This window comes from Lepisosteus platostomus, chromosome 7 (assembly GCF_059453375.1).
Source record: "Lepisosteus platostomus isolate fLepPlt1 chromosome 7, fLepPlt1.hap1, whole genome shotgun sequence".
In the NCBI taxonomy this organism is placed as follows: domain Eukaryota; kingdom Metazoa; phylum Chordata; class Actinopteri; order Semionotiformes; family Lepisosteidae; genus Lepisosteus; species Lepisosteus platostomus.
Window position 1 is genome coordinate 2,064,977 of NC_142617.1, and position 70,065 is coordinate 2,135,041.

The 70,065-nt window shown below is 36.7% G+C and overlaps 19 protein-coding genes and 1 pseudogene across 19 annotated transcripts in view; all 20 read right to left on the bottom strand.

The window, feature by feature from the left end:
* Positions 1-999: 999 nt before the first annotated feature.
* Positions 1,000-1,927, bottom strand: LOC148657792 (olfactory receptor 4C12-like). The gene has a single exon (XM_088641866.1). The coding sequence runs from the start codon at positions 1,925-1,927 to the stop codon at positions 1,004-1,006; it is 924 nt and encodes a 307-aa protein (XP_088497992.1). The 3' UTR covers positions 1,000-1,003.
* Positions 1,928-4,903: 2,976 nt separating this feature from the next.
* LOC148657793 (olfactory receptor 8A1-like) lies at positions 4,904-5,884 on the bottom strand. Its single transcript, XM_088641867.1, has one exon. It carries the CDS (start codon positions 5,882-5,884, stop codon positions 4,961-4,963), a length of 924 nt encoding a protein of 307 aa, XP_088497993.1. The 3' UTR covers positions 4,904-4,960.
* A 2,691-nt stretch (positions 5,885-8,575) lies between these two features.
* On the bottom strand, positions 8,576-9,508 carry LOC148657794 (olfactory receptor 6N1-like). The gene has a single exon (XM_088638256.1). The coding sequence runs from the start codon at positions 9,506-9,508 to the stop codon at positions 8,576-8,578; it is 933 nt and encodes a 310-aa protein (XP_088494382.1).
* A 1,498-nt stretch (positions 9,509-11,006) lies between these two features.
* LOC148657795 (olfactory receptor 8A1-like) lies at positions 11,007-11,930 on the bottom strand (annotated as a pseudogene).
* A 2,361-nt stretch (positions 11,931-14,291) lies between these two features.
* LOC148657796 (olfactory receptor 4C12-like) lies at positions 14,292-15,215 on the bottom strand. The gene has a single exon (XM_088641868.1). The coding sequence runs from the start codon at positions 15,213-15,215 to the stop codon at positions 14,292-14,294; it is 924 nt and encodes a 307-aa protein (XP_088497994.1).
* A 3,845-nt stretch (positions 15,216-19,060) lies between these two features.
* On the bottom strand, positions 19,061-20,031 carry LOC148657797 (olfactory receptor 4C12-like). Its single transcript, XM_088638257.1, has one exon. It carries the CDS (start codon positions 19,991-19,993, stop codon positions 19,061-19,063), a length of 933 nt encoding a protein of 310 aa, XP_088494383.1. The 5' UTR covers positions 19,994-20,031.
* Positions 20,032-22,694: 2,663 nt separating this feature from the next.
* LOC148657798 (olfactory receptor 6N1-like) lies at positions 22,695-23,627 on the bottom strand. The gene has a single exon (XM_088638258.1). The coding sequence runs from the start codon at positions 23,625-23,627 to the stop codon at positions 22,695-22,697; it is 933 nt and encodes a 310-aa protein (XP_088494384.1).
* A 1,501-nt stretch (positions 23,628-25,128) lies between these two features.
* On the bottom strand, positions 25,129-26,057 carry LOC148657799 (olfactory receptor 8A1-like). Its single transcript, XM_088641869.1, is given in 2 exon segments — positions 25,129-25,149; positions 25,152-26,057. Coding segments are annotated over 2 exon segments (927 nt in total).
* Positions 26,058-28,699: 2,642 nt separating this feature from the next.
* LOC148657800 (olfactory receptor 6N1-like) lies at positions 28,700-29,632 on the bottom strand. Its single transcript, XM_088638259.1, has one exon. It carries the CDS (start codon positions 29,630-29,632, stop codon positions 28,700-28,702), a length of 933 nt encoding a protein of 310 aa, XP_088494385.1.
* A 1,485-nt stretch (positions 29,633-31,117) lies between these two features.
* On the bottom strand, positions 31,118-32,071 carry LOC148657801 (olfactory receptor 4C12-like). Its single transcript, XM_088641870.1, has one exon. The coding sequence runs from the start codon at positions 32,063-32,065 to the stop codon at positions 31,142-31,144; it is 924 nt and encodes a 307-aa protein (XP_088497996.1). The 5' UTR covers positions 32,066-32,071; the 3' UTR covers positions 31,118-31,141.
* A 3,570-nt stretch (positions 32,072-35,641) lies between these two features.
* On the bottom strand, positions 35,642-36,556 carry LOC148657802 (olfactory receptor 4C12-like). The gene has a single exon (XM_088638260.1). It carries the CDS (start codon positions 36,554-36,556, stop codon positions 35,642-35,644), a length of 915 nt encoding a protein of 304 aa, XP_088494386.1.
* Positions 36,557-39,766: 3,210 nt separating this feature from the next.
* LOC148657803 (olfactory receptor 4C12-like) lies at positions 39,767-40,699 on the bottom strand. Its single transcript, XM_088638262.1, has one exon. The coding sequence runs from the start codon at positions 40,697-40,699 to the stop codon at positions 39,767-39,769; it is 933 nt and encodes a 310-aa protein (XP_088494388.1).
* A 2,590-nt stretch (positions 40,700-43,289) lies between these two features.
* Positions 43,290-44,231, bottom strand: LOC148657804 (olfactory receptor 4C12-like). Its single transcript, XM_088638263.1, has one exon. It carries the CDS (start codon positions 44,229-44,231, stop codon positions 43,290-43,292), a length of 942 nt encoding a protein of 313 aa, XP_088494389.1.
* Positions 44,232-47,628: 3,397 nt separating this feature from the next.
* Positions 47,629-48,651, bottom strand: LOC148657805 (olfactory receptor 6N1-like). Its single transcript, XM_088641871.1, has one exon. It carries the CDS (start codon positions 48,649-48,651, stop codon positions 47,725-47,727), a length of 927 nt encoding a protein of 308 aa, XP_088497997.1. The 3' UTR covers positions 47,629-47,724.
* A 3,054-nt stretch (positions 48,652-51,705) lies between these two features.
* Positions 51,706-53,942, bottom strand: LOC148657806 (olfactory receptor 4C12-like). The gene is made up of 2 exons (XM_088638264.1): positions 53,007-53,942; positions 51,706-51,963 (listed from the first exon to the last, which is right to left on the bottom strand). Exons 1-2 carry the CDS (start codon positions 53,928-53,930, stop codon positions 51,706-51,708), a joined length of 1,182 nt encoding a protein of 393 aa, XP_088494390.1. The 5' UTR covers positions 53,931-53,942.
* Positions 53,943-55,843: 1,901 nt separating this feature from the next.
* On the bottom strand, positions 55,844-56,782 carry LOC148657807 (olfactory receptor 4K14-like). The gene has a single exon (XM_088638265.1). It carries the CDS (start codon positions 56,774-56,776, stop codon positions 55,844-55,846), a length of 933 nt encoding a protein of 310 aa, XP_088494391.1. The 5' UTR covers positions 56,777-56,782.
* A 4,131-nt stretch (positions 56,783-60,913) lies between these two features.
* On the bottom strand, positions 60,914-61,947 carry LOC148657808 (olfactory receptor 2G3-like). The gene has a single exon (XM_088641872.1). The coding sequence runs from the start codon at positions 61,841-61,843 to the stop codon at positions 60,914-60,916; it is 930 nt and encodes a 309-aa protein (XP_088497998.1). The 5' UTR covers positions 61,844-61,947.
* Positions 61,948-64,505: 2,558 nt separating this feature from the next.
* On the bottom strand, positions 64,506-65,450 carry LOC148657809 (olfactory receptor 2G3-like). Its single transcript, XM_088638266.1, has one exon. It carries the CDS (start codon positions 65,448-65,450, stop codon positions 64,506-64,508), a length of 945 nt encoding a protein of 314 aa, XP_088494392.1.
* A 953-nt stretch (positions 65,451-66,403) lies between these two features.
* On the bottom strand, positions 66,404-67,339 carry LOC148657810 (olfactory receptor 4C12-like). The gene has a single exon (XM_088641873.1). The coding sequence runs from the start codon at positions 67,331-67,333 to the stop codon at positions 66,404-66,406; it is 930 nt and encodes a 309-aa protein (XP_088497999.1). The 5' UTR covers positions 67,334-67,339.
* A 2,573-nt stretch (positions 67,340-69,912) lies between these two features.
* Positions 69,913-70,065, bottom strand: part of LOC148657811 (olfactory receptor 13C7-like) — a 936-nt gene continuing 783 nt past the window's right edge. The window contains exon 1 of the mRNA XM_088638267.1: positions 69,913-70,065. This exon is cut by the window's right edge and continues 783 nt beyond it. Coding sequence (XP_088494393.1) covers positions 69,913-70,065 — 153 coding nt within the window.

Sequence of the window (70,065 nt, forward strand, 5' to 3'; positions counted from 1 at the left end):
CCGCTCCCTGAGGGCATACGTTTCTATACGGCATTCCTGAACTCTTTGCACTATGAGCCCGGGCCTTTTTCCCCGTCTCGCCGCTACGCATATGGGTCTTTTTCCGCTCTCCTGCTCCCCACGGTTTGTCCCTTTGGACATCCGTGACACAAATGTTTCGGCTGTAGGTGAGAGAGAGGGTTTCACACCTGAAGAAGGCTCCACAGCCAAGCATCTCTGCTCTTTTCCTTTCAGCCTGAATAAACCTTTACCTGCTCCTTTGCAGCCTGCGCATGCTGACGCAATCACCTACTTGAACTACTTCAAACTGCTGTCACTGTACCTCTGAGTTCAATAACCAGCAGTGTCAAAGGATATCAGTCAATTACCTGTGTTATTTCCCTTTCTTTTCATTCATTTAAAACAATCCATGTGCCTTAAGGAAGGGAAAAGATTTTTTCTGCCTGATGAGTGACTTTTATTTTCATTTCCTATGTAATAAAGCAACATTCTGTTCTGATGAACACTGAAATGGAGTAAAGCTCAGGGAAATATTTCCATCTGCTGCCCAGTAATATTTCACAATGGAGCTGTTACTCTGACTTTACAGAAGGATTTCTCAATGTTTGAAAGGGAAACATAAGGGATAAAGGAAACAGTCTAGGTATCTATCAGGCAAGAGGGCATATGGACTTAATCCATAACCATAAGTACACTTTATGGGATTGTTACAAAACTGGAATTCATGCATCAATTATATTACTATTTTCACATCTTGTGTTTGAATGCTGATCTAAGTCATTGTAGAGTAGAGAGCAGAGTTGACTGTCATGTGCACAAGTGCAATGAAATGCTTATTTGCATGTATGCTCTTCTACAAGGACATCAAGGAAACACCAAAAACATAAACATAGAACAGCGGCAGCAACAATAATTTAAATAGCATACATCTTTGAGAAAAAGAAACATCAGTGTGAGCCAGTGGTTCTCGAACCAGTGTTTACATTTTGATACCGTCCATATTCTAGTGTCTGTTATTGCTACACCATCTCTTCACCCTTATGCGAATCTGAGTGAGATTTAAGCCATATATGAGGGGATTTAGAAGAGGAGGGATGACTAGAAACTCCACTGCCATGATATTGCGAATAGTCTGTGGTGTGTTTCTAGAGCCATATCTAGAAAACATCACATCAAAGACTGTAGTGATACTGAAAGTGATTAGTGAAATGAAATGAGGCAAACAGGTCTGCACAAATTTACTCCTTCCTTCACTGGATATTACACACACTCTGATAATCTGGATGTAAGAATACACAATAAAAAAGGCTTGTGAAACACAAGCAATTACTAAAATGTATCCACAGATATTGTTTAGAGTTGTGTCCACACAGGACAGCTTTACCATTGACCAGTTATCACAGTAGAGCTTTTCAATCTGAGACCCACAAAAAGGTAGTCGGATATTTAACAAAATGGGAATCAGTGTTTCACAGAACGTAACAGTCCACAGAATCAAAATGATTTTTTTAGCAGTCACAGTATTCATTATAGAATGGTACTCTAAGGGTTTGCAAATCGCCACATACCTGTCATAGGCCATCACTGTTAAATTGCTGTATTCACACATAACAGAAGAGTAGATCACAAAAGCTTGAATCAAACATCCAGTGTATGAGATGACATGGGTGTCAGAGAGAAAGTCAGCCAGGAGTTTAGGATAGAAACCAGCAGTTCCATACAGTGTGTTGACATTCAAGTTACAGATGAAGATGTACATGGGCTCATGAAGGGATTTCTCTAGGAGGACTGTAGTAATCAGAGTTAGATTCAGAAATATGATCAACAGGTAAAAGAGAAAAGTCAAAAGAAAAAAGATATGTTTCTGTGATCTTGTCTCATTTAATCCATTCAGATTAAATACTGCAATGTTAGATGAGTTTTCCATCAATTAGAGATGTTTTAAAGCTGGGTCTGACCTATTTTTGGGGTTTTAACGTGAGATCGTCTGTGAGTTTACCAGAACACACGACCATATTCCCAGCACTCCATCCAAGCAAATTATCTAAACATCATAACCAGTTGTGAAGAGATAACTGAGTGTTTTTCTCCTGCTGAGCTTCCCAAAGTCACTTCTATTTCATCTCTACAATCACACAACCTTTTTTGAATCCTCAAACGCATTGATATTAAATAAAGCAGCATTAGACAAGTCCTCCATCTGTCATAGACATTATAGTCATATATTGTACAGTATAATGTAAAAGTCAATTACAAAATGTAACAGATGCAGAATTCAAGACATTAAGGTTAGTCTTTAGCACACTTACAATCATGTACAAAATAAAAGTTAATTGGAACACAAATTAATTTATAACTAATTTACAACAGAATATTTAGTTATAAGTAAATAGTTATAGATATAGATAGCACTTTAGTTAAAGCAAATTTACAGATGACGATATCTAGAAACATTACTACCTCTCAGAGAGTGCAGTGCTGCTACAGGAAGAGCATGAAGCTTTGTTACTTTGAGCTGCTTTTCTCTGCTTTATAGTGTAAGGTTCCTGCAGGAGGAAGAATTGATGACTGTAAACAGTCCTGGGAGACTCATGACACAGCAGTGCTTGTGAAGAAAATAGTGCTGTTTTTTTTTGTTTAATCACCTGGAGCTGGAATATATAATGGAAAGAAAACTACCCCTTTCCCTCGGGGACATTGTAAGTGTTGTAAGTGACTCAGGTAGGAAAGTGCACAAGAACGAGAACACCAATGTACAGTAGCTGGCAATGTACCTACAGAAGGCCTGAAAATTGTCCATGCCTATACTGTACATGCCTTTTCCTCTGAGACTTAAATGCACTTAAAGAACAAGGAAAGTGAAACACTTTTCCTTCTCAGTAATGCAGGTTTTCTCATTTGTAAATGGGAGTTTAGCTTTGTGCAGTGAAATGTAGCCAAATGTGCCTTCAGAGTCTGTGATGCTCTCAGATCACATGTGGTTGGAGTCGTTCACAGAAACTGTTCTTGTGGAAAGAAGCACAGTCAGATTACTGTTTGCTAGCGCAAACCTCTGACTGTTTATTTGTGAGCTTTCTCTATCTGAAAAACTTGTTACATCCTTGCTTACTCCTTACTCAGAGAAAGGATACTGAAGTGTATTTTCCAGTGGTTACAGTTACCACTTAGAGTGTCTTTTTGTTTAATGCACAATGTCTGTTCTGCAGATCTGGGGAAGATTAAAGTTGTCTGTGAAAACCCACTGCCGTGATATTGCAAACATAAGAAAGATTAAAATTTAGAGAATGACTTCGGCCACAACCCTTTGCATCAAGAGAAGCCTCCTAGTCCCGATTTTAAGTGCACATCCAGTTATTTCCACTGATATGCTCTAATTTGTGTTCTGCAGTTCATTCTGAATAAACCCTCTGGGTTGACTTTGTCTGTACCTTTGAGGATCAGAAATACTTGTATCAGGTTCTCTCATAGTCTTCTCTATTCAAGACTAAATGAGTTCTGTTCCTTAAGCCTGTGAGTGTAGGACATTTTGTAAAGGACAAACATGTCTGATTGCTCTTCTTGTGTCATCTGATTCATGGGCAGCAATATCTTTCTATAATGTGGTGACTAAAACTTCACACACTATTTTAAATGAAGCCTTACTAATGTGAGACACAATTTTCTAACATAACAGACCTTGATTTAATGTAATGCTTTTAACTGGATATCTTAAGGTTTTGACTGTCTTTTTAATTGCTTGCTCACATTGTCTAGAAGAGGTAACTTATCAGTCAACATAAACAGCTACAAGTCTTTATCATCATTAATCTCATATCTCAGTGTTTCCAATTTTGTATTTATTCTTTATATTTTTGCTATTTGCACATAAAACAATGTAGATACAGCATCTATGTTAAATGTGATCTGCCAGTTTTGATAAAACATTTGTTAATATAATATCCACATCCACAATGAATTTCATGAATGTATTCAGATGTAAGAGGAGTTGTCTATCCCAGGAGTTTGGGGTAGAAAGCAGCAGTTCCATACAGTACATTAACACACCAGTTACAGATGAAGATGTACATGTGCTCATGGAGGGATTTCTCCAGAAGGACTGCAGCCATCAGAGTCTGATTCAAGAACATGATCAATAAGTAAAAGTGAAGAGTAAAGGTGAAAAAGACATATTTATGTGATCTTGTGGCATTTAATCCATGGAGTGTAAATACTGTTACATTGGGCAAGTTCTCCATTTCTAGTTAGATACTATATGTGTTAAAAAGATGTGATTATGACTAACTAAGATTAAGCTTTAAAAGTTCCGTCAGTTGAAAATGTTACCACGAAAAGGTCTGAGGTCAGCAGTCCACCTGTGAAGAGAGCATTACATTACTGTGAGACCACACTCACTTCTTCCCAGCAGAGGGCACTCAAACCCCCCATTCTCCCCACCCTGTGTGTGTCCATGTGTGTACACAGACTGTACAGTATATCTAAAACAATAGGAAAAAGAAAATGTTTTCAATCTTTTTTAAGGAATTATATTTTGTTTCTGAATTTAGCCTATAGTGAATGGGATGGTTACTAATGACTTGCAAAACAGAAACTGGGAATCAAACTAGAAAAAGAGAAAAGTAACCAGGACATTTTGAAAATATATTTTTACATGCCTGCTTAATTCTGCAATTTGAAGTATAACATATAGTACCACCCTTCAGATACTTTGTTTTTATTTTTTTAGAGAATAAGGTATACAGATACAATATACTGTACATCTTCAGATAACTGTCTAATGCAGAGTTTTATAGTTCTTTATATCACAATTGCATTCATAATTTGGTGCTTGAAACATATGCTCAGCATTACACACGAACAAAATGAAATTTCGGTTCACATTTAAGTAATTGTAGTTTGTCGTTATTTTTAAGGTTCACAAGCTTCAAAAGTCGAACGTTTACATTTTGATACCATGTATATTCTAGTTTCTGTTATTGCTAAACCATCTCTTCACCCTTATGCGAATCTGAGTGAGATTTAAGCCGTATATGAGGGGATTTAGAAGAGGAGGGATGACTAGAAACTCCACTGCCATGATATTGCGAAGAGCCTGTGGTGTGTTTCTTGAGCCATATCTAGAAAACATCACATCAAAGACTGTAGTGATACTGAAGCTGATTAATGAGACAAGATGAGGAAAGCAGGTCTGCATAAACTTACTCCTGCCTTCACTGGACATTACACACACTATGATGATCTGGATGTAAGAATATACGATAAAAACAGCTTGTGAAACATGAACAATAACAACAATATAACTATAGATACTGTTTAGAGTTATGTCCACACAGGACAGTTTTACCATTGACCAGTTGTCACAGTACAGTTTGTCAATCTGAGACCCACATAATGGCAGTCTGATATTTAAGAAAAGGGCAATCATTAACTCGCAAAATAGAACAATCCACAATATCAGAATAATTTTTCCAGCAGTTACAGCATTCATGATAGAATGGTACTGTAAGGGTTTGCATATCGCCACATACCTGTCATAGGCCATTACTGCTAAAGTAGTGCATTCACACAAAACAGAAGAGTAGATGACAAAAGCTTGAATCAAACATCCAGTGTATGAGATGACATGAGTGTCAGAGAGAAAGTCAGCCAGGAGTTTAGGATAGAAACCAGCAGTTCCATACAGTGTGTTGACATTCAAGTTACAGATGAAGATGTACATGGGCTCATGGAGGGATTTCTCCAGGAGGATTGTAGCAGTTAGTGTCAGATTCAGAAATATGATCAATAGGTAAAACAGAAAAGTAAAGGCAAAGAAGACATATTTATGTGATCTTGTTTCGTTTAATCCATTGAGTTGAAACATTGCAACATTTGATGAATTCCCCATCGGTTAGAGATGCTTTAAAGCGGATTAGAATTATAGTTTGGGTGTCAATATGGGATTGTTGATGACTTTATCAGAACACAAAATGCCAGACTCTCTAGGACACAGGCTATGTCTCCAGCACTCCATGCAAGCAAATTACCACAAGGTGAAACAGTAATGTAAGTCATTACCTTACTGACAAGAATGTGTGAAACAAAAAATACATTTAAGACATATTAATAAATATATAATTCTAATTCCATAGATTAAGATTAAACAAGTGCTCCTGTTAAAATTAGCAACAGCTTTCTGCTGTTATCATTACTTTAGTTTTTTTTAGGTATATCTACAGATGATAATACCAACAGTATAGACATTACCTCTCATGGAGAATGTGCTGAGAGCATGAAGGTTTGTTTCCCAAACTGAGATGATGGACAACTCATCTACAAACATTACCCCCTCTCTGAGAGAGCAGCGTGTTGGTGCAGGAAGAACATGAAGATTTGTTTCTCCATCTGAGCTACTTTACTGCTTTATTTAACTCCTGCTGGAGGGAGACTTTAGAGAGTTGCTGTCTGAAAACAGTCCTGGGAGACTCTTGACACTGTACTACTTGTTAAATGATCCCACGACTCTCTGGTTTTTGTGTAATCATCTTAAGGTGGAACTCATTAAGGTGAAAATAAAACTGCTTTTAAATGGGCATCTCATGCTCTCTAGGAAATTGTGTGCAATTCATATAGAAAACTGCACATGTGCCAGAGAACCAAATCTATTTGAACAGTGAAATCAGGAGTCCATGCCAATATATGCCCTTTCCTCTGAGCTTAAAATGCACAGTATAAGTGTGAAAATAGATAAAAGAACAATATAAATGAAACAGTTTTCTTTTTCATTAACACAGGCAATAACACTTCTGGTACAGTACATTTCTGATGAGCCATACATGTCAACTAAATGCATATGGGGCATATATTTAGTCAAATTTTGTCCCAGAGAGATAGAGACATATTTTGAATTTAAATTGGTAGGTTTTTGTTAATTTTAAGGAAGCACATATCGCGTAATCACCTAAAGAAGATATTCAAATACAGTTACATTCAGTTTATAATTAATTTAATATGAATGCTAAGACAAACCCATCCAATATTCCTATACTATACATTTCAAACTGATAAAGGTTAAATTTCATACTGAAAGGAATAGAGCAAATGTTTCGGCTGTAGGTGAGAGAGAGGGTTTCACACCTGAAGAAGGCTCCACAGCCAAGCATCTCTGCTCTTTTCCTTTCAGCCTGAATAAACCTTTACCTGCTCCTTTGCAGCCTGCGCATGCTGACGCAATTACCTACTTGAACTACTTCAAACTGATGTCACTGTACCTCTGAGTTCAATAACCAGCAGTGTCAAAGGATATCAGTCAATTACCTGTGCTATTTCCCTTTCTTTTCTTTCATTAAAACAATCCATGTGCCTTAAGGAAGGGAAAAGATCTCTGCCTTTTTAAAAGAGGCAGCACGTGATCTTGATTTTGTACAGTAACACACACTGTGATTCTGAAGTGATTTTTATTTTCATTTCCTATGTAATAAAGCAACATTCTGTTCTGATGAACACTGAAATGGTGTAAAGGTCAGGGAAATATTTCCATCTGCTGCCCAGTAATATTTCACAATGGAGCAGTTACTCTGACTTTACAGAAAGATTTCTCAATGTTTGAAAGGGAAACAGTCTGGGTACAGTATCTATCAGGCCGGCGGGCATATGGACTTAATCCATAACCATAAGTACACTTTATGGGATTATTACAAAACTGGAATTCATACATCAATTATAATACTATTTTCACATCTTGTGTTTACATGCTGATCTAAGTCATTGTAGAGTAGAGAGTAGAGTTGACTGTCGTGTGCACAAGTGCAATAAAATGCTTATTTGCATGTATGCTCTTCTACAAGGACATCAAGGAAACACCAAAAACATAAACACAGAGCAGCTACAACAACAAGTTAAATAACATACATCTTAGAGAAAAAGATAACATCAGTGCGAGCCAGTGGTTCTCGACCCAGTGTCCATAAGCACCTGTCGGTCATAAATAATTGTTGAAAAGACAGACTGGACGCAGAAAGCCCTCAATACAAAACAGACAAAAATGAACAAGCAAGGAGCCACACGCAACACGCCGCCACTCTCCTGCGCCATGTTGTTAAAAGAGTATATCATGTAAGAAACAGAAGAACCAAACACAGACTAATATACACTCAGGAGTAACGCGTTGTTTATTTATTGAGGTGTCAAGTTTGTTATATATTCTTCACACTGATTTATTGCATTACATAGCTGAGCACGATGGATTTAGTTGAAATGCAGTGATCAATCATGATGTTTGGATTTTTTAAGCGCTTTGAGAGCAGAGAGTCTCTGAGCAATTTTGATAAGTAATGAAGCTTTCATCATGGACAGTTAAGGAGTCAAGGTTTTGTTTTTAAATTTCCAGTTTACTGTCTAGATTTTCTCATTTAAAACTACGGAAGAGTACAAATCATATCTTCATTTCAAGCATTACTTCTTTTATGCTGCCTAAAACATAATCAAAGGATTACATAATAAACATATTTTCTGAATACATACATAGATGTATAAAGAATTTCTCATTGGAACATACAGAAGCATAATACATTTCAGTATTCATGCCCATGGAGGCAAACTATGTTCTAGAGTTTACTTTTCTCTTTCTCAATCTCCTGACTTTCATGCGAATCTGAGTGAGACTCAATCCATATACGAGGGGATTTAAAAGGGGAGGAATGACTAGAAACTCCACTGCCATGATATTGCGAAGAATCTGTGGTGTGTTTCTAGAGCCATATCTAGAAAACATGATATCAAAGAGTGTGGTGATAGTGAAGTTGAATAATGTGATTAAATGAGGCAAGCAGGTCAGTACAAATTTACTCCTTCCTTCACTGGACTTTAAACACTCTCTGATAATCTTAGTGTAAGAATATACAATAAAAAAGGCCTGTGATACTTGAAGAATTACTACAATATAATTATAGATATTGTTTAGAGTCGTGTCCACACAGGACAGCTTTATAACTGACCAGTTCTCACAGTAGAGTTTGTCAATCTGAGACCCACATAAAGGCAGTCTCATAACCAAGACAATTGGAATTATAGATTCACAGAAAAGAAGAACCCACAGAATTAAAATAATTTTTCCAGGGGTCACAGTATTCATGATAGCATGGTACTCTAAGGGTTTGCAAATTGCCACATACCTGTCGTAGGCCATCACAGTTAAACTGCTGTATTCACACAAAACAGAAGAGTAGATCACAAAGACTTGAGTGAAACATCCAGTGTATGAGATGACATGAGTGTCAGAGAGAAAGTCAGCCAGCAGTTTAGGATAGAAACCAGCAGTTCCATACAGGGTGTTGACACTCAAGTTACAGATAAAGATGTACATGGGCTCATGGAGGGATTTCTCCAGAAGGACTGCCGCAATCAGAGTCAGATTCAAAATTATGATCAACAGGTAAAAAAGAAGAGTAAAAAGAAAAAATATGTATTTCTGTGATCTTGTCTCATTTAATCCATTGAGATAAAATACCGCAATGCTAGATATGTTTTCCATACAGTAAGTGGGGAATGTTGTCAGCTTTTGATTTAATTGTTTAAACTCAGTTTTTAAAATATGCATTAACCAGATCATAAGAAGACAGCAGTTCAAGCTATGGACTACGTAACCCAGCAAGCACGTCACAAAAGGTTCAGATCCAGTCGTGTAGAGAGAAGTTCTTTTCACTGACTGTCACTTACAGGAACTTTTACTTCTACCCAGCAGAAAGCCAAGTAAACACTTATCTTCTTTGTTTAACTAATTACCAAATAAGATTTACACATTTCGCTAATATATAAAAACATATAAGTACATATGAGAAGATAGGCTAGCATTAGTAACAATCATATAGGAAGGGAAAAATAAATCAAATAATTAACAGATAGTTACAGTCTTAGAACTAATATCAGCTTTCTGCTGTTCTCTGTATAAAACAATGAATGACAATATCTACAAACATTACCTCAGAGAGAACGGGTTGTTGCTGCAGGAAGAGCATGAAGCTTTTTTTATTCCAATCTGTGCTACTTAGTTTTATACATTTCCTTCCGGAGGGAGGCTTTAGAGAATAGCTGTCTGGAAACAGTCCTGGGAGACCACTGGTTCTGTGGATCTTGATTAATGAGGCGGAGTTGTATTCCACAGGGGTAATTATTGTAAAATAGGAACATTGGTGCACAGGTGGAGTAACATAGTAAACTGCACACATGCCGAGTGCCAGATTAATCTGGACACTTAAATCCAGTCTACAAATATTTACTTCCGATACGTCATACTGTATGTGGCATCTCTAAGTGACATTTCAGTCTAAAATCATGAGACAGAGACCTACAGTACAAAGGCTGGTAGTGTTGATCGGCGTACATTCTGGGACAAGACCTTCTGTTCCTTGAAAAAATGTTATCCACTCGGCAGTTCCTTTGAAACACACACACAACACCCTCTGTTCCAGGTGCACTCAGGCGTGTCCAGTTTAAGGCACTATCCTGGCCGTCAGTAATTTAAAACAAGCAAGATGATAATATCAAATGCCCATCTACTCATAGATTTCGAATAGCAGATGGGTGTCTTTAAAAACCAGTACTGACAACGTATTTTTGTAATCATTGTTTTTTGTCTCTGTCTCAAAGACAGTTTACAGTAGTTAGACTTTTGTGCAGGTGGAGATATTGACTCAAGCCTGTCAGAGCTCATATTACAAGATCAGAGTAAATCTGGAACTCTGAAAATATACAGTATGCACCTGTGAAAGACATTTTATTGGAATTTTATTTATTACCATGATTAAAAAATGCATTTTTAAAAACGGTATCTAATTTCACCATCTATAAATAAAACAAATTGTATGATATTTCACTAAAGATTTTTGCTGTTTCCAGGAATAAGAGTACATATCTTCAAAGGATATAAAACTACAGAATAATTTATATATACAGTCCCAATAAAGTATATCTACAGTACCTGTACAGCCAGATTATATTGCCTCAAATGTTCTCTTAGCATAAACATCATGTTAAAGTGTCTGTTTAATATATAATTTCTGGACTGATCTGCGAATCTGAGTGAGATTTAAGCCATATATGAGGGGATTTAGAAGAGGAGGGATGACTAGAAACTCCACTGCCATGATATTGCGAAGAGTCTGTGGTGTGTTTCTAGAGCCATATCTAGAAAACATCACATCAAAGACTGTAGTGATACTGAAGCTGATTAATGAGACAAGATGAGGAAAGCAGGTCTGCATAAACTTACTTCTGCCTTCACTGGACATTACACACACAATGATGATCTGGATGTAAGAATATACGATAAAAACAGCTTGTGAAACATGAACAATAACAACAATATAACTATAGATACTGTTTAGAGTTATGTCCACACAGGACAGTTTTACCATTGACCAGTTGTCACAGTAGAGCTTGTCAATCTGAGACCCACATAATGGCAGTCTGATATTTAAGAAAAGTGCAATCATTAACTCGCAAAATAGAACAATCCACAAAATCAGAATAATTTGTCCAGCAGTTACAGCATTCATTATAGAATGATACTCTAAGGGTTTGCATATCGCCACATACCTGTCATAGACCATTACTGCTAAAGTAGTGCATTCACACAAAACAGAAGAGTAGATGACAAAAGCTTGAATCAAACATCCAGTGTATGAGATGACATGAGTGTCAGAGAGAAAGTCAGCCAGGAGTTTAGGATAGAAACCAGCAGTTCCATACAGTGTGTTGACATTCAAGTTACAGATGAAGATGAACATGGGCTCATGGAGGGATTTCTCCAGGAGGATTGTAGCAGTTAGTGTCAGATTCAGAAATATGATCAATAGGTAAAACAGAAAAGTAAAGGCAAAGAAGACATATTTATGTGATCTTGTTTTGTTTAATCAATTGAGTTGAAACATTGCAACATTTGATGAATTCCCCATCGGTTAGAGATGCTTTAAAGCTGATTCAGAATTACAGTTTGGGTGTCAATATGGGATTGTTGATGACTTTATCAGAACACAAAATGCCAGACTCTCTAGGACACAGGCTATGTCTCCAGCACTCCATGCAAGCAAATTACCACAAGGTGAAACAGTAATGTAAGTCATTACCTTACTGACAAGAATGTGTGAAATAAAAAATACATTTAAGACATATTAATAAATATATAATTCTAATTCCATAGATTAAGGTTAAACAAGTGCTCCTGTTAAAATTAGCAACAGCTTTCTGCTGTTATCATTACTTTAGTTTTTTTAGGTATATCTACAGATGATAATACCTACAGTATAGACATTACCTCTCATGGAGAATGTGCTGAGAGCATGAAGGTTTGTTTCCCAAACTGAGATGATGGACAACTCATCTACAAACATTACTCCCTCTCTGAGAGAGCAGCGTGTTGGTGCAGGAAGAACACGAAGATTTGTTTCTCCATCTGAGCTACTTTACTGCTTTATTTAACTCCTGCTGGAGGGAGACTTTAGAGAGTTGCTGTCTGAAAACAGTCCTGGGAGACTCTTGACACTGTACTACTTGTTAAATGATCCCGCGGCTCTCTGGTTTTTGTGTAATCATCTTAAGGTGGAACTCATTAAGGTGAAAATAAAACTACTTTTAAATGGGCATCTCATGCTCTCTAGGAAATTGTGTGTAATTCATATAGAAAACTGCACATGTGCCAGAGAACCAAATCTATTTGAACAGTGAAATCAGGAGTCCATGCCAATATATACCCATTCCTCTGAGCTTAAAATGCACAATATAAGTGTGAAAATAGATAAGAGAACAATATAAATGAAACAGTTTTCTCTCATTAAGACAGGCAATAACACTTCTGATACAGTACATTTCTGATGAGCCATACATGTCAACTAAATGCATATGGGGCATATATTTAGTCAAATTTTGTCCCAGAGAGACAGAGACATATTTTGAATTTAAATTGGTAGGTTTTTGTTAATTTCAAGGAAGCACATATCGCGTAATCACCTAAAGAAGATATTCAAATACAGTTACATTCAGTTTATAATTAATTTAATATGAATGCTAAGACAAACCCATCCAATATTCTTATACTATACGTTTCAAACTGATAAAGGTTAAATTCCATACTGAAAGGAATAGAGAAGAGCAAATGTTTCGGCTGTGGGTGAACGAGAGGGTTTCACTCCTGAAGAAAGCTCCACAGCCAAGCATCTCTGCTCTTTTCCTTTCAGCCTGAATAAACCTTTACCTGCTCCTTTGCAGCCTGCGCATGCTGACGCAATTACCTACTTGAACTACTTCAAACTGATGTCACTGTACCTCTGAGTTCAATAACCAGCAGTGTCAAAGGATATCAGTCAATTACCTGTGCTATTTCCCTTTCTTTTCATTCATTTAAAACAATCCATGTGCCTTAAGGAAGGGAAAAGATCTCTGCCTTGTGAAAAGAGGCAGCACGTGATCTTGATTTTGTACAGTAACACACACTGTGATTCTGAAGTGATTTTTATTTTCATTTCCTATTTAATAAAGCAACATTCTGTTCTGATGAACACTGAAATGTTGTAAAGTTCAGGGAAATATTACCATCTGCTGCCCAGTAATATTTCACAATGGAGCAGTTACTCTGACTTTACAGAAGGATTTCTCAATGTTTGAAAGGGAAACAGTCTGGGTACAGTATCTATCAGGCCGGCGGGCATATGGTCTTAATCCATATCCATAAGTACACTTTATGGGATTGTTACAAAACTGGAATTCATACATCAATTATAATACTATTTTCATATCTTGTGTTTAAGTGCTGATCTAAGTCATTGTAGAGTAGAGAGTAGAGTTGACTGTCGTGTGCACAAGTGCAATAAAATGCTTATTTGCATGTATGCTCTTCTACAAGGACATCAAGGAAACACCAAAAACATAAACACAGAGCAGCAACAACAACAACAACAAGTTAAATAACATACATCTTAGAGAAAAAGAAAACATCAGTGTGAGCCAGTGGTTCTCGACCCAGTGTCCATAAACACTTGTCAGTTATAAAGAATTGTTGAAAAGACAGACTGGACGCAGAAAGCCCTCAATAAAAAACAGACAAAAATGAACAAGCAAGGAGCCACACGCAACACGCCGCCACTCTCCTGCGCCATGTAGTTAAAAGAGTATATCAGGTAAGAAACAGAAGAACCAAACACAGACTAATATACACTCAGGACTAACACGTTGTTTATTTATTGAGGTGTCAAGTTTGTTATATTTTCTTCACACTGATGAATTCAAAAGTCAAACGTTAACATTTTGATACCATGTATATTCTAGTTTCTGTTATTGCTACACCATCTCTTAACCCTTATGCGAATCTGAGTGAGATTTAAGCCATATATGAGGGGATTTAGAAGAGGAGGGATGACTAGAAACTCCACTGCCATGATATTGCGAAGAGTCTGTGGTGTGTTTCTAGAGCCGTATCTAGAAAACATCACATCAAAGACTGTAGTGATACTGAAAGTGATTAGTGAAATCAAATGAGGCAAACAGGTCTGCACAAATTTACTCCTTCCTTCACTGGATATTACACACACTCTGATAATCTGGATGTAAGAATATACAATAAAAAAGGCTTGTGAAACACAAGCAATGACTAAAATGTATCCACAGATATTGTTTAGAGTTGTGTCCACACAGGACAGCTTTACCACTGACCAGTTATCACAGTAGAGCTTGTCAATCTGAGACCCACATAAAGGTAGTCGGATATTTAACAACATGGGAATCAGTGTTTCACAGAACGTAACAGTCCACAGAATCAAAACAAGTTTTTTAGCAGTCACAGTATTCATTACAGAATGGTACTCTAAGGGTTTGCAAATTGCCACATACCTGTCATAGGCCATCACTGTTAAATTGCTGTATTCACACAAAACCGAGGAGTAGATCACAAAGGCTTGAATCAAACATCCAGTGTATGAGATGACATGGGTATCAGAGAGAAAGTCAGCCAGGAGTTTAGGATAGAAACCAGCAGTTCCATACAGTGTGTTGACATTCAAGTTACAAATGAAGATGTACATGGGCTCATGGAGGGATTTCTCCAGGAGGACTGTAGCAATCAGAGTCAGATTCAGAAAGATGATCAACAGGTAAAAGAGAAAAGTCAAAAGAAAAAAGATATATTTCTGTAATCTTGTCTCATTTAATCCATTCAGATTAAATACTGCAATGTTAGATGAGTTTTCCATCAATTAGACATGTTTTAAAGCTGGGTCTGACCTATTTTTTGGGGTTTTAACGTGGGATCATCTGTGAATTTACCAGAACACAGATTCTCTAGAACACAGACTATGTTCCCAGCATTCCATCCAAGCAATTTATCTAAGGATCATAACCAGTTGTGAAGAGATAATTTAGTGTTTTTCTCCTGCTGAGCTTCCCAAAGCCACTTCTATTTCATCTCTATAATCATACAACCTTTTTTGAATCCTCAAATGCATTAATATTAAATAAAGCAACTTTAGACAAGTCCTCCATCTGTCTTAGACATTATAATCATATACAGTATAACATAAAAGTCAATTACAAAATGTAACAGATGCAGAATTCAAGACATTAAGGTCAGTCGTTAGCACACTTACAATCACGTACAGAATAAAAGTTAATTAGAAGACAAATTAATTTATAACTAATTTACAACAGAATATTTAGTGATAAGTAAATAGTTATAGATATAGTTAGCTCTTTAGTTAAACCAAATGTTCGGATGACAAATCTAGAAACATTACTACCTCTCAGAGAGTGCAGTGCTGCTACAGGAAGAGCATGAAGCTTTGTTACTTTGAGCTGCTTTTCTCTGCTTTATAATGTAAGTTTCCAGCAGGAGGAAGAATTGAAGACTGTAAACAGTCCTGGGAGGCTCATGACACTGCAGTGCTTGTGAAAAAAATAGTGCTGTTTTTTTTGTTTAATCACCTGGAGCTGGAATATATCATGGAAAGAAAACTACCCCTTTCCCTCTGGGACATTGTAAGTGTTGTAAGTGACTCAGGTAGGAAAGTGCACAAGGACCAGAACACCAATTTACAGTAGCCGGCAACGTACCTAGGCATGAAAATTGTCCATGCCTGTACTGTACAGTACGTGCCTTTTCCTCTGAGATTAGAATGCACTTAAAGAACAAGGAAAGTGAAACACTTTTTCTTTTCAGTAATGGAGGTTTTCTCATTTGTGAATGGGAGTTTAGCTTTGTGCAGTGAAATGTGGCCAAATGTGCCTTCAGAGTCTGTGATGCTCTCAGATCACATGTGGTTGAAGTCATTCACAGAAACTGTTCTTGTGGAAAGAAGCACAGTCAGATTACTGTTTGCTAGTGCAAACCTCTGACTGTTTATTTGTGAGCTTTCTCTATCTTCTCTCTGAAAAACTTGTTACACCCTTACTTACTCCTTACTCAGAGAAAGGATACTGAAGTGTATTTTCCAGTGTTGACGGTTACCACTTAGAGTGTCTTTTTGTTAAATGCACAATGTCTGTTCTGCAGATCTGGGGAAGATTTAAGTTGTCTGTGAAAACCCACTGCCGTGATATTGCAAACATAAGAAAGATTAAAATTTAGAGAATGACTTCGGCCACAACCCTTTGCATCAAGAGAAGCCTCCTTGTCCTGATATTAAGTGCACATCCAGGTATTTCCACTGATCTCCTCTAGTTTGTGTTCTGCAGTTTATTCTGAATAAACCCTCTGGGTTGACTTTGTCTGTACCTTTGAGAATCAGAAATACTTGTATCAGGTTCCCTCATAGTTTTCTCTATTCAAGACTAAATGAGTTCTGTTCCTTAAGCCTGTGAGTGTAGGACATTTTGTAAAGGACAAACATGTCTGATTGCTCTTCTTGTGTCATCTGATTCATGGGCAGCAATATCTTTCTATAACGTTGTGACTAAAACTTCACACACTATTTTTAAATGAAGCCTTACTAATGTGAGACACAATTTTCTAACATAACAGACCTTGATTTAATGTAATGCTTTTAACTGGATATCTTAAGGTTTTGACTGTCTTTTTAATTGCTTGCTCACATTGTCTAGAAGAGGTAACTTATCAGTCAACATAAACAGCTACAAGTCTTTATCATCATTAATCTCATATCTCAGTGTTTCCAATTTTGTATTTATTCTTTATATTTTTGCTATTTGTACATGAAACAATGAAGATACAGCATCTATGTTAAATGAGATCTGCCAGTTTTGATAAAACATTTGTTAATATAATATCCACATCCACAATGAATTTCATGAATGTATTCAGATGTAAGAGGAGTTGTCTATCCCAGGAGTGTGGGGTAGAAAGCAGCAGTTCCATACAGTACATTAACACACCAGTTACAGATGAAGATGTACATGTGCTCATGGAGGGATTTCTCCAGAAGGACTGCAGCCATCAGAGTCTGATTCAAGAACATGATCGATAAGTAAAAGTGAAGAGTAAAGGTGAAAAATACATATTTATGTGATCTTGTGGCATTTAATCCATGGAGTGTAAATACTGTTACATTGGACAAGTGCTCCATTTCTAGTTAGATACTATATGTGTTAAAAAGATGTGATTATGACTAACTAAGATTAAGCTTTAAAAGTTCCGTCAGTTGAAAATGTTACCACGAAAAGGTCTGAGGTCAGCAGTCCACCTGTGAAGAGAGCATTACATTACTGTGAGAGCACACTCACTTCTTCCCAGCAGAGGGCACTCAAACCCCCCATTCTCCCCACCCTGTGTGTGTCCATGTGTGTACACAGACTGTACAGTATATCTAAAACAATAGGAAAAATAGGAAGGAATTATATTTTGTTTCTGAATTTAGCCTATAGTGAATGGGATGGTTACTAATGACTTGCAAAACAGAAACTGGGAATCAAACCAGAAAAAGAGAAAAGTAACCAGGACATTTTGGAAAATATATTTTTACTTGCCTGCTTAATTCTGCAATTTGAAGCATAGCATATAGTACCACCCTTCAGTTACTTTGTTTTTAGTTTTTTAGAGAATAAGGTATACAGTACACCTTCAGAAAACTGTCTAATACAGAGTTATATAGTACAAGTACATCACAATTTCCTTTGCATTCAGAATGTGGCGCTTTAAACATATGCTCAGCATCACACACGTACAAAATGAAATTTCAGTTCTCATTTAAACATAGGAATTGTAGTTTGTCATTATTTTTAAGGTAAACAAGCTTCAAAAGTCAAACGTTTACATTTTGATACCGTGCATATTCTAGTGTCTGTTATTGTTACACCATCTCGTAACCCTCATGCGAATCTGAGTGAGATTTAAGCCGTATATGAGGGGATTAAGAAGAGGAGGGATGACTAGAAACTCCACTGCCATGATATTGCGAAGAGCCTGTGGTGTGTTTCTAGAGCCATATCTAGAAAACATCACATCAAAGACTGTGGTGACACTGAAGCTGATTAATGAGATAAAATGAGGAAAGCAGGTCTGCATAAACTTACTCCTGCCTTCTCTGGACATTACACACACTCTGATAATCTGGATGTAAGAATATACAATAAAAACAGCTTGTGAAACATGAACAATAACAACAATATAGAATATAGATACTGTTGAGAGTTGTGTCCACACAGGACAGTTTTACCACTGACTAGTTGTCACAGTACAGTTTGTCAATCTGAGACCCACATAATGGCAGTCTGATATTTAAGAAAATTGCAATCATTACCTCACAAAATAGAACAATCCACAATATCAGAATAATTTTTCCAGCAGTTACAGCATTCATGATAGAATGGTACTGTAAGGGTTTGCATATCGCCACATACCCGTCATAGGCCATTACTGCTAAATTAGTGTGTTCATAGTTTAGAAATACAAAATTCTGAAAAACATTTTAAACTGTCAGGGATAAATATAGATTTTCTGTGAATCCATATTATATTGTGTAAAACCACACAACAGTAAGATAATTTTCACAGTTCCTAAAACTACACCAAGAAAAGCCTTAAGAAATGAAGAAATATTCATTGATATTTTATATTGTTATTTGTAGCGTACACATTTTAATGTCTTTTAATGTCGAAAGTCTACTTTTCTGTTAAATAATATTTTAATCCTTATGCGAATCTGAGTGACATTCAATCCATATATGAGGGGATTCAGAAGAGGAGGGATGACTAGAAACTCCACTGCCATGAAATTGCGAAGAGTCTGTGATGTGTTTCTTGAGCCGTATCTAGCATACATCACATCAAAGAATGTGGCGATAGTGAAGTTGATTAATGTGACCAAATGAGGTAAGCAGGTCTGCATAAACTTTCCTCTACTTTCATGAGACATTAAACAGACTCTGATAATCTGAGTGTAAGAATATACTATAAAAAAGGCTTGTAAAACCTGAGCAATTACTAAAATGTAACCACAGATATTGTTTACAGTTGTGTCCACACAGGACAGCTTTACCACTGACCAGTTATCACAGTAGAGTTTGTCAATCTGAGACCCACATAAAGGCAGTCTGAGAGTAAACACAGCTTGAATTGTTACCTCAGAGAAAACAAAAATCCACAAAATGAAAACAAATTTCCCAGCAATCAGAGCATTTATGATAGAATGATATTCTAAGGGTTTGCATATTGCCACATACCTGTCGTAGGCCATCACTGTTAAAGTTGTGAATTCACTCATAACAGAAGAGTAGATGACAATGGCTTGAGTCAAACATCCAGTGTATGAGATGACATGAGTGTCAGAGAGAAAGTCAGCCAGGAGTTTAGGATAGAAACCAGCAGTTCCGTACAGTGTTTTGACATTCAAGTTACAGATAAAGATGTACATGGGCTCATGGAGGGATTTCTCTAGGAGGATTGTAGCAGTTAGTGTCAGATTCAGAAATATGATCAAGAGGTAAAACAGAAAAGTAAAGGCAAAGAAGACATATTTATGTGATCTTGTTTCGTTTAATCCATTGAGTTGAAACATTGCAACATTTGATGAATTCTCCATCGGTTAGAGATGCTTTAAGGCTGATTCAGAATTATAGTTTGGGTGTCAATATGGGATTGTTGATGACTTTATCAGAACACAAAATGCAAGACTCTCTAGGACACAGGTTTTGTCTCCAGCACTCCATGCAAGCAAATTACCACAAGGTGAACCAGTAATGTAAGTCATTACCTTACTGACAAGAATGTGTGAAACAAAAAATACATTTAAGACATATTAATAAATATATAATTCTAATTCCATAGATTAAGATTAAACAAGTGCTCCTGTTAAAATTAGCGACAGCTTTCTGCTGTTATCATTACTTTAGTTTTTTTAGGTATATCTACAGATGATAATACCTACAGTATAGACATTACCTCTCATGGAGAATGTGCTGAGAGCATGAAGGTTTGTTTCCCAAACTGAGATGATGGACAACTCATCTACAAACATTACCCCCTCTCTGAGAGAGCAGCGTGTTGGTGCAGGAAGAACATGAAGATTTGTTTCTCCATCTGAGCTACTTTACTGCTTTATTTAACTCCTGCTGGAGGGAGACTTTAGAGAGTTGCTGTCTGAAAACAGTCCTGGGAGACTCTTGACACTGTACTACTTGTTAAATGATCCCACGACTCTCTGGTTTTTGTGTAATCATCTTAAGGTGGAACTCATTAAGGTGAAAATAAAACTACTTTTAAATGGGCATCTCATGCTCTCTAGGAAATTGTGTGCAATTCATATAGAAAACTGCACATGTGCCAGAGAACCAAATCTATTTGAACAGTGAAATCAGGAGTCCATGCCAATATATGCCCTTTCCTCTGAGCTTAAAATGCACAATATAAGTGCCAAAATAGATAAGAGAACAATATAAATGAAACAGTTTTCTTTTTCATTAACACAGGGAATAACACTTCTGGTACAGTACATTTCTGATGAGCCATACATGTCAACTAAATGCATATGGGGCATATATTTAGTCAAATTTTGTCCCAGAGAGATAGAGACATATTTTGAATTTAAATTGGTAGGTTTTTGTTAATTTCAAGGAAGCACATATCGCGTAATCACCTAAAGAAGATATTCAAATACAGTTACATTCAGTTTATAATTAATTTAATATGAATGCTAAGAAAAACCCGTCCAATATTCTTATACTATACGTTTCAAACTGATAAAGGTTAAATTGCATACTGAAAGGAATAGAGAAGAGCAAATGTTTCGGCTGTAGGTGAGAGAGAGGGTTTCACACCTGAAGAAGGCTCCACAGCCAAGCATCTCTGCTCTTTTTCTTTCAGCCTGAATAAACCTTTACCTCCTCCTTTGCAGCCTGCGCATGCTGACGTAATTACCTACTTGAACTACTTCAAACTGATGTCACTGTACCTCTGAGTTCTGTAACCAGCAGTGTCAAAGGATATCAGTCAATTACCTGTGCTATTTCCCTTTCTTTTCTTTCATTTAAAATAATCCATGTGCCTTAAGGAAGGGAAAAGATCTCTGCCTTGTGAAAAGAGGCAGCACGTGATCTTGATTTTGTATAGTAACACACACTGTGATTCTGAAGTGATTTTTATTTTCATTTCCTATGTAATAAAGCAACATTCTGTTCTGATGAACACTGAAATGTTGTATAGTTGAGGGAAATATTACCATCTGCTGCCCAGTAATATTTCACAATGGAGCAGTTACTCTGACTTTACAGAAGGATTTCTCAATATTTGAAAGGGAAACAGTCTGGGTACAGTATCTATCAGGCCGGCGGGCATAAAGTCTTAATCCATAACCATAAGTACACTTTATGGGATTGTTACAAAACTGGAATTCATACATCAATTATAATACTATTTTCACATTTTGTGTTTAAATGCTGATCTAAGTCATTGTAGAGTAGAGAGTAGAGTTGACTGTCGTGTGCACGAGTGCAATGAAATGCTTATTTGCATGTATGCTCTTCTACAAGGACATCAAGGAAACACCAAAAACATAAACACAGAGCAGCAACAACAACAACAAGTTAAATAACATACATCTTAGAGAAAAAGAAAACATCAGTGTGAGCCAGTGTTTCTCGACCCAGTGTCCACAAGCACTTGTCAGTTATAAAGAATTGTTGAAAAGACAGACTGGACGCTGAAAGCCCTCAATAAAAAACAGACAAAAATGAACAAGCAAGGAGCCACACGCAACACGCCGCCACTCTCCTGCGCCATGTTGTTAAAAGAGTATATCAGGTAAGAAACAGAAGAACCAAATACAGACTAATATACACTCAGGACTAACACGTTGTTTATTTACTATGGTGTCAAGTTTGTTATATATTCTTCACACTGATTTATTGCATTACCTGGCTGAGCAAGATGGATTTAATTGAAATGCAGTGATCAATCATGATGTTTGGATTTTTTTAAGCGCTTTGAGAGCAGAGAGTCTCTGAGCATTTTTGATAAGTAATGGAGCTTTCATCATGGACAGTTAAGGAGTCAAGGTTTTGTTTTTAAATTTCCAGTTTACTGTCTAGATTTTCTCATTTAAAACTACGGAAGAGTACAAATCATATCTTCATTTCAAGCATTACTTCTTTTATGCTGCCTAAAACATAATCAAAGGTTTACATAATAAACATATTTTCTGAATACATACATAGATGTATAAAGAATTTCTCATTGGAACATACAGAAGCATAATACATTTCAGTATTCATGCCCATGGAGGCAAACTATGTTCTAGAGTTTACTTTTCTCTTTCTCAATCTCCTGACTTTCATGCGAATCTGAGTGAGATTCAATCCATATACGAGGGGATTTAAAAGAGGAGGAATGACTAGAAACACCACTGCCATGATATTGCGAAGAATCTGTGGTGTGTTCCTGGAGCCATAACGAGAATACATGATATCAAAGAGTGTGGTGATAGTGAAGTTGAATAATGTGATTAAATGAGGCAAGCAGGTCAGTACAAATTTACTCCTTCCTTCACTGGACTTTAAACACTCTCTGATAATCTTAGTGTAAGAATATACAATAAAAAAGGCCTGTGATACTTGAAGAATTATTACAATATAACCATAGATATTGTTTAGAGTCGTGTCCACACAGGACAGCTTTATAACTGACCAGTTCTCACAGTAGAGTTTGTCAATCTGAGACCCACATAAAGGCAGTCTCATAACCAAGAAAATTGGAATTATAGATTCACAGAAAAGAAGAACCCACAGAATCAAAATAATTTTTCCAGCGGTCACAGTATTCATGATAGCATGGTACTCTAAGGGTTTGCAAATTGCCACATACCTGTCGTAGGCCATCACAGTTAAACTGCTGTATTCACACAAAACAGAAGAGTAGATCACAAAGACTTGAGTGAAACATCCAGTGTATGAGATGACATGAGTGTCAGAGAGAAAGTCAGCCAGCAGTTTAGGATAGAAACCAGCAGTTCCATACAGGGTGTTGACACTCAAGTTACAGATAAAGATGTACATGGGCTCATGGAGGGATTTCTCCAGAAGGACTGCCGCAATCAGAGTCAGATTCAAAATTATGATCAACAGGTAAAAAAGAAGAGTAAAAAGAAAAAAGATGTATTTCTGTGATCTTGTTTCATTTAATCCATTGAGATAAAATACCGCAATGCTAGATATGTTTTCCATACAGTAAATGGGGAATGTTGTCAGCTTTTGATTTAATTGTTTAAACTCAGTTTTTAAAATATGCATTTACCAGATCATAAGAAGACAGCAGTTCAAGCTATGGACTACGTAACCCAGCAAGCACGTCACTAAAGGTTCAGATCCAGTCGTGAAGAGAGCAGTTCTTTTCACGGACTGTCACTTACAGGCACTTTTACTTCTACCCAGCAGAAAGCCAAGTAAACACTTATCTTCTTTGTTTAACTAATTACCAAATAAGATTTACACATTTCGCTAATATATAAAAACATATAAGTACATATGAGAAGATAGGCTAGCATTAGTAACAATCATATAGGAAGGGAAAAATAAACCAAATAATTAACAGATAGTTACAGTCTTAGAACTAATATCAGCTTTCTGCTGTTCTCTGTATAAAACAATGAATGACAATATCTACAAACATTACCTCAGAGAGAACGGGTTGTTGCTGCAGGAAGAGCATGAAGCTTTTTTTATTCCAATCTGTGCTACTTAGTTTTATACGTTTCCTGCCGGAGGGAGGCTTTAGAGAATAGCTGTCTGCAAACAGTCCTGGGAGACCACTGGTTCTGTGGATCTTGATTTATGAGGCGGAGTTGTATTCCACAGGGGTAATTATTGTAAAATAGGAACATTGGTGCACAGGTGGAGTAACATAGCAAACTGCACACATGCCGAGTGCCAGATAAATCTGGACACTTAAATCCAGTCTACAAATATTTACTTCCGATATACGTCAAACTGTATGTGGCATCTCTAAGTGACATTTCAGTCTAAAATCATGAGACAGAGACCTACAGTACAAAGGCTGGTAGTGTTGATCGACATACATTCTGGGACAAGACCTTCTGTTCCTTGAAAAAAAGTTATCCACTCGGCAGTTCCTTTGAAACACACACACAACACCCTCTGTTCCAGGTGCACTCAGGCGTGTCCAGTTTAAGGCACTATCCTGGCCGTCAGTAATTTAAAACAAGCAAGATGATAATATCAAATGCCCATCTACTCATAGATTTCAAATAGCAGATGGGTGTCTTTAAAAACCAGTACTGACAATGTATTTTTGTAATCATTGTTTTTTGTCTCCTGTCTCAAAGACAGTTTACAGTAGTTAGACTTTTGTGCAGGTGGAGATATTGACTCAAGCCTCTCAGAGCTCATATTACAAGATCAGAGTAAATCTGGAACTCTGAAAATATACAATATGCACCTGTGAAAGACATTTTATTGGAATTTTATTTATTACCATGATTAAAAAATGCATTTTTAAAAACGGTATCTAATTTCACAATCTATAAATAAAACAAATTGTATGATATTTCACTAAAGATTTTCGCTGTTTCCAGGAATAAGATTACGTATCTTCAAAGGATATAAAACTACAGAATAATTTATATATACAGTCCCAATAAAGTATATCTACATTACCTGTACAGCCAGATTATATTGCCTCAAATGTTCTCTTAGCATAAAAATCAAGTTAAAGTGTCTGTTTAATATATACTGTAATTTCTGGACTGATCTGCGAATCTGAGTGAGATTTAAGCCATATATGAGGGGATTTAGAAGAGGAGGGATGACTAGAAACTCCACTGCCATGATATTGCGAAGAGTCTGTGGTGTGTTTTTAGAGCCATATCTAGAAAACATCTCATCAAAGACTGTAGTGATACTGAAGCTGATTAATGAGACAAGATGAGGAAAGCAGGTCTGCATGAACTTACTTCTGCCTTCACTGGACATTACACACACAATGATGATCTGGATGTAAGAATATACGATAAAAATAGCTTGTGAAACATGAACAATAACAACAATATAACTATAGATACTGTTTAGAGTTATGTCCACACAGGACAGTTTTACCATTGACCAGTTGTCACAGTACAGTTTGTCAATCTGAGACCCACATAATGGCAGTCTGATATTTAAGAAAAGTGCAATCATTAACTCGCAAAATAGAACAATCCACAAAATCAGAATAATTTTTCCAGCAGTTACAGCATTCATGATAGAATGGTACTGTAAGGGTTTGCATATCGCCACATACCTGTCATAGGCCATTACTCCTAAAGTAGTGCATTCACACAAAACAGAAGAGTAGATGACAAAAGCTTGAATCAAACATCCAGTGTATGAGATGACATGAGTGTCAGAGAGAAAGTCAGCCAGGAGTTTAGGATAGAAACCAGCAGTTCCATACAGTGTGTTGACATTCAAGTTACAGATGAAGATGTACATGGGCTCATGGAGGGATTTCTCCAGGAGGATTGTAGCAGTTAGTGTCAGATTCAGAAATATGATCAAGAGGTAAAACAGAAAAGTAAAGGCAAAGAAGACATATTTATGTGATCTTGTTTTGTTTAATCCATTGAGTTGAAACATTGCAACATTTGATGAATTCCCCATCGGTTAGAGATGCTTTAAAGCTGATTCAGAATTATAGTTTGGGTGTCAATATGGGATTGTTGATGACTTTATCAGAACACAAAATGCCAGACTCTCTAGGACACAGATTTTGTCTCCAGCACTCCATGCAAGCAAATTACCACAAGGTGAAACAGTAATGTAAGTCATTACCTTACTGACAAGAATGTGTGAAACAAAAAATACATTCAAGACATATTAATAAATATATAATTCTAATTCCATAAATTAAGATTAAACAAGTGCTCCTGTTAAAATTAGTAACAGCTTTCTGCTGTTATCATTACTTTAGTTTTTTTAGGTATATCTACAGATGATAATACCAACAGTATAGACATTACCTCTCATGGAGAATGTGCTGAGAGCATGAAGGTTTGTTTCCCAAACTGAGATGATGGACAACTCATCTACAAACATTACCCCCTCTCTAGGAGAGCAGCGTGTTGGTGCAAGAACAACATGAAGATTTGTTTTTCCATCTGAGCTACTTTACTGCTTTATTTAACTCCTGCTGGAGGGAGACTTTAGAGAGTTTCTGTCTGAAAACAGTCCTGGGAGACTCTTGACACTGTACTACTTGTTAAATGATCCCACGACTCTCTGGTTTTTGTGTAATCATCTTAAGGTGGAACTCATTAAGGTGAAAATAAAACTACTTTTAAATGGTCATCTCGTGCTCTCTAGGAAATTGTGTGCAATTCATATAGAAAACTGCACATGTGCCAGAGAACCAAATCTATTTGAACAGTGAAATCAGGAGTCCATGCCAATATATACCCTTTCCTCTGAGCTTAAAATGCACAATATAAGTGTGAAACTAGATAAGAGAACAATATAAATGAAACAGTTTTCTTTTTCATTAAGACAGGCAATAACACTTCTGGTACAGTACATTTCTGATGAGCCATACATGTCAACTAAATGCATATGGGGCATATATTTAGTCAAATTTTGTCCCAGAGAGACAGAGACATATTTTGAATTTAAATTGGTAGGTTTTTGTTAATTTCAAGGAAGCACATATCGCGTAATCACCTAAAGAAGATATTCAAATACAGTTACATTCAGTTTATAATTAATTTAATATGAATGCTAAGAGAAACCCATCCAATATTCTTATACTATACGTTTCAAACTGATAAAGGTTAAATTCCATACTGAAAGGAATAGAGAAGAGCAAATGTTTCGGCTGTAGGTGAGAGAGAGGGTTTCACACCTGAAGAAGGCTCCACAGCCAAGCATCTCTGCTCTTTTCCTTTCAGCCTGAATAAACCTTTACCTGCTCCTTTGCAGCCTGCGCATGCTGACGCAATTACCTACTTGAACTACTTCAAACTGATGTCACTGTACCTCTGAGTTCAATAACCAGCAGTGTCAAAGGATATCAGTCAATTACCTGTGCTATTTCCCTTTTTTTTTTCATTAAAGCAATCAATGTGCCTTAAGGAAGGGAAAAGATTTTTTCTGCCTGATGAGTGACTTTTATTTTCATTTCCTATGTAATAAAGCAACATTTTGTTCTGATGAACACTGAAATGGAGTAAAGCTCAGGGAAATATTTCCATCTGCTGCCCAGTAATATTTCACAATGGAGCAGTTACTCTGACTTTACAGAAGGATTTCTCAATGTTTGAAAGGGAAACAGTCTGGGTACAGTATCTATCAGGCCGGCGGGCATATGGTCTTAATCCATATCCATAAGTACATTTTATGGGATTGTTACAAAACTGGAATTCATACATCAATTATAATACTATTTTCACATCTTGTGTTTAAGTGCTGATCTAAGTCATTGTAGAGTAGAGAGTAGAGTTGACTGTCATGTGCACAAGTGCAATAAAATGCTTATTTGCATGTATGCTCTTCTACAAGGACATCAAGGAAACACCAAAAACATAAACACAGAGCATCTACAACAACAAGTTAAATAACATACATCTTAGAGAAAAAGAAAACATCATTGTGAGCCAGTGTTTCTCGACCCAGTGTCCATAAGGACCTGTCGGTCATAAATAATTGTTGAAAAGACAGACTGGACGCAGAAAGCCCTCAATACAAAACAGACAAAAATGAACAAGCAAGGAGCCACACGCAACACGCCGCCACTCTCCTGCGCCATGTTGTTAAAAGAGTATATCATGTAAGAAACAGAAGAACCAAACACAGACTAATATACACTCAGGAGTAACGCGTTGTTTATTTATTGAGGTGTCAAGTTTGTTATATATTCTTCACACTGATTTATTGCATTACATAGCTGAGCACGATGGATTTAGTTGAAATGCAGTGATCAATCATGATGTTTGGATTTTTTAAGCGCTTTGAGAGCAGAGAGTCTCTGAGCAATTTTGATAAGTAATGGAGCTTTCATCATGGACAGTTAAGGAGTCAAGGTTTTGTTTTTAAATTTCCAGTTTACTGTCTAGATTTTCTCATTTAAAACTATGGAAGAGTACAAATCATATCTTCATTTCAAGCATTACTTGTTTTATGCTGCCTAAAACATAATCAAAGGATAACATAATAAACTTATTTTCTGAATACATACATAGATGTATAAAGAATTTCTCATTGGAACATACAGAAGCATAATACATTTCAGTATTCATGCCCATGGAGGCAAACTATGTTCTAGAGTTTACTTTTCTCTTTCTCAATCTCCTGACTTTCATGCGAATCTGAGTGAGATTCAATCCATATACGAGGGGATTTAAAAGAGGAGGAATGACTAGAAACACCACTGCCATGATATTGCGAAGAATCTGTGGTGTGTTCCTGGAGCCATAACGAGAATACATGATATCAAAGAGTGTGGTGATAGTGAAGTTGAATAATGTGATTAAATGAGGCAAGCAGGTCAGTACAAATTTACTCTTTCCTTCACTTGACTTTAAACACTCTCTGATAATCTTGGTGTAAGAATATACAATAAAAAAGGCCTGTGATACATGAAGAATTATTACAATATAACCATAGATATTGTTTAGAGTCGTGTCCACACAGGACAGCTTTATAACTGACCAGTTCTCACAGTAGAGTTTGTCAATCTGAGACCCACATAAAGGCAGTCTCATAACCAAGAAAATTGGAATTAAAGATTCACAGAAAAGAAGAACCCACAGAATCAAAATAATTTTTCCAGCGGTCACAGTATTCATGATAGCATGGTACTCTAAGGGTTTGCAAATTGCCACATACCTGTCGTAGGCCATCACTGTTAAACTGCTGTATTCACACAAAACAGAAGAGTAGATCACAAAGACTTGAGTGAAACATCCAGTGTATGAGATGACATGAGTGTCAGAGAGAAAGTCAGCCAGCAGTTTAGGATAGAAACCAGCAGTTCCATACAGGGTGTTGACACTCAAGTTACAGATAAAGAAGTACATGGGCTCATGGAGGGATTTCTCCAGAAGGACTGCCGCAATCAGAGTCAGATTCAAAATTATGATCAACAGGTAAAAAAGAAGAGTAAAAAGAAAAAAGATGTATTTCTGTGATCTTGTCTCATTTAATCCATTGAGATAAAATACCGCAATGCTAGATATGTTTTCCATACAGTAAGTGGGGAATGTTGTCAGCTTTTGATTTAATTGTTTAAACTCAGTTTTTAAAATATGCATTTACCAGATCATAAGAAGACAGCAGTTCAAGCTATGGACTACGTAACCCAGCAAGCACGTCACAAAAGGTTCAGATCCAGTCGTGAAGAGAGCAGTTCTTTTCACTGACTGTCACTTACAGGCACTTTTACTTCTACCCAGCAGAAAGCCAAGTAAACACACATCTTCTTTGTTTAACTAATTACCAAATAAGATTTACACATTTCGCTAATATATAAAAACATATAAGTACATATGAGAAGATAGGCTAGCATTAGTAACAATCATATAGGAAGGGAAAAATAAACCAAATAATTAACAGATAGTTACAGTCTTAGAACTAATATCAGCTTTCTGCTGTTCTCTGTATAAAACAATGAATGACAATATCTACAAACATTACCTCAGAGAGAACGGGTTGTTGCTGCAGGAAGAGCATGAAGCTTTTTTTATTCCAATCTGTGCTACTTAGTTTTATACGTTTCCTGCCGGAGGGAGGCTTTAGAGAATAGCTGTCTGGAAACAGTCCTGGGAGACCACTGGTTCTGTGGATCTTGATTAATGAGGTGGAGTTGTATTCCACAGGGGTAATTATTGTAAAATAGGAACATTGGTGCACAGGTGGAGTAACATAGCAAACTGCACACATGCCGAGTGCCAGATAAATCTGGACACTTAAATCCAGTCTACAAATATTTACTTCCGATACGTCATACTGTATGTGGCATCTCTAAGTGACATTTCAGTCTAAAATCATGAGACAGAGACCTACAGTACAAAGGCTGGTAGTGTTGATCGGCGTACATTCTGGGACAAGACCTTCTGTTCCTTGAAAAAAAGTTATCCACTCGGCAGTTCCTTTGAAACACACACACAACACCCTCTGTTCCAGGTGCACTCAGGCGTGTCCAGTTTAAGGCACTATCCTGGCCGTCAGTAATTTAAAACAAGCAAGATGATAATATCAAATGCCCATCTACTCATAGATTTCGAATAGCAGATGGGTGTCTTTAAAAACCAGTACTGACAATGTATTTTTGTAATCATTGTTTTTTGTCTCCTGTCTCAAAGACAGTTTACAGTAGTTAGACTTTTGTGCAGGTGGAGATATTGACTCAAGCCTGTCAGAGCTCATGTTACAAGATCAGAATAAATCTGGAACTCTGAAAATATACAGTATGCACCTGTGAAAGACATTTTATTGGAATTTTATTTGTTACCATGGTTAAAAAATACATTTTTAAAAACGTTTAACTGTGAACAGTATCTCATTTCACAATCTATAAATAAAAAAAATTGTAAGATATTTCACTAAAGATTTTCGCTGTTTCCAGGAATAAGAGCACATATCTTCAAAGGATATAAAACGAATAATTTATATATACAGTCCCAATAAAGTATATCTACATTACCTGTACAGCCAGATTATATTGCCTCAAATGTTCTCTTAGCATAAAAATCATGTTAAAGTGTCTGTTTAATATATAATTTCTGGACTGATCTGCGAATCTGAGTGAGATTTAAGCCATATATGAGGGGATTTAGAAGAGGAGGGATGACTAGAAACTCCACTGCCATGATATTGCGAAGAGTCTGTGATGTGTTCCTGGATCCATATCGAGTGAACATTACATCAAAGAGCATGGTAACAGTGAAGCTGATTAATGTGATTAAATGGGGCGAACAGGTCTGTATAAACTTTTTCCTGCCTTCACTAGACTGTAAACATGCTCTGATAATCAGGATATAGGAATATACAATAAAAAGGAATTGTAAAAAATATTTAAATATACAAATGTAACCAAATACATTGTTCAAAGTTGTGTCCACACAGGATAGCTTCACAACGGACCAGTTTTCACAGTACAGTTTGTCAATGTAAGACCCACATAAAGGCAGTCTAGTAGTTAACACAATTGGAATTATTTGTTCACAGAAAGGAACAAGCCAAGAAATCAACAAACATTTTCCAATACAAAGAGGTGTCATGATAGAATAATACTCTAAAGGCTTACAAATCGCCACATACCTGTCATAGGCCATCACTGTTAAAATGGTAAACTCACAACGAACAAAGGTGTAAATCACAAAGACTTGACACAGACATCCAGTGTATGAGATGACATGAGTGTCAGAGAGAAAGTCAGCCAGGAGTTTAGGATAGAAACCAGCAGTTCCATACAGTGCATTAACACACAAATTAGAGATGAAGATGTACATGGGCTCATGGAGGGACTTCTCCAGGAGGATGGTAGCAAGCAGTGTCACATTAACAAAAATAATCCCCACGTAAAACAGAAAAGTAAAGGCAAAAAATGCATTATTGTGTATTCTAGTCTCGTTCAGTCCATTGAGTGTAAATGTCGTGACATCGGACAAGTTCTCCATTGCAATCTGGATTTTAAATAAATTATTCTGTATCTATAACTGAGAACCTGTTCTGACGTAAATCAGCTTCTGATTGTGCACTTCATAAGCCATTAACTTGAACTGGATTATCAATATATATGACACCACATCTTCCTAGACGAAGACACTTCCATTCTTTCTTCCTGCAATCTGCAATGTACCTGTAATATCTTTATCTTTAAAGACATAAATGAAAAAGTATGAGTATTTAAAGAAAATCGTAGATTGCTAACATACTGTACTTAGACAAAGACTGAATAATACTGTATATAGTTGAATAAAATACTTTAAAAAAACTTTAAACAACACACAAAAATACTAAAACTACAAGTTAAACAGTTCGAGTCCTAAATGGACAAACATGCTAGATGTAATATACTATATTATACTTCTTTTCATTTGCAGGTTTTTTTTATTTGAAAGAAGCTATTGATGGCAATATTTGCAGACATTACCTCTTAGGGAGCGCAGGATACTGCTGCAGGAAGAGCATGAAGCTTTCTTTTCTAATTGGAGCTACAGTATTTTACACATCTTTATATACTATGTCTGCTACAGGAGGAAGGCTTTAGGGCATTGTGGTCTGACACTCTCCTGGGGTACCACTGGCCCTGTGGCTTTTGTTTTTAACCCTGAGCTTAAGGAAAATAAAAACATTTGGCCGCATTCTAATTTTAGTTCAAAACATGGAAATTCCCTCAAGGAAAATTACATACAGTACATCACAGGGCCAATACAGCTGGGCATTGTAATCAGGACTGAAAATATACTCTAAATACCAACACATGACTTACTTTTGAACATAATTCTGAAGATGATAATCAGACATACAATTTATGCTCACGCTTAATTTTGTGGTGTTTCATTTCTGAACTAGTGAGAAGGACAAGGTATAATAAAAGCACAACAGACCTTATTGTCTTGCTGTTTTAATGTATTTTAAAATAAATAAAGTTAATGTTATTATCTATAGTTATTACCCTTCAGGGAGATCAGGGTATTTTTGCAGTAAAGACATATACAGTGCCCTCCACAATTATTTCATACAGTAGAATGAGGTATGGATATGATGGTTTCTTTTAAAAAAAAATCTAAAAATGTTATTATGTAATCATTATAGCACTACACAGACTATACTTTTCATAAATATTTAATTAAATTCCAGGAAACAAGAGGATCACGTTTACTTACATCACACTACTTAGTATTTTATTATTCCTCCACTGGCAGGGAATACACTGATTAGATGCTTCTCATAGTGTGCCATGAGGTTCTTACACTTCACGGATAAAATATATGAAGAGTCGTCCATATGGTAAGATAATGGTAGAGATGAAGAAGACCAGTCAAGAACATTTGCTTTGTGTGCAGTTAACCATTTCTTTGTCGCTTTTTGTGTATCATTAATGTGGATCATTGTCAGGCTAGAACATCTGATTTTGTCTAAGTCTGAGCTTCTTGACAGAAATAACCAGGTGTCTTGGTCACAAGGTCTCCAAGATGAGGGAAATACCCAAAGTCAGTAAATGAAACTATTTGCAGATGCTGAAAGAGACATAGAAAAAAAAATCTTTGCTATTGTGCCATTTACAACAGATTTGTCTCCTATAAAATCTGTCTACTATAAAATATCCTATAGCCACAGTATGTACGGCTACAGAGCTTCGTGTCCGAACAGGTTGTTAGCAGTACTGGGGCTCCACAAGGGACTGTCCTAGCTCCATTCCTGTTCACCTTTTACACCTCTGACTTCAGGTACAACTCTGAGGCATGTCATCTGCAGAAGTTTTCGGATGACTCTGCAATTGTGGGTGTATTTGAGAGGGGAGGGAGGATGAATCTAGGAGCTTGATTACCAACTTTGCGGAGTGCTGTCATCTTAACCATCTCCAGCTAAACACCTGCAAGACCAAAGAAATGGTCATGGACTTTCGAAAGAATAAGTCTCCGCTGAACCCTGTTTCCATCCAGGGTGAGGACATAGAGGGGGTGCAGTCCTACAAGTACTTAGGAGTATACCTGGATGATAAGCTGGAGTGGTCTGGTAACACTGACGCCCTGTACAAGAAAGGTCAGAGCCAACTCTATTTTCTTAGGAGGCTCAGGTCCTTTGGTGTGTGTGGAACACTGCTACACATTTTTTATGAATCAGTGGTGGCAGCGGCTATCTTCTATTCTCTTGTGTGCTGGGGCAGCAGCATCATGACAAGAGATGCAAATAAACTTATCAAGAAGGCTGGCTCTGTGTTGGGGCTGAGCCTTGACCCCCTGGAGGTGGTGGCTAAGAGGAGAATGCTGACCAAGCTCACAGCCATCATGAACAACGCCTCTCATCCGCTTCATGGGACTGTTATTGGGCAGCGGAGCACTTTTAGCAACAGACTGCGCCAGCTACAGTGTTCAAGGGAACGTTTCCATAGGTCTTTCCTCCCGGCGTCTTCGGGGTGTATAACGCTGCCCCAGGCTAGGACTGTTAGCCCTTCAATTGCTCGTCTATGGACAGCATGTTGCTTGTACTTTTTTTGGACACTCAATCTGTATATACCTATGCACATTTTTCACATAAAGTATTTTATTGTTTTTACAGTGAATATGATCATATTTTGCACACCCCTATGTATTTATTTTTATTTATTTTATATTTATTTTGTATTACTGTACGTATTCAAATGTTTTGTCTATTCTGATGTCTGTTTTTTTTTGCTTGTCTTGGGCTGGACTGCTGTAACATATCAATTTCCCTTCGGGATCAATAAAGTCTTATCTTATCTTATAAATATGTATAAAAGATTATGGCAGGCCACTACAGTATGTGGAGTCTTGTCATTGTAAATAGCCACAGTGGGTGTGAATTGTCTAGTTATCGGATAATTGGTGAAGGTTTGAACATTTCAGATTCTCACATGGGTGTAAATGGACTTTGGTATTTAAAGGATGTGCACAGGCTTACTAGTGGAGAGTCTTGAGTGTTTAGGCTTTCTGGTTTGATTCCCTGTAAAAAAGTATTTTTAAAAGGTTGATGCTGTTCTGAAGTTATTCTCATGCCTAGATCGTAATTACATATCCCCTCTATTAGATTTTAATGACTTAACTAATGTTTAGAGATCTACACAAAGGTTTCAGCCATCACTTATGTTGTTGTCATTTGTGTGGCTGTACCTGAAACTTACTCAACTCAGATGCACCCCTTTGCATTTACCTCTCCTGCCCTATCTGCCCTATCTAGACCTTGCAGCTGCTCCTTGGTTCACTCCATCTGAATGGGGTTTGAGCCTCCTCATACAAACTTTTCCCACCAAGTATTCCAAGCGCTCACAAAGCAATCAGTTCTTGGATATCGTTGTCCCTAGTGAAATACTACTTAGTAACATTCAAGGACCACCACCATCAGACTTGTTATATTGTTAGCATTTCAGGATTGTAAGACACACAAATGAAGTAAAACAGACCTTACCGTTAGAAAGAGCACAAGAAATTGTTATTCACATTTATTCACATTTTATCGGTAATTAAAAAACAGACATTTATATATTTCCTAATAATGTTAGGGTCTATTTATTCAATACACAATTTCCATACTTTTCTGCGAATGTGAGTGAGATTTAAACCATATACGAGGGGATTTAAAAGAGGAGGGATGACTAGAAACTCCACTGCCATGACATTGCGAAGAGTCTGTGATGTGTTCCTGGAGCCATATCGAGTGTACATTAAATCAAAGAGCATGGTGACAGTGAAGCAGATTAATGTGATCAAATGGGGCAAACAGGTTTGCATAAACTTACTCCTGCCTTCTCTAGATTGTAAACATGCTCTTATGATCAGGATGTAAGAATATACAATAAAAAGGAATTGTAAAAAATATTTAATTATAAAAATATAACCAGTTACATTGTTTAAAGTTGTGTCCACACAAGACAGCTTTACAACCGACCAGTTTTCACAGTAGAGTTTGTCAATCTGAGACCCACATAAAGGCAGTCTGAGAGTTAACAGAATAGGAATCATTGCTTCACAGAATGTAAGAATCCACAAAATCAAAACAAATTTCTGAGCAGTCACATTATTCATGATAGAATGATACTCTAAGGGTTTGCATATTGCCACATACCTGTCGTAGGCCATCACTGTTAAATTGCTAAATTCACACATAACAGAAGAGTAGATCACAAAAGTTTGAATCAAACATCCAGCATATGAGATGACATGGGTATCAGAGAGAAAGTCAGCCAGGAGTTTAGGATAGAAACCAGCAGTTCCATACAGGGTGTTGACACTCAAGTTACAGATGAAGATGTACATGGGCTCATGGAGGGATTTCTCCAGGAGGATTGTAGCAGTTAGTGTCAGATTCAAAAATGTGATCAACAGGTAAAAGAGAAGTGTAAAAGCAAAAAAGACATATTTATGAGACCGTATCTCATTTAATCCACTGAGATTAAATACTACAATATTTGACAAGTTCTCCATCAGTCAAAGATGCTGTAAACCATTGTGAAGGAGGCTTTTGATTCAGGTTATGTTTACAAAAGTATGATCTGTGAATACATAAAAAATAAGAAGCCAGCATGTGAAAGATATGGGCTTTGGTTCCCAGTACTCACTGCAAACATGTTACAAATTGTAACCGCAAACCCATTACAGTAGGTCTTCTACTATGCTGTCTGCATGCACTTCTGATTCCTCCAGACAGAGTTCTCTGTAATCACATGTCCTCTGAGACAAACTTTATAAGTGATGAGATTCACCTAGACACGTCTTGCTCCACTAAAAATTCCAAGAAATTTTATAATGAAGTATTTCAATTCATATTTGTTCTTATTTGATGAGACAGTCAAGCATTGTATAACAAGCATGCCAGAAAAAGGGAAAATTAAATGTTTTGTGTGAATTGATTTAAAAATTAAACTCAAACATAGTTACACAGTGTAAAGATCAAATGAGTCATTCTATTAGAATTAATGTCACCTTTCTATAGTTCTTATTTTTTGTTCCCTCTTCTAAGTAAAGTTACAGATTACAATATCTACAGTCATTACCTCTCAGGGAGAGCTGGGTGTTACTGCAGGAAGAGCATGAAGTCGTTTTCCAAGTTGAACTTTCTGGAGATTTATATGTCTCCTGCAGGAAGGAGACTTTAGAGAATTGCTGTAGAGAAAAACCGTTGTGGGAGACATTTGACTCTGTGGGCCTTGGTTAATTACCCTGAGCTAGAATCTATGAGGAAAAATATTTTTAAAATTGGTTTCCTGGTTCATAGACAAATTATGTGTGATTCAGAAAGAAAATACCAATACACCTGGTTGTCAAATGTAACTGTGTGTTGAATCCAAGCCTGAAAATTCTATCTTGGGATCAGTTGTTATTAAGTGTTCATTACTATATACTGTATGAATTTTTAGGGCTTGCTTGATTTAAGAATATAAGAAAGATTACAGATGAGAGGAGGCCATTCACCCCATCCATAAAGTTTCACCTGGATGTAGGACATACTTTGTAAATATTATCTTTCAATCTATTTAGTCCGAAGTTCATATGTGGAACATGAATGGGGTTTTGATCCTGGTCTTCCAAAGAGTTATTAAACATTAACCATCTAACACACCACAGTCTTGAAATCTGAAGACCACCGCCTCTTTCATAGTAACAGGGCTATGGAAAGGCCAGCTTTGTTTTTATGGATACTTCAAACTGTGTGTTGTTATCAGTGTCTAACTTCAGTCCTTAAGGGCCTCCATCCAGTTGGTTTTATGTTTCTTTTAATCTCCATCTTCTTCAGAACAAGCAATGTTTCCAGTATGTCCAGTTAAGCCATAGATTAGTTCAATTAGGTGACTAAAGCCCAGGTGGGAAGAAAGCCAGATGGTTCAGGATGGGCATTGCACATCCCCCAGTTATAAATGTGTCAGAGAAACGGAACAAAACACACTCTAGTTACCTCTGCTGTGCCTCACAAATTGATTCTATTTTCACATCTGCCTTTGCCTCCACCTTCTCTGACTAATATGTTTCTCCTCTTCATCTCTCCAGTCCCAACTCCATCTCACTCTTTCAACCCTCCGAGTTTCTATTTCTTATTTAGTGTTCCCTGCTGGGTCCAGTTCCATTGCTAGAGGGCTGCATGTGCCTGCAAAGTTTTACTGAACTTCACACTTTACCCAACTCAGCTAGTTATTGTCTTCCAGCTCTCCAAGTGCTGCTTGCTCAAAGAAACCTTGACAATCGACAGTATAGACACACTAACATTCCAGGACTCCCTCCATTAACATGGTTCATGTGAACGTAAGATTAAAGGTTATATAAGGAATTAGTAATTACTAACGTTATAACTAGAATTGACTACTGTGCTGCTAACCTTCCACAGCATGCAACGGTGAAAAAGAAATCTGTATCACCTTCAAATTCATATCCATCATCAAAAGAGACAGATGCATGGCCCCACTGGTCATACAAAGATCACCCCAGGGGTATCATTTTTGTCCAGTGATTACAGAATATGCTTTCTCTCTGCATCCTTTTTTGTTCATGTTTGTTCAAGGTTTATTTATCAATGCACAACCATACAGCATACAGCATACAGCGGTGGTTGTTTGCAGTGAAATGCACTTTCCGCAAGCTTGCCAAGGAGAGATACTGAAGGACAGAATAGATAGAAGGTTACAAGAAGAATACAATAAATTCTACAGTAACAAATTAGATTACGCAATAGTAAAAAAAACGTAGGTGGACAAAAAACGTATGCAAGAAAAAAACGCAGGGGGAAAGAAAAAAAACACAGTGGACTGACTATTTATCAGTGATCGTTTGTGTAATTGCTGGTGGCTGCTGTGGCTGGCTGTTCAGCAGTCTTATTGCCCGTGGGAAAAAGCTGTTTTGAAATCTGCTGGTCTTTGTCTGTGGGCTTCGGTATCATTTTCCAGACGTTCGTAGGAAAAACAGATTGTGGTTTGGGTGACTGGGGTCCTTGAGTATAGACCTGGCTTTCTTGAGGCTTCTAACAGAGTAGATATCCTCGATGTCTAGTAGCACACAGCTGGTGATGAGCAGTGCTGATTTCACCACCCTCTGCAGTACTTTGCGATCCCGGGCGGAGCAGCTCCCATACCAGGCAGTGATACAGCCAGACAGGATGCTCTCAATAGTGCACCTGTAGAAGTTGGCTTGGATACTGTATGTGACGGCATGCCGAAGGTCTTTAGCCTGTGGAGAAAGAATAGGCGCTGCCGTGCTGTTTTGACCACGATGTTATATCTACTATTGCTGAGATTTTTACATAAGCAAGTCTATTAAATAAGAATCAAGAGATCAAGCAGACATGTATGACTTTTACATACAAATAATAAGGGGAGAAGAGCAATACTGAACCAATTGAATTGCAGGAGAAATTTAGAAGGCCAGACTGAGACATTGTTACATTTTTTTGTTGTATATTAAAAATATATAATCATTGAAAACTACAGGATAATTTGGTACAAACATCTTTACATTTTCTGTTTATGCAATATAAAACTTAGTCACAGCAAGACATATTGTATGAAGAGAGTGAGATTTATGAGTACATACTGTATAAACATGTCACTAAAATATTAAAGAAACAAATCTTTTTTCAGGTTTTTACATTACCTGAGTAATGCTGAATTTTATTTTTTAAGTTAATTTAAATATATTTATTCACTTTGATTATTTGTGAGCGTCAAATTTTCTTTTATACAATTTCATAACTCTATTTCGAATCTGAGTGAGTTTTAATCCGTATATGAGGGGATTTAGAAGAGGAGGGATGACTAGAAACTCCACTGCCATGATATTGCGGAGAGTCTGTGGTGTGTTTCTGGAGCCGTATCTAGAAAACATCACATCAAACACTGTGGTGATAGTGAAGTTGATTAATGTGATTAGGTGGGGCAAACAGGTCTGCATAAACTTACTCCTGCCTTCACGAGACTTTAAACATGCTCTAATAATCAGGATATAGGAGTATAAAATAAAAATGAAGTGCACAATATATTTAAACATAATAATAAAACCACACAGATTGTTAAGAGTTGTGTCCACACAAGAGAGTTTCACAACTGCCCAGTTTTCACAATAGAGTTTGTCAATGTAAGACCCACATAAAGGCAGTCTGATTGTTAGCGATAATAAAACTAAAGTATCACATAAAGGAAAAATCCAGGAAATTAACAGAAATTTCACAACAGTCAAAGGTTTCATGATGGCATGGTATTCTAAGGGTTTGCATATTGCCACATACCTGTCGTAGGCCATCACTGTTAAATTAGTGTATTCACAGAAAACAAAGGAGTAGATCACAAAGGTTTGAGTTAAACATCCAGTGTATGAGATGACATGAATGTCAGAGAGAAAGTCAGCCAGGAGTTTAGGATAAAACCCAGCAGTTCCGTACAGTATATTGACATTCAAGTTACAGATGAAGATGTACATGGGCTCATGGAGGGATTTCTCCAGAAGGATTGTAGCAATTAGTGTCAGATTAAAAAATATTAGCAACAGATAAAAAAGAAGTGTTAAAGTAAAAAATACATATTTATGTGATCTTGTCTCATTTAATCCATTGAGATAAAAAACTGCAATGTTGGACAAGTTCTGCATCAGTTGGGTTTCAAAATTGGCTCATTCAAGAATACACCAGAACACAAGAATCCAATGTTTCTTGAACATGCACATTACAAAAGGGTCAGCCGTGTTGTAAACAGAGTGCGGTATTTAGTGCTTTTCCTGTTCTGCTTATACTGTAGGTGCTTCTGCTTCTTCCCAGCATAGAGCGCTCTAAGCAAACTTCACACTTATGACTCACATAGGAGAGCCTTCCTTCAGCAAACAAGATAAATGTTTCTAAAAAGACATATTTAAAAATATATTAGTACTTAAAGTGAGACAGACGATTTACTGTACTTGTGTGTAAATGCCATTTAAGTAAGCACAAACATGCCTATTGAAATTTAAAACTAAATCTAACAAAATTAATAGATCCTGTTATTGCAGTTAGGTACAGTAGTTCTAATGAATCGTTCTGTTAGAATTAATTTTGATTTTATGCTTTTCTCAATCATTTAGTTTTCTAGTTTAAGTAAAGTAATTGAGGAAATTATCTACAAATGTTACCTCTCAGGTAGAGCAGGGTGTTGCTGCAGGAAGAGCATGAAGCTTTGTTTCCCAATCTGAGCTAATTTACTGCTTTATACAGTATGTCTCCTGCAGGAGGGAGGCTTTAGAGAGTTGCAGCTTGGAAACAAGGTTGGGAGCCCACAGGCTCTGCGGTGTTTTTTTAATGACCTTAAACTACACTCAGTAAGGAGAATTACTGTAGATTAAAATAGGATCCTTTGTGAATGGAGAAATTACATTACACCCTGGACATTGTGAACAGTATCAAAAACCCACTCTGAACACCAATAAGAGTCATTGGTCTAAGAACAATGCGCAGAGAGATATCTGAGTAAATATTAATATTCTCCATTTCAATTTTAGGGGATTTTATTTACAAAAACACAGGTGTTTCAGGCTCCTTTTGACATTCAGGATCAGTGCAAAATGCTTTAAAAAGGCCTACTGTACATAAAGCAGTAAGTCCAATTACTGGAACGAATTGACCTCAGGTCAGTTTGAAAAGAAAACCTGAAATGATCCGAGTTCTGTCTCATCTCCCATTTTCCATGTCATATTGTTGGAATGCTGGGTGTAGGAAGTCGTCTACCAGAATACAGTTAAAGTTGGCTACTCTAGGAGTAGAGTACATCATTTCTTTTTTACCTATCATTTGCTTCTAATATAAAGCGAACAGTGCTAATCAAAATAAACTTATTATATTTCTGCATGTATCCTTTAGAAACATAAAGTATGTATAATTGGCATGATGTTACTAAATTGATCATTCTTGACTGACCTTGAAGCACTCAGGTGACTTACCAAAGCAGTTACATGTAATTACAAAAAAAAAAGTTACAAAAGCAGTAATGTAATATAAGTAATATCAGCGAGAGAGTGGACTAGGCAAAGGTGATGAGGTATTATGATCTTCATGCTATCAGTAATGGTTTAGTGCTCACTTTACATGGCAATGTACTATAGATCAGTTTTAGGACAACTTTACAATCTTGTTTTGTCTTAAAATGTCCAGGATTATGTAACCAGGATGCAACCCTAATTTGGTTGCATACAGTACATCATGAGTGTTTCTTCACCTTTTGGGATCAGCTTACTAATTGAGATGATTCAGACTATAAGGGGAAGAGTTCCTTTCGTACAGGCCTCATTATAAAGAGGGCACACTGCAGAAGCACTTTGCAGAGATCACACTTTTGTCCCAGTCTGCATTAAAAAAATAAACAACATCACGTATCACTTCATGATAAAGATATCTTCAGTTTTTGAGGATATTGCTCAATCACTTTTTTTTTCCTTTTTTAGGCTCTTCAATTAATTCACAATGCTTCTGTGATAAAAAATATAAATAAAAATATTTATAAATAAAAAAAAATACTCTAAATCTGCCTGCTGGTTTCCGTAAAAAGGTGAATAAATTATGGATTTGCTTGTAAAGATACTAATGTTCAAGCATTTTAGATATCTTATAGAAATAGAGGTCTTGAGGTCTGCCCATCCTTACACTGGACCTTCTTTACTAATGTCAATTCTAAATAGATTATAACAACTTAATCCCAAATCAAGAGACACACACACAACATGATCAAAAACATACAAAACGTGTGAACAAACATATTTCCGGGAAGGAGAGACACGGAAATATAAAACCCCAGACAATAAGACACACCGGAAGTAAAGCACAGGGAAACTAGGAGCAGGACTGAGCAGGAGCGCCCTCTGGATGTGGAGGGCGTGACAGGACAACCATGACTGTAGGTTCCAGGATCTCCAATTGTACTATAATTTCCCAGGTTCATCTCTCATTTTCTATTTCTGTTCATTCAAAATTCTGTGTTTATGGGTTTCCCTGGGGCTTGGATCATCTTCCACTACATATAAAACTTTATTTAGGTTTTCCATTTTTTGCAGTTAACAGTGTACTGTACATTATGGATAATTACTTACTGTGCATCCAGATTACATTGCAATACCCACAGTTTTAATGCCCAAAATACATCAACTGTCTAACAGAATGTCTAAGGATTGGAAATAGGTTTTGTTAATATTTTTTCATACACAAGATTACATATTAATATCATCTATGTACTGTATGAGAATCTACAGTTTTGTTACAAAGTCTCTTAACCGTTACCCGAATCCGAGTGAGTTTTAATCCGTATATGAGGGGATTTAGAAGAGGAGGGATGACTAGAAACTCCACTGCCATGATATTACGAAGAGTCTGTGGTGTGTTTCTAGAGGCATATCTAGCATAAATTATGTCAAAGATCGTGGTCACACTAAAGTTGATTAATGTGATCAAATGTGGCACACAAGTCTGCATAAATTTACTTCTGCCTTCACTAGACCTTAAACATTCTCTTATAATCTGAATGTAAGAATATACAATAAATAATGCTTGTGCTATATGAGCAATTACAAAAAAATATCCATAGACATTGTTAACAGTTGTGTCCACACAAGACAGCTTTACAACCGACCAGTTTTCACAGTAGAGTTTGTCAATCTGAGACCCACATAAAGGCAGTCTGAGAGTTAACAGAATAGGAATCATTGCTTCACAGAATGTAAGAATCCATAAAATCAAAACAAATTTCTGAGCAGTCACATTATTCATGATAGAATGATACTCTAAGGGTTTGCATATTGCCACATACCTGTCGTAGGCCATCACTGTTAAATTGCTAAATTCACACATAACAGAAGAGTAGATCACAAAAGCTTGAATCAAACATCCAGCATATGAGATGACATGGGTATCAGAGAGAAAGTCAGCCAGGAGTTTAGGGTAGAAACCAGCAGTTCCATACAGGGTGTTGACACTCAAGTTACAGATGAAGATGTACATGGGCTCATGGAGGGATTTCTCCAAGAGGATTGTAGCAGTTAGTGTCAGATTCAAAAATGTGATCAACAGGTAAAAGAGAAGCGTAAAAGCAAAAAAGACATATTTATGAGACCGTATCTCATTTAATCCACTGAGATTAAATACTACAATATTTGACAAGTTCTCCATCAGTCAAAGATGCTGTAAACCATTGTGAAGGAGGCTTTTGATTCAGTTTATGTTTACAAAAGTATGATCTGTGAATACATAAAAAATAAGAAGCCAGCATGTGAAAGATATGGGCTTTGGTTCCCAGTACTCACTGCAAACATGTTGCAAATTGTAACCGCAAACCCATTACAGTAGGTCTTCTACTATGCTGTCTGCATGCACTTCTGATTCCTCCAGACAGAGTTCTCTGTAATCACATGTCCTCTGAGACAAACTTTATAAGTGATGAGATTCACCTAGACACGTCTTGCTCCACTAAAAATGCCAAGAAATTTTATAATGAAGTATTTCAATTCATATTTGTTCTTATTTGATGAGACAGTCAAGCATTGTATAACAAGCATGCCAGAAAAAGGGAAAATTAAATGTTTTGTGTGAATTGATTTAAAAATTAAACTCAAACATAGTTACACAGTGTAAAGATCAAATGAGTCATTCTATTAGAATTAATGTCACCTTTCTATAGTTCTTATTTTTTGTTCCCTCTTCTAAGTAAAGTAACAGAATACAATATCTGCAGTCATTACCTCTTAGGGAGAGCTGGGTGTTACTGCAGGAAGAGCATGAAGTCGTTTTCCAAGTTGAACTTTCTGGAGATTTATATGTCTCCTGCAGGAAGGAGACTTTAGAGAATTGCTGTAGAGAAAAACCGTTGTGGGAGACATTTGACTCTGTGGGCCTTGGTTAATTACCCTGAGCTAGAATCTATGAGGAAAAATATTTTTAAAATTGGTTTCCTGGTTCATAGACAAATTATGTGTGATTCAGAAAGAAAATACCAATACACCTGGTTGTCAATTGTAACTGTGTGTTGAATCCAAGCCTGAAAATTCTATCTTGGGATCAGTTGTTATTTAGTGTTCATTACTATATACTGTATGAATTTTTAGGGCTTGCTTGATTTAAGAATATAAGAAAGATTACAGATGAGAGGAGGCCATTCACCCCATCCATAAAGTTTCACCTGGATGTAGGACATACTTTGTAAATATTATCTTTCAATCTATTTAGTCCGAAGTTCATGTGTGGAACATGAATGGGGTTTTGATCCTGGTCTTCCAAAGAGTTATTAAACATTAACCATCTAACACACCACAGTCTTGAAATCTGAAGACCACCGCCTCTTTCATAGTAACAGGGCTATGGAAAGACCAGCTTTGTTTTTATAGATACTTCAAACTGTGTGTTGTTATCAGTATCTAACTTCAGTCCTTAAGGGCCTCCATCCAGTTGGTTTTATGTCTCTTTTAATCTCCATCTTCTTCAGAACAAGCAATGTTTCCAGTATGTCCAGTTAAGCCATAGATTAGTTCAATTAGGTGACTAAAGCCCAGGTGGGAAGAAAGCCAGATGGTTCAGGACGGGCATTGCACATCCCCCAGTTATAAATGTGTCAGAGAAATGGAACAAAACACACTCTAGTTTCCTCTGCTGTGCCTCACAAATTGATTCTATTTTCACATCTGCCTTTGCCTCCACCTTCTCTGACTAATATGTTTCTCCTCTTCATCTCTCCAGTGCGTCCCAACTCCATCTCACTCTTTCAACCCTCCGAGTTTCTATTTCTTTTTTAGTGTTCCCTGCTGGGTCCAAGATTAAAGATTAAAGGTTATATAAGGAATTAGTAATTACTAATGTTATAACTAGAATTGACTACTGTGCTGCTAACCTTCCACAGCATGCAACGGTGAAAAAGAAATCTGTATCACCTTCAAATTCATATCCATCATCAAAAGAGACAGATGCATGGCCCCACTGGTCATACAAAGATCACCCAGGGGGTATCATTTTTGTCCAGTGATTACAGAATATTCTTTCTCTCTGCATCCTTTTTTGTTCATGTTTGTTCAAGGTTTATTTATCAATGCACAACCATACAGCATACAGCGGTGGTTGTTTCCAGGATCTCCAATCGTACTATCATTTCCCAGGTTCATCTCTCATTTTCTATTTCTGTTCATTCAACATTCCGTGTTTATGGGTTTCCCTGGGGCTTGGATCATCCGTTTTACTCCTTGCATAGAACACTGAACATTTACAGTGCCATGCCTGAATAACTAGGTATCTGATTTCTGAATAGCATTTATGGATCAAACAAATAATACAAATAAAAAAGGGAAAAAAACTTCCACTACATATAAAACTTTATTTAGGTTTTCCATTTTTTGCAGTTAACAGTGTACTGTACATTATGGATAATTACTTACTGTTCATCCAGATTACATTGCAATACCCACAGTTTTAATGCCCAAAATATATCAACTGTCTCACAGAATGTCTAAGGATTGGAAATAGGTTTTGTTAATATTTTTTCATACATAAGATTAGATTTGGAAAATGAAGATCCTCCAGCTTTAATATCAACTATGTACTGTATGAGAATCTACAGTTTTGTTACAAAGTCTCTTAACCGTTACCCGAATCCGAGTGAGTTTTAATCCGTATATGAGGGGATTTAGAAGAAGCTTTACAACCGACCAGTTTTCACAGTAGAGTCTGTCAATCTGAGACCCACATAAAGGCAGTCTGAGAGTTAACAGAATAGGAATCATTGCTTCACAGAATAGGTCCCGACTCCATCACACACTTTCAGCCCTCCGAGTTTCTATTTCTTATTTAGTGTTCCCTGCTGGGTCCAATTCCATTGCTAGAGGGCTGCATGTGCCTGCAAAGTTTTACTGAACTTCCCACTTTACCCAAATCAGCTAGTAATTGTTTTCCAGCTCTCCAAGTGCTGCTTGCTCAAAGAAACCTTGACAATCGACAGTATAGACACACTAACATTCCAGGACTCCCTCCATTAACATGGTTCATGTGAACGTAAGATGAAAGGGTACATAAGGAATTAGTAATTACTAACGTTATAACTAGAATTGACTACTGTGCTGCTAACCTTCCACAGCATGCAACGGTGAAAAATAAATCTGTATCACCTTCAAATTTATATCCAACATCAAAAGAGACAGATGCATGGCCCCACTGGTCATAACAAGATTACCCAGGGGGTATCATTTTTGTCCAGTGATTACAGAATATGCTTTCTGTCTGCATCCTTTTGCAGGAAATAAAATACTTTTCCCCAGAAAGACATCAGAAAAAATAAAATATTTTTTAAAACATGACCTTTAATTTTTCTGCTTCATTTTACAGTCCAGTAGAATAAAATTTAAGTAAAACATTTTTATATTTTCCACAGCCACAGCAGAATTTTTCAAATGACATAACAATGCATAAATTAAATTAACAAAATTCATACTGTATATGGTACAATTATAACCCTATTTTTTATGGATCCAGATTATAATATGTGTAAAACATCCAGCATTTGTTTTGGAGTGCATATTAATGTCCGTCATAAAATGTCTAACTATAGGAAATAGATGTTATTAATATTTGGAAGATACACATGATTTTTTTTGTCATTTTGAATATTTCTGCACTTTGATGTCAGCTATGTCCAAGATTCCATTTTAAAAAGTCTCCGAACCCTTAAATAAATTTTAGAGAGATTCAGGCCGTATATGAGGGGATTTAGAAGAGGAGGAATGACTAGATATTCCACTGCCAAGATATTACGAAGAGTCTGTGGTGTGTTTCTAGAACCATATCTAGAAAACATCACATCAGAAATCGAGGTGAAAGTGAAGTTGATTAATGTGATCAAATGAGGCAAACAAGTCTGCATAAACTTTCTCCTACCTTCCCCAGACTTTACACACACTTTGATAATCTGGATGTAAGAACATACAATGAAAATGGCTTGTGAAATACAAGAAATCACTATGATGTAACCACCAACATTGTTGAGAGTTGTGTCCACACAAGACAGCTTTACCACTGACCAGTTTTCACAGTACAGTTTGTCAATCTGAGACCCACAAAAAGGCAGTCTGAGAGTTAACAAAATAGTAACTGTTGCTTCAAAGAATGTAAGAATCCACAAAAACAAAACAAATTTCTGAGCAGTCACATTATTCATGATAGAATGGTACTCCAAGGGTTTGCATATTGCCACATACCTGTCATAGGCCATCACTGTTAAAATGGTGTATTCACACATAACAGAAGAGTAGATCACAAAGACTTGAATCAAACATCCAGCAAATGAGATGACATGGGTATCAGACAGAAAGTCAGCCAGGAGTTTAGGATAGAAACCAGCAGTTCCGTACAGGGTGTTGACACTCAAGTTACCGATGAAGATGTACATGGGCTCATGGAGGGATTTCTCCAGGAGGATTGTAGCAGTTAGTGTCAGATTCAAAAATGTGATCAACAGGTAAAAGAGAAGTGTAAAAGCAAAAAAGACATATTTATGAGACCGTATCTCATTTAGTCCACTGAGATTAAATACTATGATATTAGACAAGTTCTCCATCAGTCAAAGATGCTGTCAACCATTGTAAAAGAAACTTTGGTTTAAGGTGAATATAAAACTGCTTTCTGTGAATACATCAAGAAAGAACTCTGCACCTGTAGGAAATGAGCTGTCGCTCCCTGTACTTACCACAAGCACATTGCTAAAGAGTGAAAACCACTGGTAAAGACAGTGTTTATTGGTTTTCTCCCATAGTTACTTCTACTAATTCCCAGCAGAGGGACCTCTAAGCACACATCCTTTCAGCCAGATTTGTAAATTACACAGGAGTGCCTTCTTCAAATGGATGGAAAGATTTCTAAAAACAATAAGTACTGTATTTTAAAATAAATTAAACTTATGGGATGAGAATACCATGCAATTTGAGAAGCATACATGCAGAATAGTAAAATGTAAATATTCTGTGTAAATAAAAATACAATTAAAAGTATTAAATGTAAATACAGTTACATGGTTAAACAATTAAATGAAACACTCTTTTTTGTTCTGTACTATATGTAAAGCTATAGACGACATTATGTACAGACATTACCTCTCAGGGAGAGCAGGGTGTTGCTGCAGAAAGAGCATGAAGCTTTGTTTTCCAAACTGAGCTACCTAACAGCTTTATATGTCTCCTACACGAGGGGGAATTTAGAGAATTGTTGTCTGAAAACTGTTCTGGGAGACCCGTGGCTCTGTGGGATCCAATTAATTACCCTGAGCAAGACTCCATGAGGAAAATTATATTTTTAAAATAGGAACCTTGTTTCATAGTGATTCAAGTAGAAGATAGCAAATACATATAAGGTTTGCCAAGTATAACTGTGCTCTGAAAACAAGAATTGAAAATGCAGGCTTATGCTCAGTATAATTTAATGTTAATTATAAGCATTGTATGGGGTTTATTTAAGAACATCAAAAAGGTTACAAATGGGAGGATTCAGTTTAACGTGAAAGCAGGGCATACATTTTTACTTTTTTTCATACTATACATTACCCCAAGATTTTATGTCTCTTTTAAGCTCCTGCATCTGAAGATCAAGCAAAGCAAAAAAAGTAAAGCAGTTCAATTGGGCAACTAAGGACTCAGGGGGAGAGAGAGGTCTTCTGGCCCTCCAGGACTGGCATTGTGCGCCCCTATTTGAAAACATCATACAGAGAAATTAAACAATTCCTCTAGTTTCCTTTGTTGTACGTCATGAATTGATTCTTCTTTCACATCTGCCTTTGCCTCCACCTTCTCTGACTAATATCTTTCTCCTCTTCATCTCTCCAGTGCGTTCCAACTCCATCTCACACTTTCAGCCCTCGTGAGTTTTGATTTCTTATTAAGTGTTCCCTGCTGGGTCCAGTTCCATTGCAAGAGGGCTGCACGTGCCTGGAAAGTTTTACTGAACTCCACACTTAATCAGCTAATTATTGCCATACTTGGACCAATTTATGAAAGTCTTTCAGCTCTTAATGCACACACACTTGAACAGGAAGAAAACTAACTGACCAGTTCAGAGTAGTGAGGGTCTCTAAAATGATAGGTCCCCATGACTACACTCTTATTTCTGTCTGTATGCTTTCACAGGGATTCCCAGACACTTTCTCCTGAATGACATGAGCAACCAAATAATACATTTTTGAACACATGATTTTTTATTTGGCATTTAATTTCACAATCTACAAGTATCATTTTTAAAATAGGATGACTGACAGCTATATAAGATGTTTGACATATAGAACAAATACTGTATATCTGCATTTTTTGTGGATCCAGGTTAGATTTAGTAAAATATGTACTGTAGCATATGGTGTTGGATTGCATATACAGTATGTCACCGAATTTCTAAGGATGGAAATGAGATTTTTTTCAATAATTGTAATAGACTGTAATATAATTGTATTTTATATGATATATTATAACATATATATAATATAAATATTATTTGGTAAATTTTGTAAATTTGAATATTTTAATATTCACTTTGATGTCAACTATACTCGAGAGTAAACATGACAAAGTCTCCTAAACTTTATGCAAAGCTGAGACAGATTAAAACCATATAGAAGGGGATTTGAAAGAGCAGCCAAAACCAGAAACTCCACTGCCATGATATTGCAAAGAGTTTGTCGTTTCTAGAGCCATATCTAGAACACATCACATCAAAGAGGATAGAGACAGTGAAGATGATTAATGTGATCAAATGAGGTAAGTATGTCTTACCTCAACTTTTCACCGCCTTCACTAGACTTTAAACAGACTCTGATAATCTGAATGTAAGAACATACATGAAAAAAAAAGCTTGTGAAAACAGTTACTAACATAGAACCATGGATATTGTTTAGAGTGTTGTCCACACAAGACAACTCTACTATCGACCAGTTTTCACAGTACAGTTGGGCAATATACTGTATGACCCGCATAAAGGTCGCCTGTTTCTTAACAAAACTGCAATTATTAGCTCACAGATAGAAAGAATCCAGAAAATCACGTGGATTTCCTCCAGGTGCCCACATTTCCTTCCACAGTCCAAAGATATATTGATATACAGTATTGGTATTAATTAACGTCAGGGAAAATACCCCTGATTGTGTGCATGTCTGTGTCTGTGTGTGCCCTGCAATGGACTGTTGTCCTGTGCAGGGTGTACCCCACCTTACACCCATTGCTTGCCAGGATAGGCTCTGTCTCCTCCCACGATCCTAATTAGATAAAGCAGAAATTAGAAAATGGATGGATAACAACCAAAAAATTAGTAATGATGATAATGATAATTATCACTTTATTTCTAAGTGATGTTTGAAAACACCATGAAACAGACATAAAACAATAGTCAAAAGTTGCACAACTGTGAAGCTGCATAATAGAAGGCTCTGTTGCCTAAAGTGTAGAGACGAGCCTCATGCACAATGAGAAGAGTTACCTGATCTCAGATCATTTGCAGGACTACATTAATACAACAACCATTCAATGCCTAATATGTAAGCAAGAGAACCTTAATGTTCAATCAGCATTGCTGTGACATTACCTGGGGGCGTGTGCAGTTTGGAGGCGGAGCCCTGGATTAAGGGCGACACATTGCCTTAGTAACCACAGCTGTCCCGGCTGATGAACCATGAGCCGCAGCTGTGGGGGCCTTTAAGACACACTGAAGACCTCCCCGGAGGGATGAGCAGACCCCCGCAAGGGGAGGACCTTCCAGAGGGGACTGTGGAGAACGGGTTCCTGTTTCTATTTTCTTTCTCTTCTTTTTTTCTGTCCCGCCATGTGTCTCCACTGGGACAGGTTGAGTTTATTTTGCAGTCGGCCTCATGCTCCTTTTCTTCCAGACTGGACTTTCCCTATCAAACGGGGTCCAGTCTGGAAGAAAAGGAGCATGAGGCCGACTGCAAAATAAACTCAACCTGTCCCAGTGGAGATACATGGTGGGACAGAAAGTGGCACGTGTATTTATGTTTTTGTTTTTTCCCTTTTTGTTGTGTTTATTTTTTCCGGTTCTCGCTAAGCTCACAACGGCGCCTCTGCCCCCTCAGACAGTGCTTTTACCAGTGCTCTTTGCGGCTCCACTGCCACATTGTTACATTGTTTTGATTTTACAGATCTTCCGATCTTCTGATACTGCTGACCACCTGATCTACTGGACTGATCTTTCTTGTCCACCGTTACCTTAGCCATCCACTCCTGGCACTGTTTGTTGAAACAGAACCTACCGTTTCCCCTGAATGTACTCCATAATGTTACAGTACGTATCTGTATCCAAGATAAGTATTCCTACAAATACAGATCCAGCACCATGCACACACAATTCATGATTACCAAGAGGGCATCATTATGTCCAGCAAATTCATTCATTCCTTCTCTCACAAAAGTCATCAGTGATTTTCATTGTTTGAACAGGCAGAATATGGTCAACTGTTACATAGAACAAGTCAGAACAGTGAGCCTGTACAAGACAACACTTCCCCATTGTACCTGTCCCAGCAACAATTACACCAATCTTTCTATCTGCATCTTTCTTTTCACAGGGATTCAAAGACTTCTACTCCAGAATTTATCAGAAGCCAGAAAATACATTTTTGACAACATTTTTAAAATTTGCTTTATTTATTTCATAGTGATCTTTTCCTTTTTTCCCCCGGTTTACAGTAAATATCTGAAACCTGAACATTTAAGCAGAATTTGCACATACAGTATACAAAATATAACTACATTTCTTGTGATTCCAGATTTTATTGTGTAAAATGTATATATAGTGTCATTACATACAGGGAAAGTATTTTTCTGAATGCATATAAATTATTCCATCAAAAGGCTAAGTACAATAGCAGTACAAAAGCTGAATTCATAAGTTATACTTCTATACTTGATGTCAACAATAACTAACTGAGTTTATTTTTCTGTTACACATCATCAAAATTTTTATACGAATCTGAGTGAGATTCAATCCATATACAAGGGGGTTTAAAAGGGGAGGAATGACTAGAAACACTACTGCCATGATATTGCGAATAGTCTGTGGTGTGTTCCTGGAGCCATATCGAGAATACATTACATCAAATATTGTGGTGATAGTGAAGCTCATTAATGCTATTAAATGGGGCAAACAGGTCTGTATAAATTTAATCCTTCCTTCACTGGACTTTAAACACTCTCTGATAATCTCAAAGTAAGAATATAAAATAAACAAAGCTTGTAAAATATGAGCGATTATTAAAACATATCCATATATATTGTTAAGAGCTGTGTCTATACAGGACAGCTTTACAATTGACCAATTGTCACAATAGAGTTTGTCAATGTGAGACCCACAGAGAGGCAGTCTGACTGTTAATAAAATTGGAATTATTGCTTCAAAGAACATAAGAATCCACAAAATCAAAACAATTTTTCCAGCAGTCAGAGCACTCATGATAGAATGATAATCTAAGGGTTTGCATATCGCCACATACCTGTCGTAGGCCATCACTGTTAAACTGGTGAATTCACACATAAGAGAAGAGTAGATGACAAAGGCTTGAATCAAACATCCAGTGTATGAGATGACATGGGTGTCAGAGAGAAAGTCAGCCAAGAGTTTAGGATAGAAACCAGCAGTTCCATACAATGTGTTGAAATTCAAGTTACAGATAAAGATATACATGGGCTCATGGAGGGATTTTTCCAGAAGTATTGTAATAATCACTGTCTGATTGAATAAAATAATCAGCAGATAAAAAAGTAGAGTGAAGAAAAAAAAGACATATTTATGTGATCTGGTGTCATTTAATCCATTGAGATAAAATACTACAGCATTAGACGAGTTCTCCATCAATCACGGGTGTTGTAAGACGCAAATTGTAACAATGTCTATAAATAATTAAAATCGTCCCATCTACTAATTCAACAGAAAAGAAGATGAAGCCAGCACCTCTTGGATATGGGCTTAGATTCCTCCTTACGAACACATTACAAACTTATTTATTGATTTTCTTTTACTGTCCTGCTTATGAGCACCACTGCTTATTTCCTATAGGGGGCCCTGTAACCACACATCCTCTTTGCGAAACCTAGGACAGAAAAAGTTTCACAGACAATTGCCTCCCTCTATCGTAACAGCTAGATATATTTCTACCATGAATGACAGACTACAATTACTGTACAGTATATCACTGGCAATTGTGCATAAGAAAATTAAATTAAAATTAATAATGAATATATGTAGTTAAAAATAATGAATATACATACAATAGGAGCTATAATTACATTGTTTAAAATTGAAATGAGCCACATGGCTCAAGCCATTTTTCTTGGTTTTTGTTCTCTAATATACGTGAATCTACAGATAACTATCTAATAATGTTACCTCTCAGGGAGAGCAGGGTGTTGCTGCAGGATGAGCATGAAGCTTTGTTTTCCAATCTGAGCTACTTTACTTACCTTTATACTGTATGTTTTCTTCAGGAGGGAGTCTTTAGTTAATTTTAGCCTGAAGAGAAGCCTGTCAGTCCATTGCCTCTGTGGTGTTCATTAAATGAACCTGAGCTAAAATCCTTAAGGGAAACTAATTTAAAATAGGATCCTTTCAGCACAGGGTAATTGCATGTGATTCAGACAAGTAATTGCAAATGTGTCAGGATGCCAAATGAAGCTTTTAATGGAAACAAGGCTAAAATATACACTCTAAAGATCAGAAAGGTTTGTCTGTGTGCTACTGTATTTTACTATATTTACTACAGACAGAAAAAGATGTCTCTTGCCATGTCTTCTGTCCTTGAAAGTGCGTAGTATTATTAGGTTGTGGGAAAAAATGCTGAGAAGGAACCCACTTTAAGGGCACCCTACCAGGTGATTCTGTATCTACAGTACAGCTTGGCACTGTGGTTGACTTGGTTTAGGGCTGTCAGTGCTGTATGTTCTTTGTACCTGACACAGCGCTTCCCTTCTGCTTTGTTCACATACTTGTCAACCTTAAAGACTTTTGCTGTTTTCAGGATGTGGATGAAAACAATCAGTTTAAAAATGGCTGGATGAAAATATTATAGATAAGATTCATAAGATGTACACCACCACAGCCTGATTGCCATTCCAGTCTACTCCACTATGGAGGGCAGTAAGCAAGATCAATGAATCACAGCACTCCAGTATGGTACAACTGAGAGAAGGAGCTACCCTGATGTAAGCTTTGATTAAAAAAAAACCTGAAATGAATAAATGGACTTTATCAGTTTCCATTTTCAGATCACGGTCTCTCCTTTTTTCATGTATACAGTATGTATGTATATATACAGTCCCAAAAGGGAGATAATGTGATCGGAAAGCATGAAAATGTTAATTGCATATTTCGAAATACTGCCCTTCCTTTTTAAGCCTATATCACAGATCTTCTTTAGGTCCTTCAAGGCTTAAGTTAAATTAATCGGGAAATACAGTATGCTTTTTATACTGTAAACTCTCAGGAGCCAAATCAGAGAAGTGTTACACATCTAGAATTCTATATCAGTCCTGCTGTAACCTTAAATTGTTCACACAGTATATAATATTGTCACTCTGCCGAGCATTGGAAAAAACGTTTTATCAGCATCACAAGACAAAACATACTATGTCAGCCTCAGAGTCCCTAGATTGATTTCAGTTTAGTACTCTGAAATCGACAAATTCTGTGCAAATTGTACTAGTTTGTGAATGTATATAAATAGAGAGTGGACACAAAACTGTGCTTAGATAGTATTTTAAGTTTAATAATCATTGAAAGGGCTTTATACTTCCATTACACAATCTCAAAAACTTTCTGCGAATCTGAGTGAGATTTAAACCGTATATGAGAGGATTTAAAAGGGGAGGGATGACTAGAAATTTCACTGCCATGATATTGCGAATAGTCTGTAGTGAATTTCTAGAGCCATATCGAGTGTACAGGGCATCAAAGAGGAATGTAGTCATGAAACTGATTAATGAGATCAAATGAGGCATACAGGTCTGCATAAATTTACTCCTTCCTTCACTAGACTTTAAACAAGCTATGATAATCAAGATATAAGAATATACAATAAAAAGGAACTGTAGAATATACTTAAGTATTAAAATATATCCACACAAATTGTTTATAGTCGTGTCCACACAAGACAGCTTTACAACTGACCAGTTTTCACAGTAGAGTTTGTCAATGTGAGACCCACATAAAGGCAGTCTAACAGCTAACGAAATTGGAATTATTGCATCACAGAAAGAAAAAACCCAAGAAATTAACAAAAATTTCGAAACGGTCAAATAAGTCATGATAGAATGGTACTCTAGGGGTTTGCATATTGCCACATACCTGTCATAGGCCATCACTGTTAAAGTGGTACTTTCACAGAAAATATAAGAGTAGATCACAAAGATTTGGATAAAGCATCCACTGTATGAGATGACATGGGTATCAGAGAGAAAGTCAGCCAGGAGTTTAGGATAGAAACCAGCAGTTCCATACAGTGCATTAACACTCAAGTTACAGATGAATATGTACATGGGCTCATGGAGGGATTTCTCCTGAACGATTGTAGCCATAAGTGTTAGATTTAGGAAAGAGATCAGTAGATAAAAGAGAAAAGTAAAAGCAAAAACTATGTATTTATGTGGTCTTGTCTCATTTAATCCAGAAAGCGTAAATACTGTGACATCAGACAGGTTCTCCATTGTAGTTCACAGTTTAGAATGTGCTTGTCAATAATGCATCTGAGATTAAATATTTTCCATCATTTGAGATATTTTAGCACAAAAGGTTAGCTGTACCAGGATTACAACTTCCTGGCCCAACACCAGAAGTTAACATGCCACCACATCAGAGAAGGGTCTGACTCATGCAGAGAACAAATAAAGTTTTTCCCCTGTTGAGTAACCTAGATGTGTTCCCCCATCTTCCCAGCAGCTGACACTGCAATGACCCCTTATAGGCTTGTCTTGCTGCCTGGTAAGCAAAGTCTGTCTAAAAAACAGAAATGACAATATATTAGCTGCTAAAGAAAGTCAGAGAGTGATTAATATTCCACCAGGAAAACACAGAAAAGCAACTGACGATAAAGAATCTGTCAAATGTAGCTGTACTCTTAAATAAGTCATAATTTAAAGGACATACAGTACAGTAGGTTGTGTATTCTTATTTTAATAAGCAGATTAAATATTTATGGACACATTACCTCTCAAGGTGAGCTTGGTGTTGCTGCAGGAAGAGCATGAAGCTTTTCTCAATCTGAAGTTCAGTTTCTCAGTCTGAACTACTTTACTTAGCTTTATATGTCTCCAGGAGGAGGGAGGCTTTAGAGAATATGCAGCCTGAGAACAGTCCTGGGAGACTTATGTCACTGTAGTACAGTATCTGTGCCGTGAGCCTGAGTTTAAAACTCATAATTAAAAAGGCAGTTAAAGAAGAATTAGACTAAATAAAAATACTTCCTTTCTAAAGGAACTTGTGTTGCATGTCTTAAATTGGCAAATGTGCTTGGTGAAAACATGTATTGTGAACTTATTGGAACTTTTAAGAATGCAGGAATGGTGCCCACGAAGAAAAGGTATTTCCACTCATCCTGCCTATTTGAATATTAATACTGGATCTCACTGATGTGAGGATTTCATTCACCCCTTTCATGAGCTATTTCCTCAATTATATTTAGACTATCCTACTCTGAAACAAAAACATGCTGAGAACTGTTAAAACCACTTTTTTTTTGTTGCATTTTAATACCAGTCAGTATAAACTGCATATATATTGGGCTTCAGCAGGAGCTGTTTATGAATGCACTTTTTTTAGAACATAAATTGGATATTTGTTAAAACTTTTGGCATTTTGTTACATGAATACTTTAAGGAACTCACTAATCAGTTAGAGGGCTGAATGGATAAGGGTAATGTCAAGCCTGGAGAAAGTCAAGAAAAAAAAGTACTCCACTTATTAAAAAAAGACTGTCTTTGTGTCATTGGTATGTTGGAGGCTGGACAAAGAAAGTGCACTGTCACTTGCCATCTGGGTTGTTCACAACCAGCAAATTAATGCAATTTCACATTCCAATTTTTAATTGTTACAGTAAACTAAAACCCACATACTGTATGATCACATTTTTCTGGTGACCAGTGTGAGGACTACAGTATTAAGTTTGAAATAGAACAATCCAACATAATTTTGTATTATAATTTGACTTATTAAGGCTTCACCTGGTTCCTTAAACAGTTCTAAAGTGCCTGTGTAAGACATTCACGACTCATTATTGTGCAGCTCCCTGCTATTGATTGCAGTACTGTTGTGCATCATTGGTTGAACCTGTAGTGTGTCAGACGTTTCTGTAATAGTAACTATGGATGGTTGTGTTTCACTGATTGAATGTGAAGCTTTTAATTTGCTGTAGCTCCTAACGCTGTCTTGTCAGTCCTTGGTCTGTCAGAAGTCTTAAGTTCAGCCAGCAGGCATCCTACAACCCTCTCTACATTGACTGCCCCATGACGTCCGACATGATTCGGTGACTGGCCACACCTCCACGTCCTGCAAATTTCTACTCATCCTCAAGCCAAACTAACTGAGCTTCAGACCCCAGGGCTATCTCGTTCATCCTCTGTGTTGTTTACTAATACCTACTCTCTCCTCTGTCCACTCGACTACTGCTACTTCTGTCCCTGGGAGCCAGCTCAGATCTAAAATGTTTTGTTCTTTTGGCCTCAGTTTCTAACCTTTCAGCCTTCCAGCATCCTATCTTCACCTCAGTCAGCAAGTGTTCTACAATGCCTATAAACATCACTCTCCTTCCTGTCCCCTGACATCCAGCACAGCTCAGGATGCGTCCCCATTCCTGAGCCCTTTCTGCCATTCAATTCAGCCAAAACATCCCCCTTTCTCCCTTCATGGTCAATCCTGCCCTCTCATTCCTTGAGGCTTCTATTTCCCGTCCTACTTGCTGCAGTCTCTTGTGTCACAACTCCCCTTCCCCAAACGCCTTGACACATCCAATTTTTTCCCAAAGCCTTCCATCCAAACCTTCTTTCACATCTCCTTAAGGAATTTTCCTTCTCCACAGCCATCCCTATCCCTGTCTCCATTATAATGTCCTAATGTACATCTCACCTCCTGTTTTCTTGTCTCTCAGGCAGCAAATACACATGGTGTAGATAATACTGTATTAATCTTACCTATTTCCTTAATCTGCTGAAAACAAAACTGTTAATTGTGTCTCTTTTTCATTGCAATTTAACCTACTGCCCCATGATCCTCCCCTAATTACTATTTACTATTTTAATATTTGAGAACATTGTCTTGCTTTCATATTATGTATTCAATATTTCTAAATTCCCTTTTATTTCCAACAAGAACTTTGTGATTATATGTGCTTTATTTCGGAAACGCCACTGACATACTATCATATTGTACGAGTCTGTGGTGTGTTTCTAGAGCCATGTCAAGTGTGCATAGCATCAAAGAGCATAGAAACAGTGAAGCTGATTAATGAGATTAAATGAGGAAAAAAAGACTGCATAATTTTAATCCTGCTTTCACTAGACTGTGCTTTTTCTTACTAATAATACAATATTTACCCGTGGTAACTTTTAAACTGATGTGTGTCTGCTACAGGTATAGTGTGCAAAGCTGGGACGTTCTCTGGACTCCATTGTCCCTGTAGTCCAGGAAGTGCTTCTTGTTAGTTTATACATCTGCCCTGTATGAGCCATCCCCTGAATGTGCCCTCGAGCAAATACTGATATGAGCTGTGTTTACAGTTGTATTTTGTCATTTAGGGCTAGTGAGAAAATTAATGTGCTTAGGAGAGAGGCAAAGCTCATTGTTACATCATGGAACTCAATGATTTTCTGTGCAATATGTGTGCTGAACGTAGAAAGCAGGAAAAGCAGTCAGATAAAAATGAAGAATTAGAGTTTTATGCTTATAATGTAACAGTTTAAGTCCAAGACATTGGACTTGAAGACACTGGCTTTTTGTGTGGAAGAATGAGGTGCATGTTTACAGTTATTGAACAGCTTTTCCATGATATCTAGAGTTTAGTACTTCTATGCATAATATTAAGTTGTTAAGTCTATTTAGGTATTTATGCATAAAGAAAAGTGGAATCTTTCATTTGCTGCTGTGACATGTAATTAAGATGATACAACTGCTAAACCGATAACAGTGCTTACTGACGTGTATTGTAGCCTTCAGAGCTAAGCCATTGCATTCTCTGTTTCATACTACACTTTTTTATTATACTGGTTTATACAGTATATGTTGAAGACTGAGGTGGTCTGGAATCTTGTCATGAAGGACTTGCCTACTGTGGAACACGAACCAAGAATTACCTAAGAAATGAGCTGGAATAAAACAATTCTAGTCACAATTCCAGTATTCCATGGTTTATTTTTGTGATTGACAAACACTAAAAGCCATGACTGAACTATATACAGTACAGTTACATGTGTCAGGACACTGCACAGAATTAAAAAAAAAAACAGAGTATGGATTTGATTTACATTTTGGTAGAAGAAACAGAAGTATAGTATTTTCTGACATCAAAAATGATATAAATTAAAGCTTATCTGTAGTAGACTCTACTACACAAAATACTAAACCAAGGATACTCACTCTGAAATTTCTCCAGGCCAAAATCCAGAGTTATCAACTTCCCAAAACATTTTATTAGCTTTAGAACACAAAACTCTCCAGCTGAACCTCAGTGTCTTTGGAATGGCTTAATTTATTCATTATAATACAAATTTTACATAAAATGGGTGTTTTATGTATGCATTAAAATGTTACCAAAAGAAATGCATATATTGTATTTGATAATCAATAAAAGGAATTTATCTTTTGTTACACAATTTCAAAAGTGTTCTGCGAATCTGAGTGAGATTTAAGCCATATATGAGGGGATTTAGAAGAGGAGGGATGACTAGAAACTCCACTGCCATGATATTGCGAAGAGCCTGTGGCACATTTCTAGCTCCATATCGAGTGTACATCACATCAAAGAAGAATGTAGTCATGAAACTGATTAATGAGATCAAATGAGGCATACATGTCTGCATAAATTTACTCCTTCCTTCACTAGTCTTTACACATGCTTTAATAATCAAGATGTAAGAATATACAATAAAAAGGAATTGTAATGTATATTTAAACAATAAAATATATCCAGACAAATTGTTGAGAGTTGTGTCCACGCAAGATAACTTCACAACTGCCCAGTTTTCACAGTAGAGCTTGTCAATGTGAGACCCACATAGAGGCAGTCGGATCATTAACACAGCTGGAATGATCATATCAGAAAAAGGAAGGAGCCAAGAAATCAATAGAAATTTGAAAACTCTCAGAGGAGTCATGACAGCATGGTATTCTAAGGGTTTGCAAATTGCCACATACCTGTCATAGGCCATCACTGTCAAGGTGGTAAATTCACAGAAGAGAAAAGAATAGATCACAAAGATTTGAGTGAGACATGCAATGTAGGAGATCACATGTGTATCAGAGAGAAAGTCACTCAAAAGTTTAGGATACAAACCAGCAGTTCCATAGAGTGAGTTCACACTCAAGTTACAGATGAAGATGTACATGGGCTCATGGAGGGATTTCTCCAGGAGGACTGTTGCAACTAGAGTTAGATTTAAAAAAATGACCAGTAAGTAAAATTGAAGAGTAAAGGCAAAAAAGAGTAATTTAGTTGATTTTGTCTCATTTAAGCCATAGAGTGTAAATACTATGACATCAGATGAATTCCCCACTGTGGATGTCATTTTAAAATTTACTTGGCCACAAAAATGTATGCTGAATCTTTAGCTCAGTGCCTTAAAATAGTCTACTCAGTGTGTTTCCAAAGCAGAGCAGTGATGGGATTTGGTCTTGGGCCTCAAACACAAATTTGCAAATAACACATCCAAAAAGAGACCTGCTCTGGAAAAGAGCAAAGAGTATTTTTTCCTTGTTGAGTGATCTAGACTCATCTTCATGTCTTCCTAGCAGATGACACTGTAATGGCTCCAGCTCAGTGCCAGATTTGTCACAGATTCATTTTCACCATTTAAAAAAAGGTTGACTGAGTGTGCAGAAAATCCCATTGGTCAGGTGCATCAAAATTTTAAAAGTAATGGAGGCCATTTTCCTAATTATTTTAACCTTATAAATATTTCATCATGTCTGTTGAAATAGAAACTTTAATTCTCAGTAAGAGCAGGGTGTTGCTGCAGGAAGAGCATGAAGCTTTTTCTGTCAAACAGAGCTTCTTTATTGCTTTATACTGTATATCTTCTGCAGGTGGGAAGCTTTAGAGAATTGAAGCCTGGTAAACAGTCCTGGGAGACCTTTGGCACTGCTGTTCTTGTTTAATGAGCTTGTGAACAATTAAGGGCAACATTATGGATAAGAGAGGCCGGGATCATATTTTGAACCATGTCTTTGATATACAGGTATAAAAATACATAGTATGTTTGTAGTAAAGAAATGTGCCAAATTAATATTGACTGATTCCTTTTTAATTTCAAATTAACCAGAACATTGCCAAATATAAAGGAATGAAGAGAACTACTATTAAAGTATATTCGTTACGTGAATATTTTTAAACTTCAGTTTCACGTTTTTTCATTTTGAATGTCAACACGATTAAACTTGAGAATGGCTGGAGATGAGAAGCCATTTGACCCATCATCCTCATTTCACTGTAATTTAGGCAGAAGGAAAAAGTACTGGTCCTACTTAGGAAAAACCTTCCAGAAAAACACAATTTAGAGTACGGAATCAAGCCTCAACGCATGACTGGGTGGCAAATGCAGAGATTACTTATAGACTCCACACAAACAGGTGCTCAGGGCTAAACTGTATCCTAAGTTGCTGGTGCTCAGAGTCAGAAGTGCTAAAAAGAAATTGATATTACCATACCCTACATTTAGCTAGGTTATAGTGAAACTTGAAGTCACGTCAGTGGGGTCAGAGTGCACTGGAATAATCCGTGTTTAAACTGGACAGGTAATGGCTGGTGCTGTACAGTACATCTGAGGTTTTGATGTTTGCACAGTGGCACTTTTTGTTGAGTGTACGGTATTGTTCTCCACTGTTGCTGTAGTCCAGGAATTGCATCATACTGAAGTTGACAAAATCTCCCTTGTATGACGCACCCCCTGATAGTGAATGTGCCCCCCAAGAAATAGGCAAAAGTGTTAAGCTGATATAGGCCATGCTGATATGTTTGCAATTATATTTTGTAATTCAGAGTTATATGGAAAATGAATATGCCTAGTAGAGAGGTAACAGACAAAGCCCATTGTTACTTCAGGAAGGACATTGAGTTTCTATCCAACTTGTCTATTGAATGTGGAAAGCAGAAAATACAGTCAGATAAAAATATGGTTGAGAATTTTCATACTTATGCTGTAATGGCTTAAGTCTTGTAAGAATTTAAGCTCAAGGGGTCTTGAAGATTTTGGCTTTAGTCATTTTCTCTTGGGTAAGCTAGTAATGAATACCATTAGACTGAATGAGGTGCATTATGTACAGTACTTTATTTGCTTATGCATAAAAGCAGGGTTTAGTCTACTTAAGTATTTATGTACAGTATAAAGGAAATGTGACATATTTAATTTGCTGCTGTGATATATAATTAAGGGGAAACAACTATATAAGATAATTGTGCTTATTAAAATGTATATTATATATTATAATGTTTATTCTCCTAAGTGAAAAGGAGATTACATTTAATTTTTTTTGTATCATACTGGCTTGTGTTTGGTGAAGACTGACACACTCCCGAATTTTATCCAGAATTGATTGCCCAATGTGGAAAAAAACACGAAATTAATGAGTAAATACTGTAGTGAACAGGAAAACCTCAAACAGTCACAATACCAGCATTCCCTGGTTTATTTTGTTGTTGGTGAACATTAAAAGCCACATGAGAAAAACAGTAAGGATTTATTTTTACATGAAATATGGTATTTTTAAACCATAGTTTACAGAAATTATGTTAGTGTGAGAGTCCTTGACTTTAGTCATGCTCTCAAATAAATTAAATAGTTTGGCGTGTACCTAGACAGATGTGTAATGTGCAATTATCACTACACTAATTAATATTGTGGTAGGATAAGAAGTGTAGATTTTTCTGACAACCCAGAATGTATAAATTAAAGAAAAACGTGAGATAGCTTGTTTGTAATACAATCCTAACACAAAAATATTAAACCAATGTAATCCACTGTATATCTCCTCCCGTCTATAACACAGAGTTATCAGTTTTCCTATGAATTGATTAGCTTTGGAAGACACACACTCTGGCTCAGCCTCACAGTTCTTAATCTGACTCACCTTGGGAATTTCAAGCCTGACCAATGTGATAGGTACAATAAAAAAAAAAAAACATTTTTTAATAAATACAGTAGTACCAAAAGAAATGTATGTATCTTATAAGCATTAGGTGTATGGTTTTATACTTTTGTTACACAATTTCAAAAGTGTTCTACGAATCTGAGTGAGATTTAAGCCATATATGAGGGGATTTAGAAGAGGAGGGATGACTAGAAACTCCACTGCCATGATATTGCGAAGAGCCTGTGGTGCATTTCTAGCTCCATATCTAGTGTACATTGCATCAAAGAGGAATGTAGCCATGAAACTGATTAATGAGATCAAATGAGGCATACATGTCTGCATAAATTTACTCCTTCCTTCACTAGACTTAAAACAAGCTATGATAATCAAGATATAAGAATATAAAATAAAAAAGAATTGTAGAGTATATTTTAACATTAGCACATATCCAGACAAATTGTTGAGAGTTGTGTCCACACAAGACAATTTCACAACTGCCCAGTTTTCACAGTAGAGCTTGTCAATGTGAGACCCACATAGAGGCAGTCGGATCATTAACACAGCTGGAATGATCATATCAGAAAAAGGAAGGAGCCAAGAAATCAATAGAAATTTGAAAACTCTCAGAGGAGTCATGACAGCATGGTATTCTAAGGGTTTGCAAATCGCCACATACCTGTCATAGGCCATCACTGTCAAGGTGGTAAATTCACAGAAGAGAAAAGAATAGATCACAACGATTTGAGTGATACAAGCAATGTAGGAGATCACATGTGTATCAGAGAGAAAGTCACTCAAAAGTTTAGGATACAAACCAGCAGTTCCATAGAGTGAGTTCACACTCAGGTTACAGATGAAGATGTACATGGGATCATGGAGGGATTTCTCCAGGAGGATTGTTGCAACTAGAATTAGATTTAAAAAAATGACCAGTAAGTAAAATTGAAGAGTAAAGGCAAAAAAGAGTAATTTAGTTGATTTTGTCTCATTTAAGCCATAGAGTGTAAATACTATGACATCAGATGAATTCCCCACTGTAGATGCCATTTTTAAACTTGCCTGTCCACAATAGGTAATATTGGATTTTTAGATCAGTGCTTTAAAATGTTTAAAATGCTACAGTAGCCACAGAGTGTTTTTCCAGAACCACATAACACATCCGAAAAGAGTCTTGCTCTAAAAAAAATAGAGTGTTTTTTCCCCTGTTACATGGTCCAGATTCATCGTCGTGTCTTCCTAGCAGATGGTAGTATAATGACTCCAGCTCAGTGCCAGATGTATCACAGATTCTGTTTCACATATCAGAATGTTTTAGTTTTTGAAACAAACAAAAAAACTGCTACGTGTATAGAAACTCAATGCAGCTGCTTAGGTAAATGAGTCAAAAGTAATGTAGTTATTTCCCCTGATTATTTAAGGTTTATAAAGAATTCATCATGTCGTTTGAAATAGAAACTTCTCAGTAAGAGCAGGGTGATGTTGCAGAAAGAGAATGAAGCTTTGTTTTTCAACTGGAGCTGCTTTACTGCTTTATACAGTATATCTCCTGCAGGAAGAAGGCTTCAGAGAATTGCAGCCTGTAAATGGTCCTGGGAGATTTTTGGCACTGCTGTTCTTGTTTAATGAGCTTGTGAACAATTATGGGCAACATTATGATTAAGACAAGCTGGGATCATATTTTTGACCATGTCTTTGATATACAGTGCCTATAAAAAGTATTCAACCCCCTTGGACTTTTTCACATTTTATTGTCTTACAGCATGGAAACATGATGTATTTAACTGAGAATTTTTGCCACTCATCAACACAAAGTACTCTATAATGTCAAAGTGAAACAAAATCCAGACATTTAACTAAATTAATTTAGTAAACTTTCTTTTAATTTAGTAAACAATTGACTTTCTTTCAGGATATTACAAGCATTGTACATTAAAAGTACATCTCTTCCAAAGCCTATTCAATATATAACAAAAATTGTTGTTAAAATTATTACTTTTTTATTACAGATGGGACTTAATTTTTCTGTTACACAACCTGAAAACTGTTCTGCGAATCTGTGTGAGATTTAAGGCATATATGAGAGGATTTAGAAGAGGAGGGATGACTAAAAACTCCACTGCCATGATATTTCGAATAGTCTGTGGTGTGTTTCTGGATCCGTAACGTGTGTGCATTGCATCAAAGAGCATGGTAACAGTGAAACTGATTAATGTGATCAAATGGGGCAAACAGGTCTGCATAAACTTACGTCTGCCTTCGCTAGACTTCAAACATGCTCTGATAATCAGTATATAGGAATATAAAATAAATATAAATTTTACAACATATTTAAGAAATAGAATATACCCAAGCACATTGTTTAGGGTTGTATCTACACAAGACAGCTTGACAACCGCCCAGTTTTCACAGTAGAGTTTGTCAATGTGAGAGCCACATAAAGGCAACCTGATAGCTAACAAAATGGGAATCAATGTTTCACAGAAAGGAAAAATCCAAGAAATCATCAAAAATGTGATAACTGTTTTAGGCGTCATGACAGAATGGTACTCTAAGGGTCTGCATATTGCCACATACCTGTCATAGGCCATCACTGTTAAGATGGTAAATTCACAGAAAACAAAAGAGTAGATCACAAAAATTTGAATAATACATGCAGAATAGGAGATCACATGAGTATCTGAGAGAAAGTCAGCCAGGAGTTTTGGATACAATCCAGCAGTTCCATACAGTGCATTAACACTCAAGTTACAGATGAAGATGTACATGGGCTCATGGAGGGATTTCTCCAGGAAGATTGTAGCAATCAGTGTCAGATTTAAGAATATGATGAATAAGTAAAAAATTAGAGTGAAGGAAAAAAACATATTTTTATCTGATTTTGTCTCATTTAATCCATTGAGAGTGAATAGTGTGATGGATGGATCCTCCATTGTTGTTACAAGTTTAATACTTTTCAAAAATATTTTATCACAGGTTAAACCTTTAATTTGCAGCAATGAAATTAGGGACCTTAATAACTTTCCAGAACATAAAAACCTCTACCGGGATTTGGTCTTTTGCCCCTAGCAGCACAAATTATATCAGAAAAATATCCGACTCAAAATCACAGATCGGTGGTTTTTTCCTGTTGCTAGATTCTTCTCCACATGTTGCCTGATGACACTGTACTGTAATTGCTTCCTTGATGTCCTGTCCTGATAAATAATAATCTTCATCTTACAAAGCACTGCCAAAGACACATTATTTTTAAGGTTTATTACAATAAATAAAACAAAATCAGGTTTACACAAATGAGCAAACTAAATCAAACAGGGTTAAAATTTAGACTGTAAAAGTGTGTCTGTCTGGAGCTTGGAAGTGACTGCTTGGGATGGAAGCTTCTCCTCCCCAGCTAAAGGACATTACTGTACATTGTTGAAAAAGCATACAGAAATGTACGTGGGAAGTTTCAAATGTATTTCTTCAGTTGAAAGCAAGGCTTTGTCTCATTAAAATTGTATTATTATTATTATGCAAAGGAACAGGTAATGGGTTTATTCCCTGCTGAAAAGAAAAGAAAGGAAACACAATGTTTCAGCTGTGGAGCCTTCTTCAGGTGTGAGCTCACACATGGAATAATCCCGCTCCCTGTTCTTTTGCAGACTACATATGCTGACGCACCTCCCTACTTGAACTTATTATCATTTCAACAAACAAATAAAAGCAATGAAATATCTTAATACTAATTACCTCTCAGGTGCTGCTGCAGGAAGAGCATGAAGCTGTTTTCCAATCTGAGGTAATTTACTTAGCTTTATACATGTACAGTATCTCTCCTACAGGAGAGAGGCTTTAGAGAATTCATGTTTGAAAACAGCCCTGAGAGACCCGTGTCACTGCATTATTTGTTTAATGAGACAAGGAATACTTGCAGAAAGCAAGGTCCTTAAATGAAGCAAAGATTCTTTCTAAACAAGGTATATGTCTTTCACCTCTGTAAATAACTGGTAAATATTTGTATAAAAACAGTGAGTCTATAAAGATTAACAGTTAGGTCTGAAGCAATACTTTAAATGCAGAACATTGCATTTACTGATTAATTTGCAAAGTCTATAGTTTGTAGATTAATTATTGGTTTATTTTAGTTAGTATCACCTGGTTGCCAAAATTACACAACATCAGCATTTTTAGAGAGGAGAGGAGATCATTTGGCCCAGTACACTCATTTCATTCTCTTCTAGGCACCCCCACTGATAACTGATGTGTGGTGAGTGTTCTGACACATTATGGCTGCCGTCGCATCATCCAGGTGGATGTTGCACATTGGTGATGGTGGAGGGGATCCCAATTACCTGTAAAGCACTTTTTACCAGAAAAGCGCTATATAAGTGTAAGCAATTATTATTATTATTAACTGCACACGCTCAGGCATCCTATTTCAAAACCCAACTCAAGTTCTGCATCTGGGTGGTAGCAATGCTAATTATGCATTTTACAACAATTGTGAATTTTAGAAACAAAGCTAAGAGATTTCACTCATTTTGCCAATTTCAGTTTTTAGCTTCCAAGTATCTTTTCCATCTGTTTCTTGATCCTTTAGTAATCTTCTGTTAAGCTAGTCCTACTGTACGTCCTGATGTATGTGCCAGAGAATCTCTTGAGAACTCCAAAAAATAAGTAATAATTAGAAATAATATTTAGGTAGGTAGTAATTTAGCATAGTCAGTCAGAAATGATCAATACAAACATTTGCAAAGAACAAGCACAAACTAAAACATGTTGAATTCTGGGACAGGTGATTCCACTGAGTATTGATTCAGGGGGATAAATACTGCAGTGTCCCACCCCTGGACGTAGTCTGTCTGGGAGCCTCTGACTCCCGAGCCCTCTACTAGTTTGCAGACTCGTTTCCCCTCTCTCAGCCTCTATAAATAGGGATCTCTTTCCTTTGCCTGCTCTCTCTCGCCTAACTCCCAAGTTCAGCCATTGCAGCCATTATTTTCTCTCCACCTCTTTGTCTCCGACATGCCACTCTTCTCTCAGTGACTCTCTCTGCACGCTCATGTACCAGAAAAGGATAGTTAAACTAGTGAGTCTCCTACCTCTCTTAATACACTGCCACCTGTGAAAGGGGAAACCAGGGATTATCACTACAGTACTTGTGCATTTATAGCTGCGAGCCTTTTTGGATAGCCTCTATTAGTTTTATACATTGGTATAGTCTCATCTTCACCCATTCTACCATAATAGAAATGTAAATTCATACAAAATGTGATATATTTCAAGATATTGTGCTTAAATATTTGAGATTTAAAAATCATAGAATAAATTTCATTTTTTAAACAAACAAACAATAAGCAAACAATACATTTAATAGAAGGAAACATACTGTACCATGAAGCAAAATGAAGCAGAATGCAGAATTATGTAATTATTAATTAGCAGAAGTAGGGGGGAAATTCGCCAAAACCCAATGGTGACTAAGACCTGAGGATTCAGAGATGCTCAAACAGTATTTAATATTTGATAATCAATTAAGAGCTTTTATTTTTCTATTACACAATTTGAAAACTGTTCTGCGGATCTGAGTGAGATTTAAGCCATAAATTAGGGGATTCAGAAGAGGAGGGATGACTAGAAACTCCACTGCCATGATATTACGAAGAATCTGTGGTGTGTTCCT

Coding starts and splice junctions, on each gene's coding strand:
- LOC148657792 (XM_088641866.1), bottom strand. CDS start 1,927: ATGGAAAACTCATCTAACATTGCAGTATTTAATCTGAATGGATTAAAT.
- LOC148657793 (XM_088641867.1), bottom strand. CDS start 5,884: ATGGGGAATTCATCAAATGTTGCAATGTTTCAACTCAATGGATTAAAC.
- LOC148657794 (XM_088638256.1), bottom strand. CDS start 9,508: ATGGAAAACATATCTAGCATTGCGGTATTTTATCTCAATGGATTAAAT.
- LOC148657796 (XM_088641868.1), bottom strand. CDS start 15,215: ATGGAAAACTCATCTAACATTGCAGTATTTAATCTGAATGGATTAAAT.
- LOC148657797 (XM_088638257.1), bottom strand. CDS start 19,993: ATGGAGAATTCATCAAATGTTGCAATGTTTCAACTCAATGGATTAAAC.
- LOC148657798 (XM_088638258.1), bottom strand. CDS start 23,627: ATGGAAAACATATCTAGCATTGCGGTATTTTATCTCAATGGATTAAAT.
- LOC148657800 (XM_088638259.1), bottom strand. CDS start 29,632: ATGGAAAACATATCTAGCATTGCGGTATTTTATCTCAATGGATTAAAT.
- LOC148657801 (XM_088641870.1), bottom strand. CDS start 32,065: ATGGAGAACTTGTCCGATGTCACGACATTTACACTCAATGGACTGAAC.
- LOC148657802 (XM_088638260.1), bottom strand. CDS start 36,556: ATGGAGAACTTGTCAAATATTGTAGTATTTAATCTCAGTGGATTAAAT.
- LOC148657803 (XM_088638262.1), bottom strand. CDS start 40,699: ATGCAGAACTTGTCCAACATTGCAGTTTTTTATCTCAATGGATTAAAT.
- LOC148657804 (XM_088638263.1), bottom strand. CDS start 44,231: ATGGAGAACTTGTCAAATATTGTAGTATTTAATCTCAGTGGATTAAAT.
- LOC148657805 (XM_088641871.1), bottom strand. CDS start 48,651: ATGGAGAACTTGTCTAATATCATAGTATTTAATCTCAGTGGACTAAAT.
- LOC148657806 (XM_088638264.1), bottom strand. CDS start 53,930: ATGGAGAACTCGTCTAATGCTGTAGTATTTTATCTCAATGGATTAAAT. Junction 51,964..53,006: donor GTAACAGAAAAATAAACTCA/GTTAGTTATTGT, acceptor CCCGTTTGATAG/GGAAAGTCCAGTCTGGAAGA.
- LOC148657807 (XM_088638265.1), bottom strand. CDS start 56,776: ATGGAGAACCTGTCTGATGTCACAGTATTTACGCTTTCTGGATTAAAT.
- LOC148657808 (XM_088641872.1), bottom strand. CDS start 61,843: ATGACATCCACAGTGGGGAATTCATCTGATGTCATAGTATTTACACTC.
- LOC148657809 (XM_088638266.1), bottom strand. CDS start 65,450: ATGGCATCTACAGTGGGGAATTCATCTGATGTCATAGTATTTACACTC.
- LOC148657810 (XM_088641873.1), bottom strand. CDS start 67,333: ATGGAGGATCCATCCATCACACTATTCACTCTCAATGGATTAAATGAG.